General features: G+C 46.0%; 4 protein-coding genes and 1 non-coding gene across 5 annotated transcripts; all 5 read right to left on the bottom strand.

Annotated features, from left to right (window-relative positions):
- Positions 1–2,763: 2,763 nt before the first annotated feature.
- Positions 2,764–7,665, bottom strand: LOC121449108 (glutathione S-transferase Mu 6). The gene is made up of 8 exons (XM_041653362.1): positions 7,518–7,665; positions 7,198–7,273; positions 6,704–6,768; positions 6,350–6,431; positions 6,155–6,255; positions 5,104–5,199; positions 4,852–4,962; positions 2,764–3,213 (listed from the first exon to the last, which is right to left on the bottom strand). Exons 1-8 carry the CDS (start codon positions 7,551–7,553, stop codon positions 3,124–3,126), a joined length of 657 nt encoding a protein of 218 aa, XP_041509296.1. The 5' UTR covers positions 7,554–7,665; the 3' UTR covers positions 2,764–3,123.
- Positions 7,666–23,895: 16,230 nt separating this feature from the next.
- On the bottom strand, positions 23,896–27,850 carry LOC121449253 (glutathione S-transferase Mu 3). The gene is made up of 7 exons (XM_041653585.1): positions 27,826–27,850; positions 27,176–27,240; positions 26,803–26,884; positions 26,606–26,706; positions 25,398–25,493; positions 25,205–25,315; positions 23,896–23,985 (listed from the first exon to the last, which is right to left on the bottom strand). The coding sequence occupies exons 1-7, from the start codon at positions 27,833–27,835 to the stop codon at positions 23,896–23,898; spliced, it is 555 nt and encodes a 184-aa protein (XP_041509519.1). The 5' UTR covers positions 27,836–27,850.
- A 13,681-nt stretch (positions 27,851–41,531) lies between these two features.
- LOC121449179 (glutathione S-transferase Mu 2-like) lies at positions 41,532–45,634 on the bottom strand. Its single transcript, XM_041653488.1, has 8 exons — positions 45,484–45,634; positions 45,149–45,224; positions 44,678–44,742; positions 44,322–44,403; positions 44,125–44,225; positions 43,168–43,263; positions 42,974–43,084; positions 41,532–41,958 (listed from the first exon to the last, which is right to left on the bottom strand). The coding sequence occupies exons 1-8, from the start codon at positions 45,517–45,519 to the stop codon at positions 41,872–41,874; spliced, it is 654 nt and encodes a 217-aa protein (XP_041509422.1). The 5' UTR covers positions 45,520–45,634; the 3' UTR covers positions 41,532–41,871.
- Positions 45,635–49,656: 4,022 nt separating this feature from the next.
- Positions 49,657–49,817, bottom strand: LOC121454019. The gene has a single exon (XR_005975151.1). It is a non-coding gene; the product is annotated as a U1 spliceosomal RNA (small nuclear RNA).
- Positions 49,818–55,024: 5,207 nt separating this feature from the next.
- Positions 55,025–60,512, bottom strand: LOC121448897 (glutathione S-transferase Mu 1-like). The gene is made up of 8 exons (XM_041653204.1): positions 60,369–60,512; positions 60,002–60,077; positions 59,576–59,640; positions 59,212–59,293; positions 59,013–59,113; positions 57,719–57,814; positions 57,524–57,634; positions 55,025–55,469 (listed from the first exon to the last, which is right to left on the bottom strand). Exons 1-8 carry the CDS (start codon positions 60,402–60,404, stop codon positions 55,380–55,382), a joined length of 657 nt encoding a protein of 218 aa, XP_041509138.1. The 5' UTR covers positions 60,405–60,512; the 3' UTR covers positions 55,025–55,379.
- Between the last annotated feature and the right edge of the window lie 9,474 nt (positions 60,513–69,986).

Here is a 69,986-nt window from a genome sequence, read left to right as displayed (position 1 = left end):
CACACTCTGCCTCCTATCCACCCAGAAGTGAAGATAGTCTCTACCATATGCTCTGACAATCATAATATTCTGCCTAAGCACATGGGGCCACGCATACATATACACATACACACATAACATATATGCATATGTGTGTATTCATGAACTTCAAATTACTTTGCATATGCATCCAGAAAAGGAATTAGTGAATCATATTGTAATTTTTTTTAAAGGAAATAATTACCAACAGTTTAATTTCCACAGTAGCTGCAACATTTTCTATTCTTAGGGGCAAGACAAAATTCTTCCAATTACCCCACATAATCACCCAGTTTGCCATCTTGACCATGACGGCTTGACAGTGGCTAATTTGATGTGTGTGAGGCATATCTTCAATGTAGTTTTGTTTGTTCAGTGATAAGTGATTTTGAGCAACTTTTATGTGTTTACTGTCAATTGTACATCTCCTCTAGAAAATTGTTTGTTCAAGTCTTTGGCCCAGGTGTGAGTTATTCGGATCTTTTTGCTGCAGTAACCCTGTGTCTACAGTTTTGTTCATCAGAACACAGCCAGATCGATTCATTACGTGGAGTTTGATACCCAGCAGAGATATTAAAAATGACCCAGGAAAGGAGCGGGAAGTGACTCCCTTTACAAAGTACTTGTATGTCGTGCAAGTACAAGGACCTGAGTTGTCAAGCCAAGTGCTGCTGTGATAAGAACTTAGACTCCCCAAGCTGGGGAGATGGGGACTCTCCGGACTTACTCTGTACACGGCTTACCCGAACCAGTGAGTGCCAGGTTCAGAGAGAGATCTTAAGAGAGCCTGAGGAGGATACCTGATGTCATCCGCTGACCTGCACGTCCAGGCACGCGTGCACACGAGGCCAGGGCTATTCATGGAAAGTGTTTTCTAGCTTCTGCTATAGAACGATAACAATATTAGTCTGGTTTAATATTTCTGTCTTCTTCACTTTTATATATGCCCATTAACTTCTCTTTTTCCTGTTGCTGTTGTGTCTGGGCTTCAGTTAGTGTTTAGTGAAGGTTGGCTGAGAAGGGTGCTGATCTCTTCGATGAGCACAGGAAATAATCTCTTCTCCGATCTCACAGGCTCTACCTTCATTTAATCACTTTTTCCACCGTGATCCTCACATCCTGTCTATGATTATTTCTCAACTGCTGTGGTAGCAGCTGGAAGTGGGCATAGGGACAGTGCCCAGGAGGCTGTCCTCCAACCTGCTGCTAGTTATAGATAGGAAGTGCTTGACAAAGGCCAGGATCCGGGAGCCGGCTGCCCTCAAGGATACTGCTCACTGGATGCTTCTTCAGTGAACCCAGTGCCTTTGTGGGTGACCTGACGGCGCCTGTGGGTGACCTGACGGCACCTCTAGTGACCCAGGTTGCTCCAGGGCCTGGGAAAACAGACCTGCCCATCTCCAGCTGCTCAAGGAAACTGATGCCTCTTTTTATCCCCCTGTTTATTTATTTTTCCAAGACAGGGTTTCTCTGTAGCTTTGGAGCCTGTCCTGCACCTATCTCTTGTAGACCAGGCTGGTCTCGAACTCACAGAGATCCACCAGCCTCTGCCTCCCGAGTGCTGGGATTAAAGGCGTGTGCTGCTACCACCTGGCTTAATTGAAGCCTTTTAAGTGCTTCACTTGGGTCTCTGGGTCAGACCACAGCACCTCCACATGGAAAATTCTTCTGTACCTCATTCTATGCCTTCTCCAGAACCATTGGTATTTCCAGAGCTCTTCCTCCAAACACTGGTACAAACATCTCTAAAAAGCAAACCTTCACAATATCCTGAACATTAACAATGTGCCAGGCACCGCCATACATTTCAACAAGGCCAGGATCCGCCCTCGATGAGCAAAGATTGGATTTGTTGAAGATCCCACAACACAATCACCAACAATAGGGAATATTTATAGCAAAACATCTTGGAGAGAGAGATGACTTCCAGGCGAGGCCAGATGTTGAACCTGGAGCCTGCTCACCCTCTGCCCACCAGCCCGGCACCTCTCTGACACAGGCTTAGAGGTGCACGTGGCCAACAGAGGTACTGCACACTGCAGGATGATGGACGAGGGACTCCTATAAGAAACCCAGGTGAACACTGTCAGGGGACATTGTGATCTCTCTCTTTTAAAGATTTATTTATGCGTGTGTGTCTGCATGCCTAAATTCACGTGCACCAGGTGAACACTGTCAGGGGACATTGTGATCTCTCTCTTTTAAAGATTTATTTATGCGTGTGTGTCTGCATGCCTAAATTCACGTGCACCAGGTGAACACTGTCAGGGGACATTGTGATCTCTCTCTTTTAAAGATTTATTTATGCGTGTGTGTCTGCGTGCCTAAATTCACGTGCACCAGGTGAACACTGTCAGGGGACATTGTGATCTCTCTCTTTTAAAGATTTATTTATGCGTGTGTGTCTGCATGCCTAAATTCACGTGCACCAAGTGTATTTGAAAGTCCAAGGAGGCAACAGACAGCATCAAATTCCCTGGAACTGAGCTTACAGGTCATTGCATGCCGCCACGCGGGTGGTAGGAACCAAACCCAGATCTTACACAAGAACAGGAAGTGCCCTTAACAGATTAGCCATATTTCCCACCCCTGTGCATGATCTTACCTCCTCCTGCCTGAAAGCCCACCTCCCTCCATGTTTCCATCACCCACCTGTTCTCATGAACAACAGAACAAGGGTGCACATCAATGCAGTCCCTCCGGCGAATTGCAGAAAATAAGACAGGACACGAAGCAAGCGTGGCTCATACTTTACTAGAGATCAAACAAGGTCGGCCATCCCACTCTGAGGAGCGAACCTGTACACCAGGCAGTATGGATCTTTGGGCAATAACCCAGCTTCCACAAGCAATAGAATGGCTGTCTATCTAGTAAGAAACACGACAAAAACAAGTAAGAAAAAGAAGGGTCTTTGCGAAGGATGGGAGCTGAAATTTCAAGGCTTGCGTGAAAAGAGGCGGTGCGAAATGGGAGGCAAGGATTTGTGTAGAGGGGGATAACAAAAGACAGAGAAAGGAATGGAGGACTGGGGCACAGAACCCCGTTGGTGTCCGGGGTGCCAGGGGCACTGACAGATCTTCCCTGCCAGCACCAGCAATGTGGGTCCTACTTGTTACCCCACATGGCCTGTTTTAAGTACAAAGGACTCGGGAGGAAGCGGTTGCTCTTCATATAGGCAGAGATCTTCTTCAGGCCCTACAGGCAGGAATGAGAAAGCAGGCTCTCAGGTGGGCAAACTCACTCTAGGAACATCCAAGAGAGTTTAAAATCCAGATGCAGAAAATCCATCCAACCACCCTGCAAAATCAGTCCCACCATCACCATTTAGCAGGGATGCTGAGGTACCCAGAGGTGAAGAAACTTCCTCACTCTCCCATGCTCTGTGCCTGCCACTCTGCTCTCTGCACTCCCCCCTGCATCCCATAGAGGGCACTGTGACTCCTGGCTGGATTGCCATGTCTATAATGAAAAGAAGCAAGGATCCAGAAAACCAAAAGGGCCGAGTACTTGCACATATGGCATAGAAGAGAGTCTAGGTTCTACCCAGGGATTCAGCAAACCCTGAATGTGAACGGAGAGGGGTAAGGGGTCTGCAAGGAGTGGCCAGCTCCAACTCTCGCCTGAAGCTTCTTTTGAGCCCTGGGCACACTCTCCCTGAGCCCCAGCTAACCTCATCTCTAGCTCTGATTCAGGAGAGTGTGTTACAGGGCACCTCAGCAAAGAATGCACAGATCATTTTTAAAGACCAACAGAGAGCTGGAGCTACCAGCCCCCAAGGAGCCACAGCCATCTATCTGTGCTCAGAACAAGGGCTTCTCCGCAAACACCCCACTCCTCTGCCAGGTCAGTTCTTACACACTCCCAAGACCACTCTACATGGACCAGAACTGAAAAATGAACGCATCCCTTCATGGAGAGTGGAGAAGGAGAAACACTTCCAGGCCAAGAGCTGTTGCTATGCTAATGGCTCTAATTTTCAAATCTGGTCTTGTTCATGTGAAACCAGAAAATTCAGCATGGCTCTGAGTCACTGTGAGATGGGTGCCAGGCAATTACTAATATCACATGCATCTCTGCCATGCTTACTGCTTTCAGCTGCACCCAGTCCCACAATGGAGGGACATTTTTGCATGTCCTGTTGGGCCACACACAGGGGAGAATCAAAGAAACTGAATAAAAATAAAAGTATGGCCTCGTTTCATAGAGGAACATAAGATATGAAAGAAGAAGGGGAGGCAAGAGTACACCCACCGACAGAACTCAAGATAAGTTCATCCCCGGGAGCGGGCCGGGATCACCCTGCTTCCCTAGTCATAAACAAGGCCGACTGCATCATTCTGCAGGCCAGGTGTGACCACTGAGTATGTTTTGGTTCTGCACATCAGTCTGCCTTGGTCTCTGCCCAATGGTTGCAGGAACAAACACATTCTTCACATGTTCTGCATGCCACAGGTCCTGAGCAGGAAACCCATGCTGTACAAAGGCCTGACTTTCCCTTTTGCACAAATCAGAGACGCACTGAATGCTGCCTTTAGAAGCCAAAGGCAGTCAGGAGCCCAGAACAGTCTCTGCTGGAACTAGGACCTTGAGCAAACAGCTTGTTCTCCACAGTCTCAGATCCCTTATTAGTCCAGTGGGACATCTAATTCTATCCAGTTTACTATTGCAATGACAAATTGACTCCACAAACCTAAGAGGCTGAACATGGGTCCTGGCAGAAAGCCAGGGCTCAATAGATCCTTCTTATTCTTCTTTTAACCCTCAGAACTAGAGAAGTATCCTAGAAAGGGGGAAGGAAAGGGCATCCAAGAAGAAAGAGGATCAGGACATCACCTCAAAGCGGGCCACAAAGTCCTTCAGGTTGGGGAAGGCATCCAGGCACGTGGGCTCAAATATACGGTGCTGGTCCAGGACATCATAGACGAGGAAATCCGCAAAGGTGATCTGCAGGAAGCGGGGTCAGTGGGATGGGACCTGGTAGCCTGGGAACAATGGCGGCTCCTCCTCCACCTCCTCTTCCTCCTCCTCCTCCTCCTCCTCTTCCTCCTCCTCCTCCTCCTCCTCCTCACCATTTACCCTCCTTACCTTGTCCCCTGCAAACCATGGCCGCTGACTCAGGAACTCAGAGTAGAGCTTCAACTGACCTGGGAGGCTCTTCAAAAACTCTGGCTTCCGTTTCTCCTGAAGCAGAAAACAGCTGTCACACCCTCATTCAGGCCCCAATGGAGGAAGAGTGGCCTCACAGGGCTGTGCAAAGGAGCAGGCTCCTTAATAAGACTGGGCTATCACCGTCTGATGTCTCACTGTTTGCATGGTTAGACTCCTGTCTGCTAACGGGCCTCATCTCTCAGGGATGATCAGAAGTTAGATGGGAATGACACACTGTCCCTGCATCTGTCACGACTGATATCTAACCTAGGACTTCGTGGGTATCTCATGCTTCTTGATCGAGAGGGCCAGTAGAAGCAGAAAAGCAAAGTACTTAACCATTTCAAGAGAAGAGAAGAAGTGAGTTCTAAGAGATGGTACGAGGACAAATCCTCAAACATCGAGTAGGGCAAATACAGTTGAACAGGGTCGGATGTTGCAAGGGACAGTGGTCCTCCGGCCGACCATAAGCTGCCTTTTAGCAAGAGGCCCTCACTTTTGCTCCTACTGGGGACTCAGCTGCAGGAAAGCTGTTGGGTATGTTCCTGAACGCCCATGACTTCTTTCGCTCTGGCTTTCATCTGTCAACTCCAGGAGTGGTAGTTGGTGTGTGAACTGGACAAGGAGGTACAAGCTCAAAGTTGGAGAGAACTGAACCCAGGAATTCACTCTGTAGGAAATGAGTTTCCAACCGTGGGTGTCATGACAACACCTCGCAACTTCTTGCAATTGATACATAGTGTTCATTGACAAAATGGGGGTGAGTTGGCAGCTCAACATGTTGTTAGGATAGGAAAGCCTGGGAAATCAGTATGGGTGGGTTCAAATTCCAGAGGAACAGTGTGGATGTGAACACAAGCCCTTCACTCCTCCTGCACACCCAGCCTGCGTCACAGCGTGGGAACTCACAAAGTCACAGCTGTGGATGTGAACGTAAGCTCTTCACTCCTCCTGCAAACCCAGCCTACGTCACAGAGTGGGAACTCACGAAGTCAGGGCTGTAGCAGAGCGTGCCCATCTGAATGCGGGTGTCCATGACCTGTTTCTCCACAATGTCCACACGAACCCTCTCCTCCTCCGTCTCTCCACCTGCAGCACACACAGCACACAGCCTCAGCACCCCACCCCAGACAAGCCCAGGGGGATGACCTCCATGCCCCACCCTGCAGCCAGCCCCACTCACACAGGTTGTGCTTGCGGCCAAGGTAGCGCAGGATGGCGTTGCTCTGAGTGATCTTGTGGGGCCCATCAATTAAGTAGGGCAGCTAGAAAGACAAGCAGGGAGAGTTAGATGTGATGAGGGGTCCATCCATCCCTTCCCTGGGTGGGGACAGACATGGGGTCTGACATTCAGTGTGCCTTCTATGAATACACTGCACACCGAACGAAAGAGAGCTGGGGCACAGCCCATCACACTGCCCAGCCACCAGGAATGGGAGCAGGGGAGCAGAAGCTTTGACCCCAAACCCCCTCATCCAGGCAAAGAGATGAGGTGAGGACGCCATGCCTTCCCCAAACCTCCCTTCCCTGCACCTACATTGGGAAAATCCAGGCCCAGCTTGAATTTGTCATTCAGCCACTGGCTTCGATCATAATCAGGAGCTGTAGACAAGAGGATGTGAAAAAAAAGATCATCTGCCTCTAAGCCTCCTTCCCCAGAACCCTTCCAAGGAGGGCAGGACCCCTAGTGCAGGGAATATGCAGTCTGACCCAGTAACCCTTCCATCCCAGAGCTGTGCGCTTGAATAGGGCCTTAAGGGCTGTAGGCCTTACATAGCCAAGGCTTACAAAAGCACTAGGCCAGTGCTGGGTGAACCTCACCCGATTAGAGCCAGAAAAGGGCCAACATCCCACAACCAAGATTCTGTGTTGTAAAGCAAAGCTGCACCCTCAAAGAAGTCTCTAGAAGGGATACGCTCTGGGTTCGTCTGGAGGAGAGCTACGGAGCTGAGAAACAGGGAGCTAGGCAGAAACCGCTGGGCACCAATGGGCTGAGCTGGGGGAAGAACCTGGCCAGAAGAGCGTCATTACCGTCCCCCATGGCATATCTCTTCTCTTCGTAGCTTGTCTCTGTGTATTCCAGGAGCAGGCGGATGGCGTGACCCAGCTGAGAGAGACGGCCGGTAACAAAAGTCACAGTTAGTGAGATTCTAAATGTGTGCCTTCGCCTCCTCTAGGAAAGCCTCCCCACCTTTTACTACAAAGAGAGGTGGGGGAGAGGGAGGGAGGCAAGGGGAGGGGACCGACTGCGCAGGGTGGTTCTGACAGAGGCAGGTAAAAGGCTCAAGAGAATCTTCCTTTGTGTTCTGACCCTGGGCTCTTCCCACCTAGCGACCCAACCTTTCACTCACACCACGGATATCCCAATAGCCCAGAGTCACGGGCATGATTTCTAGTCCAGCCTTGGAGACTGTGCAGTCAGGCCACGGTCAGAAAAGACTCCTCTTTCAGATAGCGGTGCCCAGCATCAAGTGTCTGAAAAACGCTTCCAGAGCAGCTCTGCCCCGCCCCTAAACGAGACAACCACCCAACCATAAGGCCCAGCCCACCATGACAGAGGAAATGAAAGCCAATCCAAGCTCAGGAGCTATAATCCGGAGGCGGGTCTAAATTTTCAGATACCAAAGACGATGATTGGCAGACCTGCTCCCTCTGCCCCCTGCTGGATCCTCAGGAAGTTGGCAGTATCCCTGGAGACGAGCTAGCTAGGACCGGTTCTGCCCTTTTCTTTTCCTTGTGGATGGGTTTTCACATCTAGACTGTGGGAATCAGTCATTCAGTGAGGCTCAGATCTCAACGTAGGGATAAAAAGGCACTCTCTCAACCCGAGAGTCTATTGTCCCCATCACTGGAAGAAAGGACCCTGCCAGTGTGACAAACTCCAGGCTTTATTGTCCTCACAGCCTGGAGGCACGGGAGCAGTGGAGTGGGAACGACCCGGGATAGGACCAGACAGTCCCTGTGTTTCTTTGGGGGCACGTGGGGGGCTGTCGTAGCTACCTTCCTATTGCTGTGACAAGCACCATGACCAAGGCAACTGGGGTGGTTTGAACGAAAGTGGCCCCCAAAGGGAGTGGCACTATTAGGAGGTGTGGCCTTGTTGGAGAAAGTGTGTCATTGTGGGGGCAGGCTCTGAGGTCTCTTTTCTCAAGTTTCGCTCAGTGTGGCAGTCAGTCCACTTCCTGTTGCCTCTGAGTCAAGATGTGGCACTCTCAGCTCCGATATCATGTCTGCCTGCGTGCCATTATGCTCCCCGCCATGAACCTCTGAAACTGTAAATGAGCCTCCCCCCACCCCGCCCCATTATATGTTTCCTTTATAAGAGTTGCTGTGGTCATGGTGTCTCTTCACAACAACTTTGCAGCAACTTACAGAAGAGAGCATTGAATGAAGGATTGCAGTTTCAGAGGGGAAGACTGTGATCATCATGGTGAGGGACGTGGCAGCAGATAAGCAGGCAGGCAGGCATGGTGCTGGGTCAGTAGCTGAGGGCTGACATCTGATCTACAAGCAGGAGGCAGAAGGAGAGTTAGCTAGGAATGGCATGAGCTTTTGAAATCTCTAAGCAGACCCCCAGTGACACACCTTCTCCAGCAAGGTCACACCTCCTAATCCTTCCCAAACAGCTCCACTAACTGGGGACCAAGCACCTAAACATATGAGCCTATGGGGCCATTCTCATTCAAATGACCACTGGGACCCAGCCCTTTGGTCAACAAGTTAGTGACTATATGAATTAATGAGTACTTTGGCCTTATTTGTGAATTAGTTCTAAGAATCCAAGAATCAGATACAGAGGGCTTGCGATACTGAAAGGGTTCTACCATCATGGACAGACCCCTGAACTCAACAACGCAGTAGCCAGGAGGGACAAGACACCTCTCCTAATTCTCAGGGACAACAGGATTCTGTCCAGAGAGGCCCTTGACGGACTCTGCAGAGGACCCAAGGACCTAAGAGTCAAACGCTCAACTGCCCAGTTCACTGGTTTCAGCCCTGGCCCAGCTCATGCCTCATGTGTGTTTTGGTACAAGAGGGTGGCTCAAATGTCTTCCAAGTCATCGTGGCACCTGTGGTAGAACCTCAAAGACAAAACCCTACCAATGTTACCTGAGAACCAAGGCTCCCTTTTCCAGGTTCTTAGCATCAGTGATAAATGAATGTTTAAAACAGACGCAAGATGGCAGGAGGGATGGTTCACTTAATAAGTATCTTCTAGAGCAACATTAGGATTTCAATGCTAACTCTTATGAGAAGGTTTTTATAAGAGCCAGCGCTGGGGAGGCAGTGACATGAGGATCTCGCAGACTCCTGCTGCCAGTCCAGCTGACTCAGCGGACTCTGGGATCTGGGAGAGAGCCGTCTTAAACCCCACATACAAAGGGATGATGAAGACACCAGATGTCAGCTTCTAACCCCCACATACATGTGTGCACATGTGCACACACAGGAACACATATATACAGCTCAGGGGGCTCAGGGTCATAAAGTCAAAAATTAACTCAGTGGGGAGACAGAGGCACAGTAAATACTTGACCGTTTCTGTGAAGTTGGGGAGTAAATGAGGCTGAGAGGAGAGAGAGAGAGAGAGAGAGAGAGAGAGAGAGAGAGAGAGAAGCAGAGGTCGTCTGACTGCCTTTGGGCTGACTATTAGAAAACTCACTGGTAGATCTGAACAGGCAGCCCCAGGTAACAGGTGAGCAGAGGAAGTCAAGGGCTCCATGTCCGGCCTTCATCCTAAACTACTCCTCTTGATTGAATCTATTAATTCCTTGGGTACAGAGAATATTTGAACCAGCTGGAACAAGGCTGTGGCACAGGCCATAGGCAGAAGAAGTTCTAGAGAGCTCTCTGGGAGATGAAGATCCACACTGCGGAGAATCCACTCAGCCTGACCCTGACGAATAACAGTGCTGTGAACAGCTTGTGGAATGACCTGGGCTGTAAGTGACTTCAACAAGGTCAGAGGAGACATAGGGCCTGCGTGCAGGATCCAAACCCTGCCTGGCCCTGTCCAGCAGGGGGCGTGAGATGCTGCGGAAAGTCTGGGGTAAACAGGTTCCTGCCATCTACTGGAGATACCCTCAGTGTGGTTCTTCAAAATGTCTGTCTGTCCACGTGTAGCCAACACAACGACTGACGCCCAGTATTTCCCCTCTGGTATGTTCAAGCGATGGCCTCTGACCTCCCCCGTCCCCTATCCCTGCAATTTGCAGCCAGCCCCTCTCATACAAGCTGACATCATCCTAGGTGACCCTGTGCCTGGTCATGGCATATTGCCATAAGCCTCCCCAATAAGCTGCCCCTCGTCCCCTCTATATGTTGAGAACTTCTGCCTTGGCCTGTGTGTTCTCTCTCTCTCTCTCTCTCTCTCTCTCTCTCTCTCTCTCTCTCACTGAGATACAGCTTCTTCTAAAAACAGGAGTGTCAGGGCACATGGGCAGGGAGCAAGTCTTTCCCTCCCTGTTAATGTGCCCCTCTGGGTAGCAAGGCCCTAAACAGAGGACAGCACACAAGACAGGACCACTGTCCTATTGTGTACTAACTAGGTCCCTTTGTTATTTGAGAAGCCCTTGTCCAGAAACGTCCTTGGGACTTCCAAGCACTTGTTTATGCCAGAAATGCAAGAAAATAATCGTGTATCTTAGTCTAGTTACTGACCGACCTTGGACCGTGTATCTTAGTCTAGTTACTGACCGACCTTGGACCGGGTTCCTTGAGACACAGCCCTTCCTCTTTACTTGCCTCTCCAGGGACCTGAAAGGAACAGGCTCTGCCTGCCTAGAGGGAGGAGCCTGAAACTTCTTCAGACCCCTGCCAATGGTTAGCAAAACTCTTGCTTAAAGGTCAGCTCCACACAGTGCCCCCTTCTCCTCTTGAACCTGAAAACCTAACAAGGAGAAAGTACCCTAAAGAAGGAAGCTGAGATCCTGAAAGACTCCACAGAGTAGAGAGGCTCAGTCTCCTGGCCTCTCCCCGGGAGATGAACTGTTATCTAGATAGCTTTCTCTTTGGGCTGAATTCTCCTCCACAGATACCATGCAATAGGGGAAAATAGGCAAAGAAGTGTAGCAGACAGTGAGACCAGACTGACCAGGCCAGCTCTGAGCCGGTTCCTCCCCAACTTTGGGTGGTTTGTTTTTAAGAAAGCCGTCCCCTTCCCCATCCTAGAGAGACAGAGGCATACCAATGGAGGGAGCCCAGGGAGTCCAGCAACAGTAAATCATGTTTTGTTGCCTCAATCTGTAGCATTCTTCTAGCAGAGACCTTCAAGTGGATATTTTTATCTCTCCTAAGTGTGAACACAGTGTTCAGAGAGCTTTTTCATTTGCAGCTGCCTTATTTATTTCATCCTTGAGAATGAGAACAAAGTTACTCTTGATTCTTTTAATAATCACACTTAAATTTCAAATCTAAAGTAGCCTCTGGCTTATAGTGGCTTGCCTTTTTCATGGGAACATCTGAATTTGGGGGTGGGTACCGCTGGGAACCCATGTTTCTTTGCTTTCTCTCACTGTGGTCAATTCTATAACATCACGTTTGCCATTGTGCCGGTTCAGGATGGCCCTGCATTCATGTCGGCAGCTGTCCTCACTCTGTGGCTCTAGTGTAAGCTGGAGGTGCTGTCAGCGCTCTCCGGTCCCCAGAAGCCACCATCCGGATGACTATTCTGTCTTCCTCATATGTTAGAGCTCGAATACGGATCATATCGCGAACACTTGAGTAGGAGGTGGCACTATCTTTTGAGGTGGTGGAAAATTTAGACTATGACCCGAAGCTACAAGAGGAGATGCCCGGGAACAGTCCCTTGCAGATGTCCAGTCTGTGAACCCTTCTGTCACACCCTCTGCTTTATCCACAAAGAAGAGAAAAACAGCCCCTTCCGTTTGTTCCTGCCGCGCACCGCGCCCCCGTGTCTGCGCTCTGTGTGCTGGCATCCAGTTACCGAGCTTCGGGCAAGGGGGCTGGAGGTTAAAATACACAGACACACACAGACAGAGAGACAGCGACACGGGTCATCCTTGAATTCCCCAAGAATGCCCCCTTTATTGTGTTCAGGGGCAGATTATATAGAGATAGCCACGCCCCAGCCAAATCCACCAGAAACCACTCTCCTGCCATCAGGAACTCCTGAGGGTCTCGTGCTCAGAGCAGCTGTAGGCACTCAGATCAGGGGAAAACAAGTTGTTTACAAGAAATTCAGGATCTGGGGTCTCACTGCTCCCAACGTGTTCTGGCCACCATAATATTCTCCCTTAGCACATGGAACCAAGGGACTGTGGGCTGAACTTTCTGAAATGTCAACCTAAGAAACTCTCTTTGCGCTCAAGTTGTTCACTGCCCAGTATTTTGTCAGAATGATAAGGGAAGTAAGCGCCACAATCAGAATTGTAAAATGTTTGTGGTGGTGTTTTTTGTTTGTTTTTGTTTTTTAAACCAGTTTTCATGTCTCAAGTTTCATCTAGGTTTTATCACGTGTCAAAATACCCCTCCTCTTTAACACTGCAAACCATTCTTCAGTAATTCTATACTGCATTTTCTTTCTACGTTCAATTGAAAAAGGGTTCGTGGGTTGCATTCATATTTTATTCATTGGAATAATGCTTCTTTGAACATGAACATACAAATACTAATTTGAACTGGCCATGCGGCCACATACCTGTAATCCTAAGGACTCAGGAAGCTTAGGCAAGAAGATTACAAGTCTTGGCCAGCCTGGGCTACACAAATAATTCTAGGCCGGTTTGAGAGCTATTAAATAGAGAAATTTTGTCTAAAAAAGTCAAAATGATCATTTAAACCCACCATATATGGTGCATATTTATCATATATTATATGTGCATATACATTACACACGCTATATATATATATGTATATATACCTTGAATTTTTGAGCATATATCTAGAAAAGGAATTGGTACATAATAAGAAATTCTATCATTTATTTTATGAGGAACATAGTAGCTGTAGCATTTTACATTCCCAGAGATAAAGCAAAAATGTTCTAATTTCTTTACATAATTACCATCTATAGTGACAGTGAAAAATCAGGTGTGTATCAGGCAGATATCGAATGTAGCTTTGTTCTATATTTCTCCAAGTGATTTTTGGACAATTTTTCGTGTGTTTATAGACACTTGCATATCTTTGCAAGAAAAAGACAAGGCCATTTAAGTCCTTTGCCCAAGTTGGAGTTGTCTGGTTTTCTTTTTGTGGCAGTCACTGTGTGTGGACTACGTTCATGGGACGTGGCCAGAACCACCCACTGGATGTCGTGTGTGACTTCTACAGACTGGCATCCAGCAGAGGAATCCGAAAAAACAGGAGGGGCTGAGGAATGGCCCAGTCTGCGAAGTACCTGCAGCCTACATGCTCAACCACCTGAGTCCAATTCCCAGCACCCGTGGGAAAGCCAGGCTAGGAAGTGCGAGCCTCTTGATTTCAGCGTCTGCAGGAGGCAGGATGCTAGCCAGACAGTTTAGTCAAATCAGTGAGCTTCAGGCTCAGTGTAAGACAACGTCAAAATAAATAAATAAATAGTAAGGTAGAGAATGGTTGAAAAAGAATCTGATATTGACAACCTCTGATTACACATGCACAAGCACACACACACACCACACACTCACACACTCACACACTCACACACTCACACACTCTTACTCTTGTTGGATATTTGTGTCTACCTACTTAACTTTTATCCTATTTCCTTTAGCTTCCCTTTTTCCTGTTATTCCATCTGTGTTTGAGTTAACTTTTTTTGTTTGTGTGTTCGCTTGTTTGTTTTAACTTTTATTGATTCTTTATGGATTTAATGCCATGTGTTCTGATCCCATTTATCTCCCCATGCCCTGGAATTAGCCCTCTGCCCTTGCAACCTCCCCCCAAAATCAAAAACAAATTTAAAAGAAAAACCAAAAAACAAACAAAAAAAAAAAAGAAGACTCTTGTAGTGTGGCTGAGACACACAGTTTACCCTTTTGTCTGCTTTTATGAGTCAGTGTTTAATAAAGACTGACTTAAAGGATTTTGATCTTACCAGATTGATCAATCCTTGTCTTCAATGAATGAAGAAAATAATCTCTTATCTTACAAGTTTTACCTTTTAATTAATCACTTATTTCACAGTGACCCTTACATCCTATCTATGAGTGCTTATTTATTTTATTTTATTTTATTTTTTTTTTATTTTTCGAGACAGGGTTTCTCCGTAGTTTTTGGTTCCTGTCCTGGAACTAGCTCTTGTAGACCAGGCTGGCCTCGAATTCATAGAGATCCGCCTGCCTCTGCTTCCTGAGTGCTGGGATTAAAAGCGTGCGCCACCACCGCCCGGCGAGTGCTTATTTCTTAACTGCTGTAGGCAGCAGCTGGAACTGGGCACAAGGACAATGCCCAGCAGGCTGACCTCCAACCTGTTCCAAACAAGTTACAGATAGGAAGTGCTTGACAAAGGCCAGAACCCAGGATCTGGCCACCATCAAAGGATGCTTCCCCAGTGAGCACAACTCTTTGTGGGTGAGCTAACACAAAATGCTCACAGCTTTTGCTTCCACAGAGGATGAGAACCTGTGGGTTCCTTCCAGATTAATGTGGTTTCATGGACCAAGAGCCCCTGAAAGTTCACCATAAACACTCCCAAAAATACTTCACCCAACAAAAAGCAGGAAGCAGTTTGGAGAGAACTATGCCCAAATTCCCTAAATGATTGTTTATAAATGTTTGTTTACATTTAAACAGGGATACAATATAGAGACGAATACTTTGCATTGGTATGGATCTTGGTCTATTGATACAAATTTAAGGTCAATTTTGTTGTATGTATATTTCTGCTCTTGATTAAGGTATTGTGTTTGTGCAGCTCATTTAAAAATGTAATGTATAAGCTGGGCGTTGGTGGCGCACACCTTTAATCCCAGCACTCGGGAGGCAGAGGCAGGCGGATCTCTGTGAGTTCGAGGCCAGCCTGGTCTACAAGAGCTAGTTCCAGGACAGGAACCAAAAGATACGGAGAAACCCTGTCTCGAAAAATCAAAAAAAAAAATGTAATGTATAATTAAGAAATATAGGTTAATAGAGAGTCATCTATAATAGTCTATGTAGTCATGTTAGTTAGGTTTTCTAGATATATAAAGATATATTTCAGTTAGATAGATATTCTTCAAATCTTTCAGGGACCTTCAGAATATGGTATTTATAATGTTTTAAGAACTTAGGACTTTTCATGACAGTGAGATATATCTGCTCCTGGCAGCACCAATTACTGCAAGAGGAAGATGGGTATCGAAGAGGCTCCTTATGGAGTTTGTTAGCTATTGGGCAAGAAACTGCTCCTGCTTGGACTGCTTGATGTTATGCTGTATGAACTGTACATGCAGGGCCCACAGAGAAAGGACTGAAAAATGAGACAGTCCTTCAGGGCTCCTGCTTTATAAAAGAGTCTACAGACATTCTGCAGGACACAGAAAATGTGACAGACAAACTGGCAGTATAGGTTTAACTGTCTTTGAGATTTCCTGCTTCATGGAAAAGTCTGCTGGATACTATGGGCCAGTAGGCTAAAGATGGATGCCCACAATAAAAAAGAACTGTGGGTAACTGTCCGGGCAGCGAGATGTCTCTGTCAACTCTAGAGTTTTGGAAGTTGCTTACAATGCACTTCCTGTTAACTTAGATAATATTATATCATTCTGGAGTCTTTGATAGAGTTGAAGAATAGATCGTTAGAAATATTTCCTAATGTGAGCTCCCTGCCAATGCAAAATTCCCAATCAAGCCAAATCAAAACAAGCCAAATTAAGAAATACCAGGTTTAATGGGAGTTCTGGGCTCTCAGATGGCCCCAAAGGGGAGTCGCACAAACACAATGACCAGGAGGAAGAAAAGGAGACCACATGTCCCTCTTTTGGGAGCTCATTTAAAGTGGGGCATCTAATTCTATCCAGGTTGTTGTTGCAATGGTAAATTGACTCCACAGACCTAAGAGGCTGGTCATGGGTCCTGGCAGAAAGCCAGGGCTCAATAGATCCTTCTTGTTCTTCTTTTTACCCTCAGAACTAGAGAAGTATCCTGGAAAGGGGGAAGGAAAGGGCATCCAAGAAGAAGGAGGATCAGGACATCACCTCAAAGCGGGCCACAAAGTCCTTCAGGTTGGGGAAGGCATCCAGGCACGTGGGCTCAAATATACGGTGCTGGTCCAGGCCATCATAGACGAGGAAATCTGCAAAGGTGATCTTCAGGAAGCAGGGTCAGTGGGATGGGATCTGGTAGCCTGGGAACAATGGTAGCTCCTCCTCCTCTTCTCCTCCTCCTCCTCCTCCTCCTCCTCCTCCTCCTCCTCCTCCTCCTCTTCACCATTTACCCTCTTTACCTTGTCCCCTGCAAACCATGGCCGCTTGCCCAGAAACTCAGAGTAGAGTTTCAACTGACCTGGGAGGCACTTCAATGACCCTGGCTTCCATTTCTCCTGAAGCAGAAAACAGCTGTCACACCCTCAGACACCAGAGCTCTGAAGAAAGGCTGACCTCTCAGGGCTGGGCAGAAGTGTAGATTGGGCCTGGGCAGTGTGCAGGTTTCTATGTAATGCATTGCTGTTTTGTTAATCAGATGCCTTCTTGGTAGAGGATTTCACTCAGAGGTTAACATGAAAATGACACATTCATGTCTAAGTTAGATGGAAATGCCACACTGTCCCTGAATCTGTCCTGACTTACATGCACCAGGCATGGTGTATTACACCCAGGATATTAGGGTAGCTGTTAGGTTCTGCACCTGGAAGTACAGTGAAACCAGAGAAGCAAAGTAGTTAACAACCTCAAGAAAAGAGACCAAATTATTTCTAAGGGATAACACAAAAGTAGGGTCAATATTTGTGTAGCATGAGCAAAGCTGAGCCATGTCTGATGCTGAAAGGGACAATGGTCCTCAGGCTGACCATGAGCTGCCTTTTTGGGAGAGAGGCCCTAGTACTGCTTCTATCAGGGACTCAGCTCTGGAATAACTGTTAGGTACATTTCTGAGTATATTAGACTCGTTTTATCCTGGTTTGAATTTATGCACTCAAGAAGACAGATGGTGTGTGACCAGTTAGGCAAGATGGCACACAGCCATGATCACATTCAAAGTTGAAGAATTCAATTCTGAATATGTAAATTTATTATATAGGAACCAAGTGCCCAGCCATGGCTGTCACAATAATACTAAGTGTTTCTAGGCATTGTTACACAGTGTTTGTTCATAAGATCTGGGGGTTAAGGAGTGAATGTGTTGGCTGAATAGGAAACTTGGAGGATTAGAATGGGTGAGAAGCTGGAGAAGAATCTGACCGTTGCCATCAATACTCTCCCCCAAGGTGTAGGGCTTCTCTCCGCAGCTTGTCTCTGTGTGTTCCAGAAGCAGGCAGAGGGCATGGCCCAGCTGAGAGAGACGGCCGGTAACAAAAGTCACAGTTAGTGAGATTCTAAATGTGTGCCTTCGCCTCCTCTAGGAAAGCCTCCATCTCTATTCCTAACAATAGAACAGGAGCACACATAGGACTCCTGACAGGGAACAGGTAGAAGATTCTAAAAAGCGTTGAAGAGGTTCTACCTCCTGGAACCAAGCCTAACTCTTCTCTGTGCCCCAATCCAGGGCTCTCGTCACTCAGCAGCCCAAACTTTTAAATCACCCCATGGATATCCCAATAATCCAGAGTCACGGGCATGTTTTCTGTTCTAGCCTTAGAGTCTGAGCAGACTGGCTTCAGTCAGGATGGATTTTCCTTTCTGATACCAGAGCACAGGGGGGCAGTGTCTGCTAGCATGCATTTCCTGCTCCACTCCTAAATGGACCAACCCTCAAGGCCTGAAGCCCAACTTAACAAGACTGTAGTGAAATCCAGTCCAAACCCAATAATCTTCAGGGGCAGGTCTGAGTATTCAGATACTGAAGGCGGTGATTGGCAGGCCTGCTCTAGTGGCGCCCTGCCCACAACCCCTCCCCCTGCTGGGTCCTCAGGCAGTTGGCAGTGCCCTGGAGCCTGGCCAGATAGGCAGAGAACAAGGCAGCTCTCCCTCCTCTATTTACAGGGCTCCATTTTCACACCTAGACTGTGGGAATCTGTCATCCCTCAAGAAAACATGTCCCCAACCTGAGAGTTTAATCCAACACCTATCGCTGTTTCCAGGACTCCTCTCCTCTGAAAGCTATCAAAACATGCTGTCCCACAGTCTAGAGTTACAGGAATAAGACGTGACATGGGAATGACCCCAGGGCAGTGACAAACAGCACCGCTAGAGTCTCTGTGTTTCCTTTAGGGGATTTAGTTGGGGTTGCAGGTCTTTGATCATCAAGCTACTGAGCATATAAATTAATCAGTACATTGGCCATATTGGTGGGGACTCAGGGTTTCCCACCGCCTCTGGCAGCAGTCTGCTGGCAGAGCCTTGCACTCACCAGCACCGTGGGAGGAAGCACAGAACTCACAGCTGGAGTTTGCTAGGGAGGTTGAGCACGTGTCCCAAGGAACCAGACACCTCCCCCACTTCCAAGGGGTTACAGACTCCTGTTGAGAGGAGGCCCTGCAGTAGCTCCCTAGGATCTCGGGGCTCAAGGTCAGGCTCTCAGCTCTCCAGCTCCCCTGCATCAGCTCAGGCTCCTGATTCCTGTGTGTCTGCGAAAGAGAGGGTGTAACACCCGATTTTGTGTTACACCCTCGGTACAGTTCGCGCGCCACTGTACCGAACGTGAGTCGAGCAAGGGCCTGGAGATTGAAAGAACACACATAGAGACCAGGGTCATTCGAAAGGAGATCAGCCGGAGGCCATTTATTCAGACCTGGGGAAATCCTTTTGTACCTAACTGCTGCACAAGGATCTCCTCCCAGGCAGGTGGGAAATTACCATATTAACAATGGAGTAAATGCCCTGCAGCTAACCACCAGGCGGGGCTAGGGAGAGCACAGAAACACACAGGAAGCTTAGTTAGCTGATCATAAACTGTCCCCGCGAATGCACCCCAGGAATAAGGGAGACCAGGGCCCTACAAGAGGGTGGCTTAATTGCTCTTCATGCCACTGTGGGACCTGAGACTTGAGGTTAAAATTCAAATACAATATCCTGCCAGTGTTCCTCAAGAGCCAAAGTCCCCTTGCTCGGGCTTTTAGTATTTGTCTTTGTCATTGTCCTATTGCTGTGCAGAGACACCATGACCATGGCAACTATATATACATACAGATATGTATATATATATATATATGGCTTGCTTACAGTTTCAAAGGTTTAGTCTGTTCTCCTCATAGCAGGGAGCATGGCGGCACACAGGCAGACACAGTAGCTGAGAGTTCTAATTTATAAGCAACTGCTTTAAGGGAGGCACTTTGGGATATATAAATATGCTATCTCATTCATGGAATAATTATTCCTCCCATCTCTTGACATGCCTTCAGGTATATCAGCTTTCTTGAGGATGTGATCTCCTGGCCAGATCATTGACAAGTCTATTTGGATAACTTTTAAGGGAGGAGACAATAGTATATATTTGTAATCTTCTATTTTGAACATTTTAGAATGTCATGCCTGTACCCAGGGCCAGATGTAGAACTCAGATTCTACAACTGACCAGGAAGAAATACCTTCCCTTAATGTGTCTTGGCAAAGCCCTGATACCTTTGTCTTCCATCTCCTCATTTGGTATTTGAAATCTGCAGTCTTGATGTTATCCTTTCTTACAGAGAAACAGAAAGGCAGGGAGCTGATCATATATGACAATTCAGTTTGTCTTCAGATGGCTTCAAAGTCTCCTAGTATTAGTCTAACTGCCTGACACCAAAGAACACTGTCCCTTGTGCTGGTGTTCTGACTTAAATGCAAAGAACTGATTTGAAGGTTCACAACCAAGTGATGGAGGGCAGGTAACTTGGTCTGTAGTTGTCTTTGCCGTATCTAAAGGAACTTGACTGACATAATGGATAATGAATACACATCTTTTGTACTTAATGCTGCAATTAGATGGTTAATACTTAAGGTTATTTGAATCTCTGTGGACTTTCTCTTCTCCTTTTTCTTGTTTACTGGGAACGTTCAGTGCTCAAGGTCACTGATAACTTTGCAGACCTTTCATGGAATATAAAACTTGCTCTTACTTTCAGAATCTGTGAGACCATAGGGGGAAAAGATATTAAAATCCAAATGATGAGTGAAAGACCCCTGAGGTGGGCTGCCTTTCAGTCTGGGGGACCCTCCCAAGGAACAGCGAGACCACTCATGTGGATGCAATCAGCAAGAGGTTTATTCAGATACACAGGTACCTGGGGTGTCTTAGTCGCTCGGAGGACTAGCGCGCCTGCAGACTGGGGGAAGGTCTTTTTATAGGAAAGAGGGCAGCAGAAGCAGATTACAGAAGCAAATGCGTGGTTAGTGGTCAGTTGGAATGGGGCAAGGGGCATAGGTGGTTTTTTTCTTTCCCAGCACAGATGTATGGGAACAGATATCCTGTTCCTCTTTTGGTTTTTCCTTTCCCAGCACAGATGTATGGCAACAGATTTCCTGTTAATTGATGTCCTGTCCTATTCTATAGATGTAGATATCCTGCTTTGCAGCCAGGGACCCTGACCTCACTCTGCACTTACATTTGTTCATCAAAAGCTTTGTGAAATGACGTTACAGCAGCTAAGCTGGGATCTTTCATAGGGGGAATTGTTTCTTTTGTGAATTGCTGATATTCTAAGTTGGGCACATGTGCTGACTATAGGCATCCTGTTTCCCTAAGCAAACAGGATGTTCTCATGAGAGCCGGCTAGCTGCAGGTCCTGAGAGGGTCCTGAGGGTCTCAAGCGAACAGGATGTTCTCATGGGAGCAGGCCAGCTGCGGGTTCTGGTGGGGGGAATGTCCAGAGGGTCTTTCACTATGAACAAAGAACATCTCCCTATTTTCACAGGTTTGGAGGGACCTGCAGTAGGTTCCACACCATGTGATTTAGTCTGGCTTAACCTACACTCCAAGGAATGAGGTGCTTGGGAGTCCCACAAATCTATAAGTTACTCTTGGAGCTGGGGGGGGGCGGGGTGGCGGCTGGGCTTGTTATTGCTGCTGCTAACTTAATGTTGCTAGATAGGGGTCTTTCAATGAGAAGTTCCCAAGACTTGCAGGAGGAACAAAGCTTAGAAATTTTACTATACATGTACAGATAATCTTAATTTACTACACTGTGCCTCATATGTAATTTGAATTAAACTCTTATTACAAAATAGAGAGAAGTTGAAAAGGATATAAATATAAAAATAAATATATTTTTGGTAAGAGGGTAAAAATCTGTAACAAGGGTGGATTTTGTATACTAAAACAAGATTTTTGTACTAAAAGTAAAAGAGAAAAGTTGAAGACTATTTTTTTTAAACTTTAAGTAAAGTTGTACACAGCCTGAATATATTATTCAGGACCTGTGGATGATGTGTGTTTGTGCCTAAAAGTTATTAACTACTATGGTCAAAGTTCAATACACTATTATCAAAATTATCTTTAAGTCAACAGAGTTCTCCTAGGATATTGGTCTCTTGGTCCTACTACACATTGTTTCATTAATATAACCAGAGAAACAGAATCTTAACAAAAATCAAGATTTTGGTTTGTTTTTTTTTTTTTTTTTCTAAACCTGATCAAACTGTTACTTATAAGTTAAAACTACAAGATTGGCAAGGCTGCCCTTCTGGGTGTTCACCAAAAAAACTTGGAATTCTCCACAAATAAGGGTGAGAGGATCTATAAGGAGTGCCAATACTTCGGCCCTTGCCCTCCAAGCTCAGCCAGGACCCATGAGATGGGATCAATAGAAGGTGCAGGCATGCTATTGTGGGTTCTGTGAATCTGCGTATATTAGTTCTAATGGAAAGGGGCTCCTGTAGTTTGCCTCCCAGTTTCCACTGACTGCAGGAGACCCCACAAAGCCCATGGTGGAATTGGTCTTGACTGGACAAGAAGCACTAGGAAAGTACCAGACAGAGCCTGAGAAAAGAATGCACATGACCAGGTCAGGGATGCCTGGGTGTGACAGAATGAACTCACACATCACCCAGCTTTGATTCCACTAAGCCCTGTGCCCTTGAGTGGTACCTAACCCCAGAAATGAGAGTGATCCTCCTTATTCAGTCTACTGAGGCAAAAGTGCATCACTCCTAGAAATAGCACCAAGGCCACACCAGCATACATTTTACACACTTCCTGGGAGCTCTCAGAGCAGTTTATTTGACTATTTGACACAAAATATCAACTTCAAAGAGCAGATGAAGTCTGAGTGAATGTATATTGCTCATATGGACATATCTATATCAAGAACCACAATGCCTCAGACCCATGAGGACGACAAGGCCTTCGCCAGGTCAGGCTCAGAAGACAAGGCTTTCTGGTGGCCCAACAATAGATACTGCCAGTATGTGCAGAAGTTCCAACTACAGCTTCTTCCTCCAGGGTGACTGTGTTGGATGGAGACTGCTCCTCTCCAGACATTAGAGAGGTTAGCTGGCAAGCGTCCTAGATCATCTGTAAATTATAAACCCACCTTCTTGTTCAGCTGTACACGCTGAATTTCTGGGTGGTTATTGCATCTCCATCGGAGCACATGGCCTACCCATCCCGGTTCCTTCTGGACTTGTTTCAGTCTTTCTTCATTTCCAGTTGCCCCAGTCAGGTCTATCCTAGAGCCATGCAGGCCTTAGGAATCAACCATTCCATTGTAGTAAAACCCTGAATGCAACAGTGGCCAATCGCATTAGGTCTGCAGAAAACAAGGGTTTGATGGTCACAGACTCATCACAGTTCTCCAAGAACTGTCTGAATAACACAAAGTTAAATAGAGACACAGGAAACCTCACTGACCAGGAGATTTACTGACAATAAATTATGGAGAATAAGGGTCAATTCAATCCCCTTTCCAGAAATAGGAAGGGTAACCAAGAATGAAAGTCCCCATGCCAATGGAGCTGCAAGACAGAAGAGGACATCAAAGACCCAGTAAAAGCAATATCCTAGAAACCCAATATTGACACAGCCATGGATGTGAAGGTAGAGAGACCATCCAAAATCCCTCCTGGCCACTCCCACCTGCCACATCATTATTCATTAAGACCCATTCACTCATTTTCACAGGTCAGAGTCCCAGTACACGTCGCAGTGAACTAGAGTCCAGACAAACATACTCTGTCCTCTAGAGAGCTTTGTCCCCGCTGTGAGGGTCTTGAAGTAGAAGCAAGATGTTTCAAATTTCCTCCAGTCTCATTAGACTCCTCAGAACCGGGCACTACAGGCTCAGAGCTCAGACTCTTGGAAGCAGCTGTGACACTTGGCAAGTCCAAAAAGAAAAAAACACAACACAGAGCAGTGTGTTTCAGGCTTTATTGGAGATGAGACAGGCCTGGGGGAGCCCTGCCACTGGGGAACTTGAAACAGTATTGACCTGTAGGGTATTTCTAGGGAACTGTGTTAAGGGCAGACATCAAATCACAGAAGAGGACTGTGTGGTCAGTTGGGAAACAAATAAAGAAGGGGCCTTGGTGGAAAGAAGCAGGAAGAATGTCAACCACAGGGACTTGACTAGGACAGGCCTGATTAGGAAGCAGGGGGCTGACAAAGTCTTGTGGAAAGGAGAAAGAAATGGGAACAGTGAGGCAGCGGTACAGAAGGCCAGCTGTCCCAGGGCCTGGAGGATTCCAGTGTGGACAGATCCTCCCTGTGGGTGCCAGCATGGTAGGGGCTGGCAGGGACCTAATCGGTACCCCACTGGGCCATCTTAGTAAACACAGGTCTTGGGAGGAAGCGGCTACTCTTCATGTAGGCAGAGATCTTCTTCAGGCCCTGCAAATTGGGAAGAAAGCACAGCAGGAGCTCAGGTCTGCAGCCTCACTAGGTTCAAAAGCTCATTTCTCAAAAGCTCAAGCCCTGGAGCAGAGCACAGCCAGTTTAGCTCCCAGCCCTGGCAAGAGAACTCTTCAATTCCTATAATACAAGAAAGACTAGACCCCCAGGAAGGTGCTTTATACCCACTAAAGGCTACAACACAGGCTCAGAAAACACCATGACCAGCAATCAGAGGTCCAGTGAGGTTAACCAACTTCCCCTTCTCGCAAGGTAGTGACCAAGACAGGGCTGGAGTCAGCCTGACTCTGCGGCTGCCAGTCTCCCGCGCGACCTCCCCACGCCCCCAACAGACATTCCAGATTGTATTGACACACGCTGACACACGCAGGAGGGATGCAACAGGAAGAAAATACCAGGAAGATAAGTGGAACCCAGGCACTTGGCAAATCCTGAATGAAAGGGGACATCAAGAGAACAGCCAGCAAAGAAAGGCTGAGTTTCATTCTAAATGATTTCCCGAGAGCAGCGTTGACAATTCTTCAGCTGGTTCCTAAGGACAATCTCGCTGCATCCTGGCTGCCCTCATCTGTACTCACAGCACAGGAACCACTTCATGTGACTGTATGTTGTGCTATAAGGCATTAACACCAAGCTGGAGAATACACAGACAATTGTAAAGGGTGTGAAAGATCCATGGCCAACTAGACACAACCTGGGCTAAGGGGCACTGTGTTTCTCCACATCCACCCTAGAGCCATGCCAGCGATTGGACATTCCCCTAGGGCACTCAGCCTGGGCCAGAACAAAGCAGATTAGAATCGGGTGGGAAAGCGCAACCTTTCTTGGTGGAAAATGAACCAGGTCAACAGATTGCAGGGAGGAAAAACCCTTGGATCAAGACCTCAGACTCCCCATTGTAGACAACTCGAGACTGAAGTCCGGTACATTCCAGACCAGGCTCAGCAGCTATGGGGAGTATCACATTCATCTCACAGTCTGGGTTCTACAGCTCTCTACTGTCCCAGGATTGTGGCATTTTCATGTCCCCCCACCAACACCTTTGGGGATTTTGAAATGGTAAATTTTGCCCCATAAGGGTCTGTAAAGAAAGCCCCCCCCCCAAAAAAAAACCTCCTACTTGCTTTCCTTTAGTCTCAGATGAGAAAAGCATTGAGGAAAAGAGGAAGGAGGAAAGGAAGCAGGAAAAGGGCATCACCTCAAAGCGGGCCAAGAAGTCCTTGAGGTTTGGGAAGGCATCCAGGCACGTGGGCTCAAATAAGCAGTACTGGTCACGAATATCATAGGCGAGGAAATCCACATAGGTGATCTGCAGGAAGCTGAGGGTGAGTGGCCGGCATCTGACAATCTGGGAAGAATGGCAGCTCCTCTTTCCACCTCCCTCTCTTTACCTTGTCCCCTGCAAACCATGGCCGCTTGCCCAGGAACTCAGAGTAAATTTTCATCTTGTCGGGGATGGCCTTCAAAAACTCTGGCTTCTGCTTCTCCTGAGACAGAAAATGGCTGTCACCACCCTTAGGCTCAGGCTCCCAGCAGGGAGGCTGCTGGCCTTGAAGACCTAGGCTTTGAGTATCATTCCCATTTTATTAGTAGCAGAGGTCATCTGTTAGCGGTGATGGGAAGACAGACAGGAATGCTCCGCTGTCCCTCACTCTGTCCCCACTGGTACCCAGGGGCAGGAGTCACATCCGGGACTTCCTAAGTATCGTGGATGCTGTGGTCCAAGAGATCCAGTGGAGTCACGGGAACAAAGGATTTATAGATCCCGGGAGAGGACGGTTATACCTGGACTTGTGGGGGCGCATGAGAGCAGATCATACATTTGCAGAGCACGCACCAGATTTGATCAGTCACTAATATTGGCAAGAAGAACAGCAAAGGTCCTCTGACTGGCCCTGAGCTGCCTCCTGGGAGGATGTTCTGACCATGACTGATGCCAAAGACAGAACTCCTGGAAAGTACTAGGTATATGTGGGAAACCATTGCACATGTTTGTAGGAGGTGTGTGTGTGTGTGTGTGTGTGTGTGTGTGTGTATCCTGGAACCAGTTCTTGTAGACCAGGCTGGCCTCGAACTCACAGAGATCCGCCTGCCTTTGCCTCCTGAGTGCTGGGACTAAAGGTGTGTGCACCACCACCCGGCCAGGGTCTACTTGTTTTTAATGTGGGTACTGGAGATTCATTATCAAGTCCTCAGACTTACACATTGAAGACTTTGACCCTCCGAGCCACCTCCCTAGCCCTTATTTTTATCCTCTGAGTCTGTGTTTTGAGAGGAATTGTTAGTGGGAACACTAGGTTAGATGATACGTGGAAGAAGTCAAACAACATCAAACGAGAGAAATATCAGGGATTTTCACGACACAGTAAATGTCTAGGCTCAGAAAGTTTACTCTAGAATCTCAACCATATCTTACAAGTTACTCTGATAGTGATAGTTTCACAGTGTCATTGTGCTATCTCGCTGGGTTATGAGGGTCACTCTGCTGGTAAGAGAGGAGAGCTTAGAGACTCACTAACTGAAGGAGGAGGCTGCAGATCTGAATGCAAGCCTTTCAGTCCTGCTGCCAACCCTGCCCGCTCCACCAGGGGCAACTCACAAAGTCAGGGTTGCAGCAGACTATCATGAGATGGATGCGGGTGTCCATGACCTGGTTCTCCAAAGTGTCCACACGAATCCTCTCCTGCTCTGTCTCCCCACCTGCAGCACACACAGGACATTCACCATCAGCATCCCTCACCAGACAAGACAAGGAGGTTGTCCCCCATGCCCCACCCTGCAGCCAGCCCCACTCACACAGGTTGTGCTTGCGGGCAAGGTAGCGCAGGATGGCGTTGCTCTGGGTGATCTTGTGGGGGCCATCAATTAAGTAGGGCAGCTGGAAGAGCAATAAGGGACAGTCAGATGGGATATGAGGACCCTAAATCCCCTTCCTGGGTGAGGAAAGACATGGTGCCTGATACTCAGTGTGTCTGGCATGGGAAACCCTCCGTGAGAGCTCGACGCACACTGAATGGAAGAGCCAGGACACAGAACATCACAAAAACTCTGTGGAACCCTGGAATGGGAGCAGGAGAGCTGACACATGGATCTCAAATGTCCTCAGGCAATCAAGGAGCTGAGGCAGGGACACCACAGCTCCCCCAAATCTCCCCTTCCCTGTACCTACATTGGGAATGTCCAGTCCCAGATTGAACTTCTCACTCAGCCACTGGCTTCTGTCAAAGTTGGGAGCTGTAAACAAGAGGATGTGGAAAGAAGTCAGCCCAGGGTCTAACGCTTCCTCCAGCACCCACCCACCCAAGGTGTCAGGAGCAAGAGAGCAAGAAACTCTGAGGGATCTGTAACCTCTCAGACTAAGTCACCATCAAAGCAGGAAAAGAGGGGTGTAAACAACTGGTGATAAGGGGAGCCTGGACCCAATAGGACCCCAGTAGTGAACCCAGTGGATCAGGACCTTCATCTTCAGTGTTTTTGTTTTCCTTCTTGTTGTTTGAGACAAGGTCTATCAACTACATAACTCTGGCTGTCCTGGAACTCGGTCACTCTGTAGACCTGACTTACCTTGACGACACAGAGATCCACATGCTTCTGCCTCCCTAGTGCTGAAATTAAAGGCGAGCTCCATCACTCCAGGTCATTCCCAATGTTCATAAAACCAAATTCCACCCTCAAGAGGTTTCTGGAAGAAGCAGGCTGTAGCTGCAACTGTGTGTAGGAGGGCTGCAGGCCTGTGGACTAAGGGGCTAGGCATGGACTGCTGAGCATCACTGGGCAAGAGGGAAGGAAGCAGGAGACTGACCAGAAAGGTGTTATTACCGTCCCCCATGACGTATCTCTTCTCCTCATAGCTTGAGTCCGTGTATTCTAGGAGCAGGCGGATGGGATGTGTCAGCTGGAAGAGAAGACCACAAAGGCTGGAGATGGTCAGACCCTTACTGTATGACTTCATCTTCTCAAATGAGTCCTCCCACACTCCACAAACACAGGCACCCCACGGTGTGTGTACACACACACACACACACACACACACACTCACACTTGCACAGCCTCGCCTGTACAGCTTTGCTAGTCTGAGCTCCAGAGAGCTAAGTGGAGTGTCCCTCTGCTAGGAAAACCGCCCTGGCGGCTCTGAACTTCCCGCCCAAGTCCTAGTCCCACCCATCAGGAGGACAGTCCACGACAATCAGAAAACAGCTAGTTTCAGTATTTTTCTTTAAGAAAAATGAGGACTCTGTCATATGCTCAGAAAATTAGTGACCATAAAAATTAGTATTTTTGGTCCTATTTGCCAGTAAATCCAGGAACCAGACACCAAGGGCACAGGAACTCTGAGCTAGCCCCATCATGCTGCAAGGCAGCAGGCTGACAATTTCCGAGCGATTTTCACAGTGCAAGGGAACAAAGGGCTCATAGATGGGGGGTGATGGAGTGGGAGAGCATGTGTTCCAAGAAGCTTGCTGTCAAGGGACAACAGGATGCTGTCCACACACGAGCCTGGAACACTCTCACAGGACACTAGAAGTCCAAAGCTAGACCCTCATCTGTGCGGATCCCTGATTCTGGACCTTGCCCAGGCTCCTGACACATGAGTGTCTGGATATGACAGGGTAGCTCAAATGGCCTGGGGTAAGTAAGCATCCTGGGGTAACCTTCATAAGGACAATGTCCTACCAACAGCAGGGTCCCACCTATCTGCTTTTTCACTTGAAGGAGAGAGACTCTTTCAAAATCAAGAGACTTGCAATTTTAGTGGACCAGAGGGTGACATCACCTTGATTACAGAACTTATTGGAAACAGTGAAAAACAAATGACGGAAGTGGCAACTTAAATGTGTTTGCAAGTCAAAGGACTAGGCCTTTGCTGTGCACGAGGTGCATTTTGGGATTAAGTCACCCTTTACTAGATCCAGGATCTGAAGCCAACATTTCCACAAAGGTTTGCCCTCGGAGGGTGGATGTGCAGTGGGGGTGCAGGGACAGGCAGAGGCTGGCTTCAGTCTGTGAAATGAGGGAAGCCACACGCTTCGCAGGTCTCAGTGAGGGTGCAGGCTCAGAGACCACATCCCTGGAGCTGGCAATGCCTGTGGCAAATGCTGCTTTAACGTTAGAACACGTCCACCTGCCCGCTTCAGGTACCTGGAATGCCCAAGCTCAGAAAATAACCTGAGGCCTTAAGGACAATGTCCAGTGTCAAGACTGTCTAGAAAGACAGTACTATTCACACATGTATGTAACTGCCTGTTTCTATGAGCTCCTGTGTATTAGATCTTTAATGATTTGCTATTCTTAACATTATTCTGCACATTGAGCTTAGAAAATTGAACTTTCTGGACTTATCTGGAAAAATGAGTTTTAAGTGCTAGAGTCGACTAGAATGATTACTTTAAAAGCCATTAAAAACATTTAACGAGCATTAAAACAATTTTACATGGAACAGAAATTGTGCCCTTGTGCTTATCCAGCTTGCTTCCTCCTTTATTAAGCAAACTGAGTCTCTAGCACAGAGGCCCCATGGGTAAGAATGGGGATGTAAGTTAACTACTAAAGACCGCAAGTTCAGTGGGAATTGCAGGGAAGTATTTCCCAAGTGTGAGGCACATCAGCATATTTCCATACACTAAGGGGGTGGATGATAGGAGAAGAAACCCTTGCTGGCCAGGACAGGAGCTCAGAGGAACTGGAAGGGAGGCCAGAGCCCTGGAGCCCTTCAGAGGACAGAACAGCTCTGCAGAAGAACCACAGGGCTGGGACAGCAAGCCCTGAATGCAGGGTCCTGAGTTAATCATCACGGGACCTTTTGGATGAGAGAGGGCTCTGAGAGGCAACAGGGAACAGTGGGGACAAGGGATGTGGAAAGATGTCTGAAGCCAGTACTTGCTGCAGAGTTTAATCTCAGTGTTGACCACTAACCCTCTGGCTGGCTCTGAGCTCAAGTCACAAGTTCACAGCGCAGCCACTTCAGGTGTCTTAAAGGACACGGTGCATGAAAAAGCTAAATATATTGGAGGGAATTTGCCTTAAAACCTGTAGATATAACCTCTGCAATGGAACCCATAATTCCTTCCAGCCTAATAGGTGACATGCTAACATTGTCAGTGCAAATTCACAGAATTCTACTTACACTGGCTTCACAATTTTTAAAGACTACAGGGGAAATGAGGACCAAGAAACAAATTAAGTGGTCTCTGCCTTGTGGAAACTTTCTGACAGTCTCTGACATGATAAACTCAGGAAATTCCAGAGGCCCTAGTAATGTGGCTTACTTGGGAGAGTGTGGCCTAGCACACACAGATCCCTGGATCCATTCCAACACCCCCTACACCAAGCATATGGGAACTCACCTATTCTCAGCTCTCAGAAGGGGAGGCTGCAAGACCAATAGTCCACGGTGAGCTATGTAATGAGTTTAAGGCCCTGAGCCATGAGGCCCTGCTTCAAATGGGAGGAGATGGAAATTTTAAGCTCATAAGAGTTAAGAGAAAGAACAGAGACTTGCAAATCTATAAAAATGCTTTTAAAACTAGAGATCCATTTCTTCCACATACACACATCATGCTACAATGAACCGGGTCTTGTGCAAATACCACAAAAAGTGGATTGAAATATTAAGACCCAAATGAATTGGTAATCTGCACAATAATTAGTGGAACAGAAAATATTTGGCTTTCAGGAACTAGCTGGATGGAATTTCAAAACCTCCCAAAGCTAGAAAGTTTCACCAGTTGTCATGAACTGCTCTCAGGTCTGGCATTAGTTTACACCTGGAAGGCAACACGGTGATGATGGTTGTAAATTATTCTTCCTTTGGAGTCTGAATTCCCACCTAAGCGCCACAGAGAAAGAATGTGGTGCCTTGGTTGTAATGGCTTCCATGCTCATATGCGGCGTATATGGCACAGACAAAGATGGGGGAGGAGGGAGGAGAGGAGCATGTGGACCAAACAGCAGAGCTGCAGAGGGGAGATTGGACCCTGTGCACGGTGCTTCGTACACTCCAAGTATCACAACACAGACTTGGACACTCACTCAGCAATCCTGACCAATTTGTCCAGCCACGACACTTGTCCAGAGGGAACCTGAGGTTGAGAATGCTTAAGCAACTTCCTCTTCACATAGCTAGTCACTAGGACAGGCCTAGGTCAGACTGGTTTTGTGGTTGGCTTCTGTGAGGTTCCTGAGCCCATGCCTCTTGCCCTCCTGCAGGGAACTCCATCCCTCTCTATGTGCATGTCGTGGTCCTGGTTCAGAGCTAAGCTCTTAGCCTAGGTTTGCACACAAACTGAATTCCCAGCAGGACAAAGGAGTCTGATAGCTCAGTGCGGAATGGAAGAGGTCTTATTCAAAGACCCACTAAAATCAGGATGAAATAAAAGACTGGGAAAAGGGCCTCATCGAGGTTGTAACCAAGCCCCTGAGAGCAGAAAAAGTCCAAATTCCTCCACTTGGTGCCTTACGTCACTCTCACAGTGCCAAAACTGACCTCATCTCTAGGCCTGATAAGGGGCCAGGTTGGATAACAGCCACACATGCCATTGACCTTCTAATAGGACAGAAAGGGTCATACACTTTCAAGAGTTCAAAGCTATCCATAACTTTAGACCAGTAGGCGGAGGCTGCTTGTTCATTTCCTGGCCACCCATACCTAAAATAATCACACAGAAACTATATTAATTGCAATACTGTTTGGTCAATAGCTTCTTATGAACTAACTCTTACATCTTAAATTAACCCACTTCTATTATTCTGTGAATTACCACAAGGCTCATGGTTCACTTGTAATTTTCTGGCATCTGTCTCCTTCGGCAGCTGCATGGAGTCTTCTTGACTCTGCCTGCTCTCTCTCTATATTTTTTCCAGGCTGGCTATATTTTGCCCTGCTATAGGCCAAAGCAGCTTCTTTAAAACCAATGGTAATAAAACACATTCATAGCATGCAGAGGGGAATCCTACATCATTTTCCTTTTCTGTCTAAATACAAAGGAAATTTTAACTTGAACATAGTAAAATTACATATAACAAGACAGGTATCAAGCAAGAATTACAATTATAACATTTATATCTACTTTATCTTTTATCATAACTAAGGAAAACTATAACTATCTACTCTTCAACTCCAGCAAAGACTCCAGAAGGATAAAACATTACCTAAGTTAACAGGAAGTGCATTGTAAGCAACTTTCAAAACTCTAGAATTGATAAAGATATCTTGTCACCTGGACAGTCACCCAAAGTTCTTCTGTAACATTGGGGCATCCATCTTCAGCCTACAGGGCAATAGTATCATGAAATAGGAAATTTCAAAGACAGTTCTACCTATATTGGCAGTTTGTCAGTTACTTTCTGTGTCCTGCAGAATGTCTGGCAGACTCTTTCATGAAGCAGGAACCCTGAAGGACCAATTCACCTTTAAGCAAGTTCAGCAGTCACTTTTCTGTGGGTCCTGAATGTTCAGTTCATACAGCATAACATCAAGCAGTTCAGGCAAGAACAGTTTCTTGCCCAAATGGCTAACCAATTCCATCAGGAGTCTCTTTGAAGCCCATCATCCTCTTGAAGTAGATCGGTGCTGCCAGGAGTGGATGTGTCTCATTGTCATGAAAAGTCCTAAGTTCTTAAAATATTTTAAATACCATATTCTGTAAGTCTTTGAAGGTTCTAAAGTATTCCTATCCATCTGAAATATATCTTTGTACATCTTGAAAACCTAACTAACATGACTACAAATTTGACAATTATGGATTGCTATCTATTAACCTATATTTTTAATTATACATTACATTTTTAATGAGCTGCACAAACACAATACCATAATCAAGAGCCATAATATACATATAACAAAACTGACCTTGAATTTTTATCAATAAACCAAGATCCATACCAATGCAAAGTATTCATCCCTATAGCATATCCCCCTTTAACTGTAAACAAGCATTTATAAACAATCATTTAGGGAATTTGAGCATAGTTTTCTCCAAAATGCCTCCTGATTTTTGTTGGCCAAAGTATTTTTGGGTGTTCACAGTAACCTTTCAGGTAGTCTTGGTCCACCAAACCACATTAGTCTGGAAGGAATCTGCAGGTTCTCATCCTCTGTGGAAACAAAAGCAAAACCTCTTTTCCAAAGCAACATATCCTTAGACCCAAATTTTGAAGTCAAAATTTAAAGATACCTTTAAAATACATGCGGTGGTTTAGCTTAGCAGCCTGTACAGTAAAATGTCTCTCTGTACTTAGCTCATTTACAATCAAAAAGGCTAAAGAAAACACAATAGTATACATAATACAGACTCTCTGTATATATTCCATCTTTACATGGCTTATTTTTCTTTAATCCTTCAATCTGTGATTGTCTGTACTCTGTCTCTTTAAAGTCTTTGTTTTATTTTTTAAAACCATTTACTTTTTTTATGACTGTTTATATTCTTTTTCTCTCTCTCCCAAACCTACATATAATTTTTGAATGCACTGTGTCTTCTTTAGGGGTCTTTTATGTCTGAATCTGTCCTGTTGCTTATCTGCAATCCTTTTCTGTCCAGGAGCACTTCTTAAAATGTTAAGCAGCATGACCAGGACTAACTCTGTGGCCCTGCCTGTTGGCTACACCCAGTCCAACTTGGTGGAGGCATTTTTCTGCCTCTGAGAACCAAGCCCATTGCCCCAGCTCCAGGGTTGCAGTGGGTCTGTGTCACCATTAAGCAATTTGTAACACATTGCTCACAGACCCCATTTAATTGCTTGGCCTCCTGAAGACGCCAGAGTTGTTCTTGCACCTAGCACAAACCAGCAGCTTTTGCTGCTACTGCTGAGTCAGGAAGCCTTTTCTTTAAATAATCATGCTTCTGCTTGCTTTTTTTTTTTTTTTTTTTTTTTTTAGCAAGCAGAACCTACCCAAGAAAATACTCCTACCAAAAAGCCAAGCTTAATTCTGTTCTTTTATGTCTAGAATTACTTCCCAAGCTCTCTCAGGTTTTATGTGGATGTAGTTGTCCATGTTAGTGCGCCAATTGGTAGGTAGAGGTTGTTTATTCATTTCCTGACTGCCCAAGACCCAAAATAATCACACAGAAACTATATTAACTGAAATACTGTTTGGCCAATAGCTTAAGCTTCTTATGAACTAACTCTTACATCTTAAATTAACCCACCTCTATTATTCTGTGTATTAGCACAAGACTCATTGTTTACCAGTAAGGTTCTGGCATCTGTCTCCTTCGGTAGCTACATGGCATCTCATTGACTTTGCCTACTCTCTCTCTATCTTTTCCATCCTGGCTATATTCTGCCCTGCCATAGGCCAAAGAAATTCTTTATTAACCAATGGTAATAAAACACATTCACAGCATACAGAGGGAAATCCCACACCACCTGTCCTCAAAAATCCAGATGCAACCCTCAACTGCCAGTCCCGCCTCTGTCCTCTTTCTCTCACCACAGCCATGCCAGCTCTTGCACGATCCTCAAGGCCTGGATCAGAACCAGCACTATGAGAACAAACTGAGAAAGTATGGAACTTGAAGTGTGTAAGTCAGAAAAACAGACTCCAGGCTGAAATACTTGTTTCCCTAACACCTCCAAAATCGCTACTAAAGTAGATTGTGTGGGTATCTCAAAGTATATTCTTAATGACCCATGGTTGTCTGTGAGTGAGAACCAGGCTCGGCTTCCAGCACCCAGTAGGTACTATATGTAATCAGAGTCTGTGATCTCCCTCTTTCTTTGTCTCTCTGTCTGTGTCACTCTCTCTCTTTCTCTACTTCCCTCAGTCCCATGATGAAGACGTCAAGGTTTCTCTGTGTAACAGCCCTAGCTGTCCTACAACTAGTTTTGTAAACCAGACTGGCCTCTAACTCATAGAAATCTGGTTACCTTTGCTTCCAGACTGTAGAGATTAAAGGTGTGCCCCACCACCGCCTGACTAGATGAGAGCATCTCAACAGAGATTGTCCAGAGAATCACTATACAAGAGAGTGTCCCTGTTAGCATGTGTTTATTATACATCTAACAAAGACAAAGTAGCAGAGAAAATCAGCCTTAGTGAATTAATATTTATTCTACTTTGCGGTCTCAGAGGTTTCAGTCCATAATCTTTTGGCTTCCTGATGGGGAAGAACATTCATGGCAAAGAGTGGGTGCCGGAGAAAAGCTGCTCACCAGATTGTGCCAGAAAGCAAGGAGAGGGGAAGGTTGTAATATACCTCTCAGGCCTACCCAACCTTCATACCTACTCCCTTCTATTAGGGCCCCCCTTGGGTTCTCCTCTCAATAGTCTTTTAGTAATTCCACAACTATACGGCTTCATTGATAAGTCCCAGATTCATATTACAATCAATTCCCAAAGGCCCCACCTCTGAACACTATTACATCGAGGGCCATGCCTTTATTGAGTATATGAGCCTTTGGATGACAATTCAAATCCACACTCTAACAGGATGAGAGGGATAAAAAAAAAAAAAAAAGACTACTACTCCACAGAATGTTCAAGATGGATTCCATGAGAAAGGACACTGGGTAGTGCTCAGACCCAGCACCAACCACAGTGTGGGAGGCCAGTGACTCCCAGTGGGGTCTCTGTGAACCATCTGTGTCCAAGAACATGTCTTAGTCAATTCTCTAATCATCGTGACAAAAACACCTGACACAGACAATGCATGAGAGGAGAGGGTTTTGAAAACATGTTGCATGACTTTGTCTGTTTGTTTGTAGGAAGAGGACATGCATGGCGTGACACACATGACAGTCAGAAAAGACTTGCAGAGGTCCTGGGGATTGGCCACAGGTCATCAGGCTGGCAGCAAGTGCCTTTTCCCACTGAATCACATCGTGGAAGACATGAAGATTACTTTGGTTCATGGACTCAGAGGGACTTCAGTGCATCGTTTCAGGGAAGGCATGGCAGCAGAAGCAGCTCCCTTCCCTTTGCCTTGTGCCTGGGACACCAGGGCCACTCCCCAGAATCTGTATCATCTTCAATTTACTGGGATGTCCTTTCGGGGCTGTGGCATCCCCAGGTGGGCTGGATGAACAGCCATCATCCTGGAATTGGGCTTGGGTTACAAGAGAGGCTGCAAGATAACACATTAGCATCAATTGGACTCCTAGGGAAGCTGATGTCTACAGAAGTGATGGGAAATTGGTCAGGAATACAGCTCTGTCAGCCTGCCCTGGTGGTACATCTGTAACGCCAACACTCATTTGCTGTGTTCCAGAACTTGTCATGAATCTGCCAGACCCCCTGCCTTTTAAAGTTTCAGCTGAAGAGTCTGCTGCGATTCTGATGTGACTTGGGGCTTTTCTCTGGCCCCTTTCAATCAGATCATGTGGAATACACTCTGATACGTAGTCTCAACAAGAACATGGCTGAAAAGAGGGCTCAGCGGTTAAAACACCCACTGCTCTTGCAGAGGACCAGAGTTTACTTTCCATTACTCACATAGGATGGCTTTCAAGCATCTGTAACTCCAGCTCCAGGAGAACTGGCCACTGAGGATGAGGGCACCCCACATGCACGTGTGTATGCACGCATGCAGAGAAACACAGAAGCATACGTTAAAAAGTCATTTGGTTTAATTTTAAAATCTGAAGACAGGAAAAGAGCAGGAATAATATCAATGGCCCATTGCCCCTGAGTGTGTTCCCACTGATACAAACTCTCTCCTGCGGGTTGAACTCACAAGGTGTGAACACCTGACTGCATCCAGCCAGGGACTGACTGAAAAAGCAAGGAACTAAAATTGCTCCTCAAAGGTCGAGAGCCTTACAGGAGACCACTTCCTAAATAGATGCCCAGTAGCACAGACACTGAGAGAAACAATTAATAAATGGGACCTCCTGAAACTGAAAAACTTCTGTAGAGCAAAGGACAAGACAAGACAAAATGACAGCCTACAGAATGGGAAAAGATCTTCACCAACCCCACATCAGACAGAGGGCTGATTTCCAAAATATACAAAGAACTTAAGAAATTGGTCATCAAAAGAACAAATAATCCAATAAAAAAAAATGGGGTACAGACCTAAACAGAGAACTTTCAACAGAGGAATCTAAAATGGCTGAAAGACACTCAACATCCTTAGTCCAGAGAAATGCAAATCAAAACAACTCTGAGATTCCATCTTACACCTGTAAGAATGGCCAAACTGAAAAACACTGATGACAACTTATGTTGGAAAGTTTGTGGGGTAAAGGGAACACTCCTGCATTGCTGGTGGGAGTGCAAGCTGGTACAACCCCTTTGGATGTTAGTGTGGTGATTTCTCAGAAAATGAGGACACAACCTTCCTCAAGACCCAGTAATACCATTTTTGGGTATATATCTAAAGGATGTTCAACAGTGCCATAAGGACATGTGCTTAACTATGTTCATAGCAGCTTTGTTTGTCATAACCAGAACCTGGAAACAACTTAAATGTCCCTCGACTGAAGAATGGATAAGGAAAATGTGGTACATTTACACAATGGAGTACTACACAGCAGAAAAAAATAATGACATCTTGAAATTTTCAGGCAAATGGATGGAGATAGAAAACATCCTTTTGTGTGAGGTAACCCAGACCCAAAAAGACAATTATCGTATGTACTCACTCATAAGTGGTTTTAAAACATAAAGGAAAGAAAACCAGCCTACAAATCACAATCCCAGAGAACCTAGAGATATACATGGATCTAATCTACATGGGAAGTAGAAAAAGACAAGATCTCCTGAATAAATTGAGAGCATGGGAACCTTGGGAGAGGGTTAAAGGGGAGGGGAGAGGCAGGGAAGAAAGCAGATAAAAATGTAGAGCTAGATAAAAATCAATTTAAAAAAAAGGTCAAGAGCCTTACCGAGTAAGATTTCAGAAAGGTGAAAATAAGCGTTTAGGGAGATTTCTATAAAACTGAGGAGGAACTGAGGCTCAAAAGATGGAAGGAGATCAACAGTGGTCCTCTCCACCCTGAGATGGGCATTGCATCCACATACTAGACTGCAAGGCAGAACTGCTTCTTAGGATAATTTGCTGACTCTACTAAACCAGGAAACACTCACACAGGGTTCAAAAATGCTTACATAATCTTTATAATCCAGGGTTCCGTGACTGTCCATCCTGGAATTCTTGTTTTCATTGACTGAGCCAGTCCAATCCAGAAATTCAGATAGTGTGAACCCACTCAACAAGAGAGTCCTTGGCACAGACCAAGGTCAGAGGTAGGAGGGTTCAGGACAGACTTTGCTCTCTGGGAACTGAAGATCCACTCGGGAAGAACAGATAGATGCTCTCTTGAGGTGGGTGGGCCCTCATAACAGTGTTCACTTGATACATTTGGGGTTTGGAAGGACAGTGGCAAGATGGGAAGTGAGCTGGATTGTAAGTACCTATAAGAGTTCCAAAGGGAAACAGGTCTGGGTTCATAGGAACCGAAGAGTCCTGGCCCTGATCCAACCTGGTTCACCCCAGATCGGGACCCTGGTGATTCAGAAAGGCTGGGTAGCAGGTTCTGGCCACCCGAGTGCAGGTGGCTGTGTTTGGTTTTCCAATGCCCAAGTGTATCTGTTATTTTGCCCATGAACAAGCCACACAGTGGCACACCCTCAGTATTCACCCCAGCTGTTTATGTGGGTGGCCGCCATCCTGTGAGGTAGCAGGGCTATAGTCAGGAAGAGTTTAATAACGGAGTGATGTCATAGAGCTGGGCCACTCGGCCTTCTGGGTGTTTCCCACGGAACTGACATACAGAAAATGAACTGGGTTTGCAGACTGGGGTCTGCTTCAGCTGAGTCCTTCTCCACGAACACAATAGGAGCAAAGAACAGGAGCCATGGCGGGAACAGCATGTGGTTGCAGCCCGACTCAGGGGGCTCCAAGGAGTGTCAGCCCTTCCTGGATGAGCCGCAGGCACTAAACAGATACAGAGCCCAGTCCCAATGCTACGAATATTCCAAAGCCTTAGGACTTCTGGTGGACTCTGGTCATGTCAAGTCATCGGCTTGTTTGTTTGTTTGTTACAGAGTTTCTCTGTGTAACCACTCTGGCTGTCCTGGAACTCACTTTATAGACCAGGCTGGCCTCAAACTCATTAGGATCCACCTGCCTCCACCTCCCGAGCACTGGAATTATGATGTGGGATTTCATTGGTCAATAAAGAAACTGCCTTGGCCCATCTGATAGGGCAGAATTTAGATAGGTAGAGTAAACAAAACAGAATGCTGGGAGGAAGAGGAAGTGAGCTCAGATGCCATGCCGCTCATCTCCAGGGCAGACACAATGAAGCAAGCCACCAGGTCAGATATGCTGAATCTTTCCCGGTAAGACTGGTGCTACACAGATTACTAAAGATGGGCTAGGCAAGATGTGAGAATTAGCCATTAAGAGGCCAGAACTAACGGGCCAAGCAGTGTTTAAAAGAATACAGTTTGTGTGTCGTTATTTTGGGGCATAAGCTAGCCAGGCGGCTGGGAGCTGGGTGGCAGGAAAGCAGCCCGCAGCTCCTTCAACAGAATTAAAGGCCTGTGCCTCCACTGCCCAGAAAGTCATCACCTTTTTTTCGTGAGTTTCAAGGCCATGCCTAACAGTACTTATACCTGAGGCTTTAATTTCCTAATTTTGATCATAATATTCAAAAAATTGCTTTCATTTGCAATTCTCTTTGTTTACCATGTCTTCATCATGATTTGGACTTCTCTTGGTTTGCATAGACTCCATAACTCAGAGTTCCATGTGTTACCATGGAGAGAATATGGTCTGCAGGGCCTGAATACTGCCCCCGCCCCCATGGGGAGCGTTTACCCACCTCCATTCCAGGTCTGTGAACCTAGTAATTTTGTTCTCTCTACTTGACATTATCAGAGCCACCCCTGACCTCATTCCATCCTTTCTGGTTTATCTTCTTTGTCTTTTAGTTACAATTTAACAAATGCTGACTGAAATAATATTGGCCAGTAGCCTCACAAACATTGCGCTTCTGACGATTTTTATTTTACGACCTTTATCTTTTGATTCCTCTTTTTTTTTTTTTTTTTTTTTTTTGGTTTTTCGAGGCAGGGTTTCTATGTGGTTTTGGAGCCTGTCCTGGAACTAGCTCTTGTAGACCAGGCTGGTCTCGAACTCACAGAGATCTGCCTGCCTCTGCCTCCCAAGTGCTGGGATTAAAGGCGTGCGCCACCACCACCCGGTCGATTCCTCATTTCTTCCTGCAATCCTGTGCTTGCTGGGTTCTTAACTACAGCAGGAGGCAGCAGGCAGTGAGTATGAAGACATCACCCATCAGGGCCCTCATCCAGAGATGCTACCTGGTACAGGGAGGTCATGGGCACTGCCTGACAAAGGCCAGGATCTATGATGCAGCCACTGGCACAAGAACCTGCTCGATATGTGCTCCTGCAGTGTGCCCAAGTCCTTCATGGGTGACTTGATACAAAATGCCCACAGCTTTGTGACCATCTGCTGTGGCGCTGGGGCCTAGCACCCTAGTCTGGCCCCTCCCCAGCCAAGCTCCTCCTCAGGCAGCTGCAGCCTCTTAGTGAGCTGCTGAGCTGAGAGCTCTGACTCGGACTCCAGCACCACTGCAGGGACGTGCTGCTGTGAGCCTCTGGATAAGGTGTTTCTATTCAGAGCTCTAAGCCCTGCTGCTGTTTGCATGGACTGGCCAGACTTCTCTGGAGATGATCCATTCATATTCCAAACATCAACCATGTGCCAAGCCTGGCCATGCATATCAAAGATGAACAATCCAGAGTTGGCACTGTGGTACACACCTGTGGTCCCAGTATTCAGGAAGCATAAAAAGGAGAATTATGAGATTAAGGGCCATCTCAGCCACACAGTGAGTGAGAACTCAGTCAGTGTGGGGGACATGAGATCCTGGACCAAAACCCCGGACAGCCAGAGGCTAGAGATGTGGGTCAGAGGTTAAGAGTCCCCTGCTCATTGAGCGGATCTGCCCCAGCGCCCACGTGCGCATCTGTACGTCCAGCTGCAGGACTCTGATGGCCTCTTCTGGCATCTGCAGGCACCAGGTACCCGTGTAGTGCTCACATACATAAAATAAAAATAAAGACAGCTTGAAAAAAGCCATAAAAAAGAGACGGAGAGTGAGAAAGAGCAATTCTTCAGTTCACTTTGGCTTGAGTGGAGGGAAAGACTCCTACATCAGTTGCAGGCAGTAGGGGATGTTTATGCACAGGAAGGCTGAGAACACAAACGAGGGTTGTGTGATCAGCTTAGGAAAGCTGATGAGCTCATCAGAAGCTGATAAGCCAGCTCAGCCCTTCCCATCAGCAGAGAGTCTCTCTGAAGCAGGACACAAGCTATGCATGGACGAATGAGGCACTGCACTCGGAAGAGTAAGCGGGAAATGAAGGTTTCTTCCACGGGAGTACCAGATTGAGGAACACGGGGACATGGAACGTCAAGGACTTTAAATATCCCAGAGTCTCTATATTTCTTTCTCCAGCCCATCCTAAAGGCAACGAAGCAGAAACCACCCAAAATGCCAACACAGTTGATTCTGAGAGTCACAGCCCGCAAAACAAGACACAGAACAAATGTCATTCAGACTTTACTGGGGATGAGACAGGGCTCAGTTGCTCACTCTGAGGACCAGGGCCAGCACACAGGCAGGTCTGAACTCTCAGGCCTTACTGGGGATCCTGGGGTCTGGTACATTCCTCCAAGCAGCAAGGAGGAAGGGCTGGATGCAGGGCAGGGCAAAGGAATAGGAGCAGGAGACTGATGCAGAAATGGGGAGTCCAAGGATCCAGAGGCTTGGCTGAAGGAAGGGCTTGTAAGAAGAAATGGAGGAATCGGAAGAAGAAAGAAGAAAACAATACTTGGTAGGGACACAGAGCTGGAGCCAGCAGGTCCCCCAGTTCTGGGCTTTGTTGTCCTATGAGTTCCAAACGGCCATCTTTGCAAAGATTGGTTTGGAGAGAAAGCGGCTGCTTTTCATGTAGTCAGATATCTTCTTCAGGCCCTGTAGGGGAGGAGAAGGCAGAAACTCAGGATCTGTAGCCCCACTGGGTGCACAGGTTTTCCTCTAAGAACCCAAGCACAGCACGAGCTGCCCAGGTGCCCAGCGCTGGTAAGGGAAGCTTCGACTTCCAGCAGGGAAGGAGAAACCGAACACCGCTGTCAGCTGTGTATCTGTCTGAAGTTGTGGGACAGGTATAGAGAAGGCACCCCACAAAATCCCACGGAACACCAACTGCTCTGCCTTCAACAGGAGGGAGGCCGACACACAGAGAAGCTAAATGCTTCCCTGCAGCTCACACAGCTGGAAAGACAGCAGTCTATAACCCTGTCTGAACGGGAGGATCTCTGCATCTTCCCTGCATCTTCCACTCCGGCTCTCTCGGCTCACTCCCCAAGCAGGAAATCCCTTGTCACTCTCTGATTGCACAAACACTCTTGCTTTATTATACACTGGAAGTATGTGATTTGCTTTCTGGTTTTGATTTTACTGGGGGTTGCAGCTAAGAGATTGTTTGAATCTCAGAAGAGATTTTCAACTTTAGACTTTTAAATAAGTTTGAGACTGTGATAGACTATGGGGCTTTTCAAGTTGGACTGACTGCATTTTTGCATTATGATATGGCTTCTAGCTTTGGGGGGCCAGGGAGTGGCGTGTAGTGGTTTGAGGAAAAAAAAGGTCCCAAAAGGAAGTGGCACTATTAGGAGGTGTGGCATTTTGAAGTAGGGGTGCTGTTGTGGGAGGCAGTGTGTCAGATCAAGATGTAGAATTCTCAGCGACTTCTCCAACACTATGTCTGCCTGAATGCCTCCATACTCCCAGCCACTATGCTCCCCGCCATGATGAGAATGGACTAAATCTCTAAAAGTATAAGCCACCACCAAATGAAATGATTTCCTTATTAGAGTTGCCATGGTAACAGAGTCTCTTCACAGCAATGGAAACCCTAAGACAAAAGGCATCCTGGAAAGGGGAAGGGAAATAGGACATTCAATGGGATGGAGGATCAGAGCATCACCTCAAAGCGGGCCATGAAGTCCTTCAGGTTGGAGAAGGCATCCAGGCACTTGGGCTCAAATAATCGGTGCTGGTCCAGGATATCATAAACAAGGAAATCCACATAGGTAATCTGCAGGAAGCCAAGGGTAAGTGCGCTGGAATTTGATGCCTGGGAAGAACAGCAACTCCTCCTTCCCACCTTCTTCCCTTTACCTTATCCCCTGCAAACCAAAGTCGCTTGCCCAGGAACTCAGAGTAGAGCTTCATCTTCTCAGGGAGACCCGCCAAGTACTCTGGCTTCTTTTTCTCCTGAAACAGAAAACAACTGTCACCACCCCAGACACAAGCTCCCTGGCATTGACTGGCCTCACAGGGCTGTGCAGTCCCCAGCAGGCAGAGGAGCGGTGACACACATGAGATTCAGTCTGGGTTGACATCCAGGCATTTACTTACAGCATCCCGATGATTAGATTGCTGCTGCTAGGCAACAGCCAAACAGGACACAACTCTGCTCCCACTCCACCCCCCCACCCTCATCTCTACCACCCTCGTCAGAACCACTGTGCATCAGACGCCTGTGGGCACCTGGTTCCGAACTCACAGGAGGCAGAAGCAAACAAGTCACACCTGCTGGGTGTGGGGTGAGGGGATGCTTTGGTACAGTTTCCAAAGAGATGAGAAGTATTTGAGAGGACAAAAGGAAACAGGAAGAGGATCAAAGGCCTTTGGCCTACTGAGTTGTCTATTGGGAAGACCTGTTTATCTCTGCGGTATCAAGAACACAGCTCAAGGAGACCATTCGGGAAGAGTGTCCCTCCCAGTCCTCATTTTCTAGTCTCATAGTGTGAGGGTCTGTGCTGCAGAAGCGGCAACACTTTAAGGCAACTGCAGACCAAGGCTTGTGACAGAACCAGCAGCTGGCACCGGAGCAGTCTGAGCTCTGTCCGTACTGTCAGGGGCTGGAGCCCCACTGTGGAGAGTCTGGACTGGATCTTAACACTTAGGAGCCATGACTGGGCATTTTCACTTGGCGATGGTGGGGTTCCTCTGTAGGCAGTGTCAAACACGGAACAGTGATTCACACTGAGAGGCTCTGGGGGTGACTGGACCAGAGGGGATTCCGGGGCAAAAGTACAGGGCCAGTTCCGACTCAGAGGCGGTGGGACTCACAAAATCAGGGCTGTAGCAAACCATGGCCAACTGTATGCGGGTATCCATAGCCTGGTTCTCCAAAATGTCCATCCGAATCCTCTCCTCTTCTGTTTCGCCACCTGCAGCACACGCAGCACAGGGTCATCCTCAGCATCCCACCCCAGGCAAGCCAAGAGGATGGCTTCTGCCCCCTCCCTTCAACCAGCCCCACTCACACAGGTTGTGCTTGCGGGCAATGTAGCGCAGGATGGCGTTGCTCTGGGTGATCTTGTGAGATCCATCAATTAAGTAGGGCAGCTTGAAAGACAAGAAGGGACAGTCAGATGGGATACGGGGTCTCATCATCACTTCCCTGAGAAAGGGGCCTGGCATTTAGGGTACCTGGCATGGGAAGCCACCAATGAACACAGTGCACACGGAATGGAAGAGCTGGGACACAACCCATCACCCTGTGCAGCCACCAGGAATAGGAGCAGGAGAGCAGAAGCTCTGACCCCAAAATCCCTCAACCAGGCAAGGAGATGAGGTGAGGACACCATGCCTTCCCCAAATCTCCCTTCCCTGCACCTACATTGGGAAAGTCCAGGCCCAGCTTGAACTTCTCATTCAGCCACTGGCTTCGGTCAAAGTCGGGAGCTGTGTGACAAGATATGAAAAGAAAGCACCCCAGTGACTCAGAGTCCTTCTCTCGGGACCCTTCCAAGGAGTCAGGCATGAGACACCCCCCACACACACAGCCGGCACAAGAAGGAGATCTGCAGCCTGACCCAGTTTTGCACACCCCAAGGGTATAGGATGCTTGTAAGGACTGTGGGCACTACATCACTGTGATTTACAAGACATTAAAACAAGCCCAGAGGAGAACATCATCCAATTAATGTAGAAGGCAACCCAGCCCTCCACTGAAAGACCAAATTCAAGGAGGTTTTAAGAAATCCAACTTGAGAAACCCTGTAGAGCTGTGAGCCACAGGGAGTTAGACAAGTGCTGCTGGACACCAGTGAGCAGGAGAGCCCCAATCTGAGCACCAGTTTGTAATCACCGTCCCCCATGGTGTATCTCTTCTCCTCATAGCTTGTGTCTGTGTACTCCAAGAGCAGGCGGATGGCGTGAGCCAGCTGGAAAGATGACATATGCCAGGTCACAGACGGGGGAACTCCGACATTCTTCCTTAGCCACCTCGGTGAGCCTCCCCCATACACCTGCAGTCTCCCCACAAGCTCACTCACAGGCCTCATAAGCACAAGCTCTCCTGTGTTTCCCCTGACATGCAAAGTTTTCTAGCAAGTTCGGAGCCCCATCTATCAGTGAGAAGTCAGCCCTAGCTGCTTCCCACCCCATGTCTCTGTCCCACCCAGCAATTGCTCTTGTACTCACCCCACGGATGTCCCAGTAACCCAGTGTGGCAGGCATGATGCTGGGTGGTATCCAGAGCAGGCCAACCTGGATCTTGCTAGTTTAAGTTTTCGGAACTATCCTAGGCTAGGCCGGAGGAGGTGGGACTCGGTTTTGCTTTCCTATTGGACTATGGGCTTACAGAGTCTCAAGTTGCAGACATTCCAGGGCAGGGAGTGCTGGAGGGAGGAGTCAGGGATCCAGGGGCAGGGCAAAATAAATCTAGTCTCATCACAGACTGACTCAGGAAATAAGTCTCAGCAAACGGGAGGCTTAGGCTAGCACCTGGGTCTGCAGCTCCCTGCTCTCCCCGTGGTGTGCTGTGTCCCTTTATCTTCCTGGCATTGCTAATGCTTCACCATCAGCCCCTCCCTGCTTTGACTCTGTCTGAATCCTGGTGGCTGAGCTGGAACATAACAGGATGCCTCCAGCCCCAGGCATTGTCTGTGCTCCCAGATGGCCTGCAGGACTCTGCTGAGCTGGGCAACTCCCAGTCACTTATGTGTGCGACCTGTAGATGCATGAGAAACACTCAGGATCACTGAGCACACGGAAGATGCAAAGCAAAACCACACCGAGATACACGTTCCCCAGTAAAGAATTGCTTTTTATCAAGCAAAACAAAGGTTTCAGAGGTATATCCCTTGTATCCCTGCTCTCTCCAAGACCTTTATCATGAAGAGGTGTTGGATTTTGTCAAAGGCTTTTCAGCAACTCATAGGATGATCATGTGGGGTTTTTTTCCAGTTTGCTTATATGGTGGATTACATGGACAGCTTTTCATATGTTAAACCATCCCTGCAATCTCTGGGATGAAGCCAACTTGGTCTTGTGGATGATTTTTCTGGTGTGTTCTTGGATTCAGTTTCCTGTATTTTATTGAGTATTTTTTGCATCAGTGTCCATGAGGGAGATTGGTCTGCAATTCTCTGTTTTAGTAATGGCTTTGTGTGGTTTGGGTATCATGGTAATTGTAGCTTCATAACAAAAAAAAAAAAAGTTTGTCAATGTTCCTCCTGTTTCTATTGTGTGGAGCCATTTGAGTAGTATTGGTATCAGTTCTTCTTTGAAAATCTTATAGAATTCTGTGCTAAAACCATCTGGTCCTGGGTTTTTTATGGTTGGTAGACTTCTGATGACTGTTTCTTTAGCTGTTTTCTTTCATTTATAGGTGTGATTAATTTACTTATCTGACCTTGATTTAATTTTAGTACATGGTATTTATCCAGGAAAATATTCATTTGCTTTAAATTTTCCAATTTTGTGGGGTACAGGTTTTCAAAGTATAACCTAATGATTCTCTGGATTTCCTCCATGTATGTTGTTATGTTCCCCTTTATTTCTTATTTTGTTAATTTGGATATTCTCTCTGCCTTTTCGTTTAGTTTAGATAAAGATTTGTCTAGCTTGTTGATTTTCTTGAAGAATCAACTCTTTGTCTAGTTGATTCTTTGTATTATTTCTTTGTTTCTCTTTTGTTGATTTCAGCTCTCAATTTGATTATTTCCTGCTGTCTAGTCTTCCTGGGTGAGTTTGCTTCTTTTTGTTCTAGAGTTTTCAGGTGTTCTGTTAACTCATCAGTGTGGGATTTTTTTCCCAGCTTGTTTATATAGGCATTAAGTGTTATGAGCTTTCCTCTTAACAGTGCTTTTATTGTGTTCCATAAATTTGGGTATGTCATGTAGTCATTTTCATTGAAGTTTAGGAAGTCTTTAATTTGTTTATTTATTTCTTCTTTGACCCATTGGTGATTCGGGGGAGCATTGTTTAATTTCCATGTGTTTATGGGCTTTCTGACATTAGTGTTGCTGTTGAATTCTAATTTTAAGCCATCGTGATCCAATAAGATACAGGGGGTTATTTCAAATTTTTGTGTCTGTGTGTGGCTACTGAGGTTTGCTTTGTTTCTTAGTATGTGGTCCTGCTGCCGTGGAGGTAGGGCCTGCTCCTGTGAATGTCCCTGGCTTAGGCCTGCTCTGCGGAGTTTGCTGGATTAGGCCTGCTCCCATGGAGGTTGCTGGCTTGGTCCTGGTTGCAGAAGTCGCTGGCTCGGGCCTGGTCCCATCTGTCCTTACTAAGTGGCCCTTATTTTCTATGGCCTTCCGTTGCAGTTTCCTTCCCAAAATGTGTATCCCCACACACACTTCTACCTCAGTCCAAAATGGAGATAATGACTCCAGAAATCCCCAGAAGGAGACCAGAATACTGTGAACTATATTTTTTAAAAAGGAAAGAATAAAACTAGATATCTACATGTAAAAACTAGCGAAATGAGATTTCTGCATCTCATACTGAAAAAAGAAAATAACAAACTGAAAATGAATCAAAGGCCTTAATTAAGACTTGAAATTTAGCTGGGCAGTGGTGGCTCACACCTTCAATCCCAGCTCACAGGAGGCAGAGGCAGGCGGATCTCTGAATTCAAGGCCAGCCTGGTTTACAAGAGCTAGTTCCAGGACAGGGTCCAAAGCTGTACAAAGCTACAGAAAATCCTGTCAAAAAAAAAAAAAAAAAAAGATTTGAAATTTAGAAATTTCTAGAAGGAAACACATGGAATAAGCTCTAAGGTGTGTATTAGGGTTCAATAGTTCAGAAAATAAATAAAAAATTTGACAAGCAAGAATGCATTAAAGGAAAAAGCTTCTACACAGCAAAGGGAGCGCTCCTGAGGAATGGGAGAAAATCTCTGCCAGCTGTTCCTCTAACAGAGGGTTACTACACAAATACGGAAAGAACACAAACTCCTGGCCAAATGTAATGACACTGCCCATAGTCCCAGCACTGGGTTGGGAAAATCATTAGGACTTTGAGGGCAGCCTGGGCTACATAGCGAGATTCTGTCTCAAAGACAGAGGAAGATGAGAAGGAGGGCCGAGGAGGTGATGGGACTCAGTGGAAATGGTGAGTGTTCGAAGCTGAGAAGTGCCAGAGAGAAGAGACTGGAGAGAGGGAGCTCATGGGTCCTGAGTTGCAGTTAGGAGGAGGCTCCGATATGACACTGCACCTCAGGTGACTGCACCCTGACGATGTGGTCCATCTTCCCAAATAACAGAAAGAAAGGACATTCAGTGTTTCCACCATGAAGAAGTGACGCGTATATAAAAAGAAGTCACATGGTATGCCCCCAAAATGTATGACTTTTGTGTTTTGTGTACTTCGAAAAATAAATTTATAAATCATTTTTAAGGGGTGGCTGGAAAAATTACTCCTTCTTGAGAGGATTTCCTACTCTTACATGGGGTCAGAGTTCATATCCCAGCACCCAAATCAGGCAGCTCATCACCTGTAACTCCCACTCCAAAGGACCTAATACCCGCTTCTGGCTTCTGCATATACCCTTACATACATGCACATACCTACACACACACACACACACACACACACACACACACACGCTTAGAAAATTAAAATGATTCTTTTAAAATTTTTGTTTAATTATTGAGAAGTTCACCAGATCCTTAGAAACTACAAATAAGAAAAAAGAATTTTCTACAAAAATTAAAGGAATACAAGATCTGGCACACGTTAAAAGCAGTTTCAAGAGGGAAGTTTATACCTCTAGGTCCTACATTAAAAAATCAGAAAGAACATAAATAAATTACTTGATGATGAAACTCAGGGATTTGGATAAAACAAAACAAACCATTCCTAAATCCAGTAGATAGAAATAAATAATAAAAAGCAGAACAGAAATTAATAAAATAAAAACAAAGAATCAACCAATCTAAGAGCTGGTTCTCTGAAAACATAAACAAAACTGATAATTCTTAGCCCAGTACATCCAAATAAAGAGGGATGTAAAAAAAAAAATCAGAGATATACCAGGAGACATTACAACAGACACCAAAGAATTTCAGAACAGAATAGGAAGATATTTACAGACTTATACTCCATAAAGTTAAAACCCTAAAGGAAATGCACAAATTTCTAGATTCCCCAAACACCAAAGTTAAACCAAGAAGAGATCAACAACTTAAACAGACTTACAACAGTTAAGTGTTGGGGCTCAAAGGAGCAAGTCTCACTCAGTACCTGTGACTCCTCCCAGAACTTCTCACCCCATCCCTCCCCTAAACCTCTCCAGCCCAGGGACTGGGCTTCCCTTCCCCCAAGTTCTGTTTCATTCTTTCTTTCTTTTTTTTTTTTTAATTTCTACAGGGGTGAGCGCTAACACAGTCCCCCACTACCACAAATTATGCAGTGGAGTTTCCCGCATTTGGGGAAATCACAGGGGTCAGCACATTGGACAGCAATGGATAAGCCTCCTCCTGGGAAAACTGCCTTCCTGATCATGGTATCTCCCCTCCCCCAACTTCTGTTTCTATATGACTCAGCATTTCGGCTGAGAATTTTCTTGGTCTACCTCTCTTGGCTCCTGATTTTTGTCTTGGCATCTTGGTCCATGGCTCCATCTTGCCCTCTCTCCTTCTCTCTCTCCTCTTAATCTCTTACCCAACTCACCCACTTCTGACTCCTCACACTCCTATCATGGGTAGTTCAGTCTGGACTTTTCTAGACACCCCTAACTGTACTTTTTCTTTATATCTACAATGAAACCCTTCCCTTAACTATAGCTAGGAGCAGTCATGACTTCATTTTCATTCAATAAGGAGATAGAAACAGTAACAAACAGGCTTCTGACTTAAAAACAAAAACAAAAACAAAAAAAACCAGGCCCTGATGGACTCATAAAAAAATCTTCCAGACCTCCAAAGGAGAATTGTAACCAATACTCCTTAAATTATATAAACAACATAGAATCAGAAGGAACACTTCTAAACTCCTTCTACAAAGTCTGTAGTACTTTAATATCAAACCAGAGAAAAATACAACAACAACAAATAAAACTACTGGCCAATATTCCTGATAAACACATACAAAAATTCTTAGTAAAATGCTTACAAACTGAATATAGGCATCAAAAAGATCATCTACCACAATCGACTTGGCTTTTTCCTGGAGCAGCAGAGATAGTTCAAAACATATAAGTCAATTAATGTAATAAATAATAAAAATAAATTTAAACTAAAAATCACATGGTCAATCAGCCTACGGTCCACAACCCCAGAGAACCCAGTCAACAAAGAAGACACTAAGGGAGACATACATAGATCTATATAGGAAGGAGAAAAAGACAAGATCTCATGAGTAAATTGAGAGTGTGGGAGCCATAGGAGAGGGTGGAAGGAGAGAGGGGAAGAAGGGAGGGGAAAAGAGAAAAATGTATAGTTCAATAAAAGCAATAAAAAATAAAATAAAACAGCTGATGAAAACATCACATGATTATCTCAATACATGCAACATTCCTTCATGATACATTTCCTAGAGTGAATAGCACTGGAGGCAACACACCTCAACATAAAAGTATATGACAAAACCACAGCCAGCATCATGCTAAGTGTTAAAAAGCTCAGAGCAATTCCGTTAAAGTCAGGAATGAATGGAGATATCCACTAGTCCCCTCTTTTTCAATGTAATCGGTGGACTTTGGCTACAGCAATCAGACAAGAGAAGGAAATTAAAGGCATCCAAGCAGGAAAAGAAGTAAAATAATTCATTTTTTTCAGATAAAATGTTATAGATAAGAGATCCAAAAAAGTTCAACCAGCAAACTTATAGAAGCGATCAAGACCTTCAGCCAAGTGGCAAGATTTAAAAAAAAAAAAAAAATGAGCTTATAAAACGTAGTAGCCTTTCTATATATCAAAAGTAAGGAAATTGAGCCGGGTGATGGTGGCGCACGCCTTTAATCCCAGCACTCGGGAGGCAGAGGCAGGCGGATCTCGATGAGTTCGAGACCAGCCTGGTCTACAGAGCTAGTTCCAGGACAGACTCCAAAGCCACAGAGAAACCCTGTCTCGAAAAACCAAAAACAAAACAAAACAAAAGTAAGGAAATTGAAAACATCGTGGAAACAATACCGTTCACAATAACAGAGTAGTGTGTGTGTGTGTGTGTGTGTGTGTGTGTGTGTGTGTTGTGAATGAAATTTAACAAGGACATGAAAGACCTCTACAATGGAAACTTTAAATCACTGAAAATTACAGATGGAGGAAGACACTAGAAGATGGAAAGACTTTCCATGCTCATGGGTTGAAAGAATTAATATTGTGAAAAGGGCTGTTTTATCAAAAGCAGTTCACAGATGACATTCTTCCCAGAAACAAAATAAGAAATCCTGAAATTCATACGGAAGCACAAAAGCCACCAGTAGCCAAAGGAATCCTCAGCAAAAAGCACAACGCTGGAAGGGCTCCAACTGCAGACCTCAAGTTCTATTTCGGAACTGTGAGAGCACAGACAGGGCGACAATGTCACAAAAGTGAACACATGACCAATGACCAAAACAGAAGACCCAGGCGTGAGTGCATCTGATATCTGTCAACACTGCCACAGATGAATCCTGGAGGAAAGGCAGCGTCTACAGCAAAGAGTGCTAGGAAAACTAGATGTCCTCATGTAGGAGAATGGATTAGACCCGTATCTAGCACCCTGAACAAAATTCAACTCCAAATGAATCAAAGATCTCAATGAGGGAAAAATAGATCGTGTAAACTGCTAGAGGAGAACATAGGCAGCACCCTACAAAAGACAGGGGCAGAAAAGAACTCCGGTCACTCGGAAATTAAGGCCAACAAGTAATAAAATGGGACTATCTTGTACCTGTCAGAATGCCCAAATTAATAACCCAAGTGACAGTTCATGCTGGTGAGGATGTGGGGTAAAAGAAACACTTCTCCATTGCTGGTGGAAGTGTAAACTTGTGCAACCAATATGGAAATTGATATGATGGTTCCTCAGAAAGTTAGGAACCAATCTGCCTCAAGATCCAGCTTTAGCACTATTAGGCATAGACCCAAGGACATTTCATCCTGCCACAAAGACACTTGCTCAGTTATGGTCACTGTGGGCTTGTTCAGGATATCCAGGAACTAGAATCTGGATGTCCTCAACCAAAAAACAGGTAAAGGAAATGTGATGGAGTCATTCTCAGCTGTTGTTGGAGGCTGGAGTCATTCTCAGCTGTTGTTGGAGGCTGCTTGTTCATCTCCTGACCGCACAGACTCCCAAAAATAATCACTCAGAAACTATATTATTGGCAATACTGTTTTGCCAATAGCTTGAGCATATTGCTAGCTAGATCTTACATCTAGAATTAACCATTATTTTATATTATACCATGAGGTTTGTGGCCTACGGGCAAGGTTCCAACTGGCAGCTTGCATCTTTCCCCTCTGGCGGCTACATGCTACATGGCATCTTCCTGTCTGCTGAGGCACATCATCAGAAAGGCTTCCTCCTACAGCACACAGGAATAGATGCAGAGTCGACACGGAGAGTCCTTGGAACACGCAGCTCTATATGGGTTGTCTCCATCAATTTTCTTCCCTCAGAGCTAAGGGAACCACACAGAAGAGGGGGCAGAAAGAGTGTCAGAGCCAGAAAGGAGGGAGGACACAAAAAGAAAAAGACCCTCTGAATAAACAGTCCAAGGCTCATATGAACCCACAGAGACTGAAGCAAGTGCAGGGTCTACACGGGTCTTCACTAGGCCCTCGGCAAACATATTACAGCTTTTTAGTTTAGTATTTTTATGAGGCTCTCGAGTACGTGAACAAGTGGGTCTCTGGGTGAGGCAGCACTCAGGAACAAGTAGCTAGATCCACCCCCAAGCAGTAATTTTTCCAGAACTGCAGGGGAGACCATGAAGGATCCACTGAGCTTCCTATACAAATGCACTGTGAGGAAAACAATGTTCAGCCACTCCCCACACGTCACTGCCAGTGGCTTCACTAGGACCCTGCCTAGTGACAGAGGTAGCCATGGCAACAGTTCCTTACAAATGCTTATACAGTCTCTCAGACTTCCCGAGCTCCTCCTGATGATCAGCTGGATGGAATGTACAAGCAGACAGGTCATTCTCTCCTTTGAGACCCAGAACACATTGAGAGATCCACAAAGACAGGGGAAGCTAATGTACTTCCTTTCCTGCACACCTCCAAGACTTACTCACTGATGGACATGATCATTTTTTGCTATGTGCAGTGAGTGGTAAGAGTATTCATATAGATGCTATATTGTAGAGAGACTAATTATTTGGGGGACTTGTAGTAGCATTTCATTTGTATTTTAATAAATAAAGCTTACTTGAAGATCAGTGGCTGGCTGTTGTGCTTTTCTGGCCTTCAGGTTGAACCCAGTTTCTCTCTCTGAGTTTTTATTAATCATGTTTAAGGGGTTATGGGAGTGTGCATGTGCTATATGTCATGAGAAGATGTTCCTGTGACTGTCACCCCATGATCTTCCCATTACAAGAGGAAAAAGTCAGAAAGCCCATGATGTACCCAGTTCAGACCTGACTGGACAGGAGGCACTGGGAAAGTCCCAGGTCATGACAGAGCAAAAGGAAAGCAGAGGACCAGGCCAGGAGATGATGGGCACCTGGAAATGACAGAAGGAATCCACTTGTCATATGGCTTACTTTTTATTTTATTTTGCATTATGGATGTTTTTAATTTTGTTTTATGTGTATAGACATTTTGCCTGCATATATGCACCATATGCATGCAATACACAGAGAGGCAGATCCCCAAACTTGAGACACAGTCCATGGTTAGCTACCATGTGGCTTCTAGGAACCAAACCAGGGTCCTCGAACCTGAGTTCTGAACCTCTGAGCCATCTCTGCAGCCCCCAAACTAGAATCTGATTAAAGCAGACTTAGCTCTTAATCCGTTCTCCATGAAGTGAATGAAGTATCCAATGTTAAACAGCTCCACTGACAGGGAGAGTCATCGACATTAGAGGAAGTATAAATAATAATTATGAGAGTTATGGTATATTCAATTCGGTTTCCATAGATAGATAAAAAAGGATTAACAAAGGATAAGTGTCCCCATCTCAGCAGAGCTTCAAGCCAGCTTCAAGAGGACTCAGTAAAGACAATTAATAGACACCTAATATTGACACGGTCAATTGTGAGGTAGAGAGAACATTCTGGGTCCCTGCTAGGCACTCCCACAAGCCTCATCATCACTCACTGAGACCCATATCTGTGTTCACAGTTCAAAGTCCCAGTGTGCTGCAGTAGAGGAGATACTAGGAAACACACTTTATCCTCTAACGCAGTGGTTCCCAACCTCCCTAACGCTGTGACCCTTTAATGCAGTTCCACATGTTGTGGGGCCCACTAACCATAAAAATATTTCATTGCTACCTCATAATTATAATTTTGCTACTGTTACGAATCATAATGTAAATGATATTCAGGATATCTGATAGGTGACCCCTGTGAAGGGGTTGCTCGAGTACCCAAAGGAGTCACAACACACAGGTCGAGAACAGCTGTCTAGAGAGCTTTGTGCCCACTGTGAGGGTCTTAGATTAGAAGCAAGATATTTCAAAGACCCTCCAGTTTCATAGACTCTTCAGAAACGGGCACTACAGGCTCAGAGCTCAGACTCTTGGAAGCAGCTGTGACACCTGGCAATTCCAAAAAGAAAAAGGCACAAAACAGAGGAAATGTGTTTCAGGCTTTATTGGAGATGAGATGGGCCTTGGGGAGCCCGGCAACTGGGGAACTTGAGACAGTATTGACCTGGAGGGTAATTCTCAGGAACAGAGTGCAGGGCAGACATCAAATCACAGAAGAGGACTGTGTGGTCGGTTGGGGCACAAATGAAGAAGGGGCGTTTAGCAAAGGAAGCAGGGATTTGAAGACTGCATGGGTTTGACTAGGTTAAGAACTGAGGAGACAAAGCCGGAGAAGGGTGTGGGAATAACAGGGAGGCAGCAGTGTAGAAGGCCAGCTGTCCCCAGGGCCTGGAGGACCCTTAGCATAGACAGCTTCCCCATATAACAGCCAGCACAGCAGGGGTCTACTTGTTACACCAGTGCGCCATTTTTGAGAAGATAGGTGTTGGAAGGAAGCGACCCGTCTTCATGTAGGCAGAGATCTTCTTCAGGGCCTGCAGAATGGGAAGGACATAGCGGGAGCTCAGTCTGCAGCCCACTGAGATGAGCAGCCCCAAGCCAGGAGAGCCTTTGTCCTGGCATCAGGCTACAACACCATGCAGACTGCTTAGCTCCCAACCCTGGCAAAAGGGCTCTATCATAGCCCTATTGAAGGGGAGACTGGATCCTGTGTAAGTGGTTTTATAGCCACTAAAAATTACAGTATAGGTTCAGAAAACCCACCCATCAATGCTGCAAGATCAGTTATCAGGGAGGAACCTGAGGTCCAGGGAGGGCGTGCAGCTTCCTAGGCTCACACAGCTGCTGAAACAGGGCTGCTTCACAGACACTCTCTCCTGTGTGCTCTCTCTTGCTCTCTTGCTTGCTTTCTCCCTTGCTCTGTCTCTCTCTCTCTCTCTCCCTCTCTCTCTATCTTTCTCCTCCTCCTCCACCTGCCTCTCCTCCCTCCCTCTCTTCTTCCCTCCCTCCCTCTCTTTCTCCTCTTTCTCTCCCTCCTTCATCCCTCTCATCTCTCTACTCAGCTTCCCTCCAGGGGAGACCCTGTCCCAATCTCTGCATGAACATGATACTATTCCTGCGGTCACTCTTTTGAACCTGTACTTACACACGGGGGAGGGATCTACAGGATAAAGGAACTGAAAAACTTGACTGTATGTATTTAGGAAGACAGCCAAGCATACAGTGACTCTGCAAATCATGCAAGAAAAGGAACATCAAGATGACAGCCCACAGAGAAAGCTGAACAAGATTCTAATCAGCGTCCTGAGAGCAGAATTAACTATCTGGAGCTCAGTACAATGTTACTGCTCCCTGAATGTCCTCATCTCCCCTGCTAATACAGGGACCGCCCTGTGTGACTGTATAATGTGCTCTAAACCACACTCCAAGTTGGAGAATACACAGACAATTCTAGGGGGTGTAAAGACATCCACGACCAACTAGACACAAGCTGGGCAAAGGGGCCTGTGTTTCTCCACAAACCTATAGAGCCATTCCAGTTATTGCTAAGTACCCAAGAGTACCCAGCCTGGCCAGAACCAAAGCTTATGAGAGCTGGCTGAGAGAGACAAGGCCCTGGGTTCAGCCCTCAGCTCAGGGGAAAGAGAAAGAGTTAACTGAGAAAGCACATCCCTTGATAAGGAATGGGCAAGGGTCAACAGACTGCAAGGATTAAACAAAATCCTTGGATCAATGTCTCCAATTCCCAGATGTCTGAATGACCCAAGTCTGATGTAGGTGCTGTCCAGGCTGGGCTCAGCAGCCCTGGGGAGTATCAAGAACATCTCACAGCCTGGCTTCCTATAGCTCTCTGCCTACTGGGTCCCCAGAGGGAGGTAGTTTGCATGTCCCCTGGGGCCCAACAAGAGCCTCATATAGAGGAGGCTGCCAGAGAATAATAGTGGAGAGATAGAATTTGACCCCATTTCAGACAGGACCTGTGATGTGAAAGAGGAGATTGGAAGGGAGGAAACCAGAATGGGGCAGCGGTACCTCACACTCACGATAAGTGTCCCCAACAGGGTGGGCACACACATGTCCACTCAGTGAGGCACCAACTGTGACCCTGGGCTCTCAATGGTCGGCAGATGAGGTCTGGCCTCTCGTGTCACCTCGGCCCTGCCTGTCTCACGCTCCTAATGCCAAGGCACACATACCATCGACATGCTCTGCCCCGCCAAGGATCCTAAACAGGAAACTGATGCTGCATAGGTGGGGGTGAGTGGGGCTGAAGCTTTTTCCTTTGACACAGAGCAGGGACGGTGACCGAATGCTGACCCAGAGACAGATATGGAGCCCACTGCAGCTGCTGCTGGTACGGAGACCATAAATAAGTGAATCCCCTCTACAGAGTCAGACCCCGCATCTGTGCGATGGGACTCAGAATCGCATCATCATTTGGGGATTTTGAAGTGATAAATGTTGCCCCATATGAGTCTGTAAAAAAAGCTCAAAAAGCCCTAGTTATTGTCCTTTTGCCTCAGAAATAGAAGAGCATTGTGGAAGAGAGGAAGAAGACCGCTCAAAGGAAGCAGGATCCGGGCATCACCTCAAAGCGGGCCATGTAGTCCTTCAGGTTGGGGAAGGCATCCAGACATTTGGGCTCAAATAAACGGTACTGGTCAAGAATATCGTAAGCGAGGAAATCCACATAGGTGATCTGTAGGAATTGAAGGCCGGTGAGACAGGATCTGAAGCCTGAGAACAATGGCAGCTCCCCCCCGCCTCACCTCCCTCTCTTTACCTTGTCCCCTGCAAACCATTGCCGCTTGCCCAGAAACTCCGAATAGAGCTTCATCTTCTCAGGGATGGTCTTCAAGAACTCTGGCTTTTGCTTCTCCTGAGACAGAAAACGGCTGTCATCACCCTTAGGCTCCAGGTCCCAGCAGAGAGCTTGGGCTCCCAGAACCGTGCAAGAGAAGAGCCACCTTCCCAACAATGGGCCAGGTCTGTGCCTGGGCTTCCAGTTAACACGTTACTATTTTATTGGTGGCAGAATTCACGTCAGAGGTGATGGTAAGTCAGACAGGAATTACACTGTCCCTGAAATCTGAAGTCCACACCAGGTGCTGTGAGTGACACCCAGGACATCCTGAGTATCTTGCATGTCCTAGCTCAGAGATCCTGTGTGAACCACAAACACACAGGACATAAAGAGAAAATAGTTACACTACGTTGGGGTTGGGGGTCATGAGAACACATCACACGAGTGAGGAGCTTGCATCAGTGTTGAACAGTGACTAATACTGAAAGGAAGAAGGTTAAGCGGTCCTCTGGCTGACCCTGAGGTGACCCTGAGCGGGCATTAGGAAGATGTCCTGACTTCTACTGATACCTAAGACAGAACGATGGGGAATGGACTGGAGAGATGTGTGAGACCAAAGTGCATATATGACCTACTTGAATCATTTGGGGATATACTGCTTGCTGCCTGTTGGTGTAGGGGGGGCCAATATTGATATCAGGGGTCTTTCCCAATCACTGTCCACCTTATTTTTTTGAGTCAGGGCCTCTCGTGGAATCTGCAGCTCACAGACTGGCTGGATTCATTGGCCAGCATGCCCTCAGAAATCCTTCTGTTTCTCCCCCAAACCACTATGATTATAAGAGAATGTTGCCAAACACAGGTTTTTATGTGGTGCTAAGGGTCTATACTAAAGCCCTCACAGCAAGTACTTTAAAGCACCAGGACATCCTCATATCCTCCAAATTTATCCTGAAGACTTTATGAACACTGGGTAAGATGAACATGGAATCGGCAAAGGACAGACATGGCGCAGATATACAACTACATAATGGACTTTGATCCACTGTTCACCCGCAGAATCTCAACCACATCTCGCAGGGTTACTCTAGTAAAAATATTTTCACAATATTGATGTGCTATCTCGCTGGGTTATGAGGGTTATTCTGCTGGTAAGATAGGAGAGCTTGGAGAATCGGTAACAGTTTATTCATTGAAGGAGGAGGCTGCAGTTCTGAATGCATGCCTTTCAGTCCTGCTGCCAACCCTGCCCACTCCACCACGGGCAACTCACAAAGTCAGGGTTGTAACACAGCATGATGAGCTGCATGCGGTTGTCCATGACCTGGTTCTCCACAATGTCGGCACGAATCCTCTCCTGCTCTGTCTCCCCACCTGCAAAACACACAACACAGACTCACCCTCAGCATCCCGCACCAGACAAGACAAGGAGATTGTCCCCAATGCTCCACCCTGCAGCCAGCCCCACTCACACAGGTTGTGCTTGCGGGCAATGTAGCGCAGGATGGCGTTGCTCTGGGTGATCTTGTGGGACCCATCAATTAAGTAGGGCAGCTGGAAAGGCAAGCAGAGACAGTCAGGTGGTATATGAGGACCCGGCATTCCTTCTCTGGGTAAGGACAGCCATGGAACGTGGCACTCAGTGTGTCTGGCAAGGGAGGGCCTCAGAGCATAGTACACACAGAATGGAAAAGCTGGGACACAGCCCATCACCCTGTGCAGCCACCAGGAATGGGAGCAGGAGAGCAGAAGCTCTGACCCCAAACCCTCTCAGCCAGACAAGAAGATGACATGAGGATGCCATGCCTTCCCCGAACCTCCCTTCCCTGCACCTACATTGGGAAAGTCCAGGCCCAGCTTGAACTTCTCATTCAGCCATTGGCTTCTATCATAATCAGGAGCTGTAGACAAGAGGATGTGAAAAGAAGTCAGCCCAGTGCCCACCCTACTCCTGGTATTCGACCAGGAGTAAGAACCCCTGAGGCAGGGGAATCCACAACCTCCCACAGAGTCACTGCCCAAGATGGAGGAGAGGGATACAAACAACGGGTAATAAGAGGAGCCTGAACGCAATAGGACCCCAATACTGCACCCAGCCTAATTATGAATACAGATGGACCAAGAGTTCCATTCTCAGGGTTTTATATTGAAAAACCAAACTGCACCCCCAAAGAGGTTTCTGGAAGCAGCAGTCTCTAGCTTTAGCAGTAGGAGGGCTGCAGCTCAGAGGAAGCAGGTGATAGACCAGGAAGGTGTCATTACCGTCCCCCATGGTGTATCTCTTCTCCTCATAACTTGAGTCTGTGTATTCCAGGAGCAGGCGGATGGGGTGTGTCAGCTGGGAGAGACCAGAGACAGAGGTGAGAAATAGTGGGGACCTTGCCGTATGGCTTCATCTTCTTCAATTGAGACCACACACTGCACAAATGCAGCCACCATGCAACGTGCTTACCTACGCGCGCCTTCACCACCACCCCTCCACACAAACAGCCTCCCTTAAACTCCTGAGCGCCAAGAGCTACAGGCAGAAGATTCTAGGGGGAGGAGAAGAGTGCTGAGGAATACTGCTCTGCTAGAAAGACCTCGCTGTTATGAACATCCTGCTTCACATCCCAATCCCCTCTCTTACACCGCGGACATTCCAGTATCCCAGGAGCATAGGCATGGTGCTGGTGGTAGCTTTCTCAAACTGTCTTCAGTAAGGTAGACTTGGGTCTTTGGACAAGCTGTGACTTTATGCAGACTCCCAGGGAGACTGAGAAAGACAAAGCAGTGGTCCCGCCCCACTCTGCACCAATCCCAGTTCGGCACTCCCCTTTTCCCCTTGTGTAACCAGAGCTACAGATCCTGACCCAGAAGGCAAGAGGGCCACTCCCTCTCCGAGAGAGGAGGGATTAAGATCCTCAGCAGCCTCTGTCCTGTGCACCCTAAAAACAAAATCTGTTCCACTTCAAACCCTCTTAACAACTGCCGCCATCGCCACCTGCTGGATGCTCCGGAAACTGGCACTTTCCCTGGAGACTGGCCAGATAGTAAAGAACAAGGATGTTCTTCCTTTGCTTGGCAGAGCTCAGTTTTCATACTCTGACTGTGGGAATCTATCATTCTGGGAGTCTCGATTCTCAGCTTAAGTACAAAAAGACGCGCCCCCAATTTGAAACCTTAATCTAGCACGTATCCTTGAAGAAAGGGCTCTGCCAGTTGGTTGCACAGCTACCAATTGTTCACACAGACTCCAGTGACAGGAACAGTTGGTGACCTGGAAACAACCTCAGGGCAGGGACAAACAGAAGAGTAAACGGTCTCTGTATTTTCCTTTAGGAGATTTGGGAACCCCACCCTCCTGGTCTTCAATCATTAACCAATGTATTAGCCGTGTTTATGAATCCAAATTCAAGAACCAGATACAGAGTCAGAAAGCTGAGGGGAGTCACAATCATGGGCAGCAGTCAGATATCAGAACCAGCACAGTGCAAAGAAGCAAAGAGCTCACAGGTCAGGGGTGATGGAGTGGGAGAGCATGTGTTCCAAGAAGCTTGCTGTCAAGGGACAACAGGATGCTGTCCACACACGAGCCTGGAACACTCTCACAGGACACTAGAAGTCCAAAGCTAGACCCTCATCTGTGTGGATCCCTGATTCTGGACCTTGCCCAGGCTCCTGACACATGAGTGTCTGGATATGACAGGGTAGCTCAAATGGCCTGGGGTAAGTAAGCATCCTGCGGTAACCTTCATAAGGACAATGTCCTACCAACAGCAGGGTCCCACCTATCTGCTTTTTCACTTGAAGGCGCAGCTTTCAAAATCAAGAGGCTTGATTTTAGTGGACCAAAGGGTGACATCACCTTGTTTACAGAAACTTATCAGAAACAATGAAAAACAAATGACGGAAGTGGAGACTAAAATGGGTTTGCAAGTCAAAGGACAAGGCCTGTGCTCTGCACAAAGAGCATTTCGGGATCAAGTTACCTTTTACTTGGTCCACAGGATATGAAGGCTTGCCCTGGGGAGTGTGCAGAGTGTGGTGCGGGTGCAGGGGACAGGCAGAGGCTGGCTGTCTTCAGTCTGTGAAATTAGGAAAGCCACGTGGGTGACATTCTAACATTGTCAACACAAATTCACAAAATTCTACCTACACTGGCTTCCTGATTTTTAAAGACAAAAGAGAAATGGGTACCAGTAAACCAGTTTAGGGATCTCTGCCACGTGGAAACTTCCTGAAAGTCTCTGACTTGCTGACTGTCCAGAAAACTCAGGAAATGAAGGAAATACTTTCTCTTTTCTGTAGGAAATAAGGAAACAACTATCACCGTGTCCCAGACATGGGCAGCTCAGAGCTGAGACAAAGACTGTCCTCCATCCTTATGATAGTAAGAATGGGTAAAGGGTTGGGGATGTAAAACCAGAATAAGGGAGCCCGTGCTGCTGGCACCACTGAGCAGAGACAGGAATTGAATTTTCATGGTGTACTTTCATCAGAGAGCAGGCAATCTGAGATGATGACAAATTAATCCCCTAAGAAACAGAAACCATCTTGGCATCTTGTCTCCACCCATTGGGTTTTTATAGCGTTAGATGTAGGGGGGAGGTACAACTGTGGCAGGGAGGAGTCCCTGTGTATAATCCCAGATCCATGAAGAAGATAGGAAGGAGGGAGGGAAGGCAGGAAGAGACAGAGGGAGGGAGGGAGGCTGGTGGGATAGAGGAAAAAGAGAGAGGGAAGAGGAGACAGATAGAAATGAAAGAGAAAGAAAGAAAACTTGAGTTTAAAAGTATTAAGGTTTCAAAGTGGCAGAAAAGCAGCCAAGTTTACAGTAAAATAAAACTGTAGGAAACAAAATTGTGCAGAGAAGGAAAATACTGAAACTTTCTTCAATATTCACAAGAACCCAGTAATCATACCATAAAATGTTAGCAAAATTGATAGAGCATAATTCCAACAAGAGAAAAAAAAAAACAGAGACAGAAATTCCAGGTGCTGAAGAAGTGGCCCAAGTGTACAGAACTTGCCTGGCTTGCACAATGGCCTGTGTTCAATCCCAAGAAAATCAGAGAACAGGCATGGTGATGCCCACCTGTAGTCCTCGTGCTCATGGTATGGAGGAGACAGAAAGATGCTCAAGATCACCTTCAGCTCCACAGCAGCTCTGAGTCAGGCCTGGGATGTAAGACCTTGCCTCTACATGAAGGTGGGGAAGATTCCACATTAATATATATCGGGAGACAGAAAAAAAAGATATATAAATCTAAACAAATAATTTCAAAATCAAGGATCCATTTTTTTTCATAGATGCATGTTAATGCTACAATCAACTGCATCTAACAAATACAGCAAAATAGGGATTTCAAAATTTAAGGCTTAAATGAGGCAAAAATGCATATTAAATAGCGATTTTCTCTTGCACGGACTGTTTTTCAGAAACTGGCTCTACGGAATTACAAAGTTTGCCTAAAACTTAATGGCGCATTGGTTGTCCTGAGCTTCTCTGAGGTCTGGTGAAAGGTCACCTGGGAGGCAGCAAGATGAGGATGGCTGTCAATCACTGGTCTGTGCCTAAGTCCCCACCTAGGCACCACAAAGAAAGCGAACTTACTGTGTCTTCATAAAAATTGTACAGACAGAGCATTGGAGCATCAGCAGTGAGAAGGTGGAGATGGAGGGAGGGGAAGGACACAGAGATCAACAGAATGGCTGTGTCCAAAGGGCAGGTAAGACCCTCTGCAAGACACTTTCTACACACTAGAGAGCTAAATACAGACATAGGCCCCACTAGGAATCCTGCAAAATCTGTCTCTTCTCTTATCAGGAGGGAACGTGGGGGTCCAAGAACGCTTAATTAACTTCCTTCTTTGACACAGCTCGGCAGTGGGACAGGGCCCAAGTTAGTGTGGCTCTGTGGGTGCCCCTCTGTGGGGTCCCTGGGCTCAAGGAGGTCCTGCCCTCCTGCAGGTGGCACAATCAATCTCTTTCTACATACCTAGACATGTTCCTGTAAACGACCCAGAACCCAGCAGATCTGTCATCCATAGCCCTAGCACAATCCGTGAGCATCCCGGGTTCTGAGACCAGAGCCAATGAAACAAACACACCCTGGATTTGGGACCCTAGACAGCAAAAGAAACACTTTATTCCTGAACCCAGAGTCAGAGCAAAAACACCCCAAGTCCCTAACCAGAGCCAAAAGAACACATTTTGCCCCTAGAATCAGAGCCTGTTAAAGAAATTCACCCTGACCCTAAAATTGGAACCAAAAAGATAAAAAGAAAGAAATCAGAGCTATCTCTGCCCCTGACATGAAACCAGCCAATCCCTGAGCAGGAAAAACGGACCAATCCCTGAGTAGGGAAGTAGTAAGCTCTAGTCTAGAGGCATGACTCCCCATAGAATAAAGTCTAAGGAAATAGTGACCCCAAGCTTAGAGCCCTACCATGGCCTTTTCCAGCACTTGGGTGAATGATCTAGAGACATAGCCGTGAGTTTGAGGTCAGCCAGGGCTCCATATTGGTTGGAGACCAGCATGGGATATAGTGAGTTTGAACAAACTATATGACCAAAGAGATGGCTCAGCCATTAAGACACCTGCTGCTATTGAAGACGACCAGAGTTTGGCTCCACCCACCTAGGATGGCTCATAGACACCTGTAACAGGAGCTCCAGAGGAGCTGACCACCTCTTCTTGCCTTTGGGGTTCACATAAGCATTAATGCACAACCACACAGACACACACAATACAAATTTTTTAACAAAAATTAGAAACAATATTTTAATCTGAGAAAGGAAAAACAGCATAACAAAATTAAAAGGAATTTTAATTGTTGTCCCTGAGTGTGTTCCCACTGATGCAAACTCTCACCTGCGGGTTGAACTCACGAGGTGTGAACACACATGACTGCATCCTGTCACGGACAGACTGAAAAAGCAAGGAAATAACCTGTTCCTCAAAGACCAAGAGTTTTATCGAGTAAGATTTCAGGAGGATGAAATAAACATTTGGGAAGATTCCTATAAAGTAGAGGGATAATTGAGACTTAAAGAAGGGACGGAGATGGTGGCGCACGCCTTTAATCCCAGCACTCGGGAGGCAGAGGCAGGCGGATCTCTGTGAGTTCGAGACCAGCCTGGTCTACAAGAGCTAGTTCCAGGACAGGCTCCAAACCCCAGAGAAACCCTGTCTCAAAAAACCAAAAAAATAAATAAATAAAAAAATAAAGAAGGGACGGAGAGGAACGTGGGTCCTTTTGACCCTGAGAACAGCATTACACACAGCAGCAGACCAAAAGGCAAATGTCTGAGCCACCTGCAAGAAAATATGCTGATTCATGGGGGTGTAAGAGGGATTGCACTGGAAGAGGCTTGCAGAGTTCATAATCCAGGGTTCCGTGACAGTTCGTCCTGGAATTCTTGTTTTCATTGATTGAGCCTGTCCAATCTGGAAATTCAGATAGTGTGAACCCACTTGACCAGAGTCCTTGGCACAAGTCAAGGCACGAACTACATCAGACAGGACAGAGGGTTCAGGACAGACTTTGATCTCTGGGAACTGAAGGTCCACTTGGGAAAAACAGACACTGTCTTGAGGTAGGTGGGCCCTCAGAACAATGTTCACCTGATACAGTTGGAGTTTGGAAGGACAGTGGCACCAACATGGATAATGACCTGGATTGTAAGTACCTACAGGAGATCAAAAGGGAAACAGGTATGGGTTCATAGGAACTGCAGAGTCCTGGTCCTGATTCAACCTGGTTCACTCCAGTCAGAGCCCTGGAGATTCAGAAATGTTTCAAGGAAAGAAGATGGACAGTCACTGAGGAGGACCCCAACAATGACCACCGTGGTCCTTGTACACACTCACACACACACACACACACACACACACTCACTCACAAACACATACTCACACGGTTAAGTGAGTGATTTAGCTAGTATTTTGTTACTTGAGAAATGGACTCTCGATTCAGATAATTCCTTCAGAAGATTTGCTTCATTATTTTGTTGTTGTTGTTGTTGGTGGTGGTGGTGGTGGTATTTTGGTTGATTAGTCGGTTGGTTTTGTTTTAGACAGGGTCTCTCATGGCAATGGCTGTCTAGCTTCATCTCAGACTGACTCAGGAAACAAGTCTAAACAGGAGGCAGGCCTAGGCTAGCACCTGGGTCTGCAGCTCCCTGCTCTCCCCGTGGTGTGCTGTGTCCCTTTATCTTCCTGGCATTGCTAATGCTTCACCATCAGCCCCTCCCTGCTTTGACTCTGTCTGAATCCTGGAGGCTGAGCTGGAACATAACAGGATGCCTCCAGCCCCAGGCATTGTCTGTGCTCCCAGATGGCCTGCAGGACTCTGCTGAGCTGGGCAACTCCCAGTCACTTATGTATGCGACCTGTAGATGCATGAGAAACACTCAGGATCACTGAGCACACGGAAGATGCAAAGCAAAACCACACCGAGATACACGTTCCCCAGTAAAGAATTGCTTTTTATCAAGCAAAACAAAGGTTTCAGAGGTATATCCCTTGTATCCCAAGACCTTTGTCATGAAGAGGTGTTGGATTTTGTCAAAGGCTTTTCAGCAACTCATAGGATGATCATGTGGGGTTTTTTCCAGTTTGCTTATATGGTGGATTACATGGACAGATTTTTATATGTTAAACCATCCCTGCAATCTCTGGGATGAAGCCAACTTGGTCTTGTGGATGATTTTTCTGGTGTGTTCTTGGACTCAGTTTCCTGTATTTTATTGAGTATTTTTTGCATCAGTGTCCATGAGGGAGATTGGTCTGCAATTCTCTGTTTTAGTAATGGCTTTGTATGGTTTTGGGTATAATGGTAATTGTAGTTTCATAACAAAAAAAAAAGTTTGTCAATGTTCCTCCTGTTTCTATTGTGTGGAACAATTTGAGTAGTATTGGTATCAGTTCTTCTTTGAAAATCTTATAGAATTCTGTGCTAAAACCATCTGGTCCTGGGTTTTTTATGATTGGTAGACTTCTGATGTCTGTTTCTTTAGCTGTTTTCTTTAGTTTATAGGTGTGATTAATTTACTTATCTGACCTTGATTTAATTTTAGTACATGGTATTTATCCAGGAAAATGTCCATTTGCTTTAAATTTTCCAATTTTGTGGGGTACAGGTTTTCAAAGTATGACCTAATGATTCTCTGGATTTCCTCCATGTGTGTTGTTATGTTCCCCTTTTGGTTTCTTCTTTTGTTAATTTGGATATTCTCTCTCTGCCTTTTGGTTTAGTTTAGATAAAGATTTGTCTAGCTTGTTGATTTTCTTGAAGAATCAACTCTTTGACTAGTTGATTCTTTGTATTGTTTTTGTTTCTCTTCTCTTTTGTTGATTTCAGCTCTCAATTTGATTATTTCCTGCTGTCTAGTCTTCCTGGGTGAGTTTGCTTCTTTTTGTTCTAGAGTTTTCAGGTGTTCTGTTAACTCATCAGTGTGGGATTTTTTTCCCAGCTTGTTTATATAGGCATTAAGTGTTATGAGCTTTCCTCTTAACAGTGCTTTTATTGTGTTCCATAAATTTGGGTATGTCATGTGGTCATTTTTATTGAAGTTTAGGAAGTCTTTAATTTGTTTATTTATTTCTTCTTTGACCCATTGGTGATTCAGGGGAGCATTGTTTAATTTCCATGTGTTTATGGGCTTTCTGACATTCGTGTTGCTGTCGAATCCTAATTTTAAGGCATTGTGATCCAATAAGATACATGGGGTTTCTTCAATTTTTTTGTGTCTGTGTGTGTGTTTACTGAGGTTTGCTTTGTTTTCAAGTATGTGGTAGAGGTTGCTGGATTAGGCCTGCTCCCATGGAGGTTTCTAGCTTGGTCCTGGTCCTGCAGAAGTTGCTGCCTCGAGCTGGTCCCGCCTGTCGTTATTAACTGACCCTTATTTTCTGTGGCCTTCCATGCAGTTTCCTTCCCAAAATGTGTATCCCCACACTCACTTCTACCTAAGTCCAAAATGGAGATAATGCCTCCAGAAATCCCTAGAAAGAGACTAGAATACTGTGAACTATATTTTAAAAAAAGGAAAGAATAAAACCAGATATCCACATGTAGAAACTAGCGTAATAAGATTTCTGCATCTCATACTGAAAAAAGGAACAAACAAACTGAAAAATGAATGAAAGGCCTTAATTAAGACTTGAAATTTAGACGGACAGTGGTGGCACATGCCTTTAATCCCAGCTCACGGGAGGCAGAGGCAGGCCGATCTCTGAATTCGAGGCCAGCCTGGTCTACAAAAGCTAGTTCCAGGACAGGGTCCAAAGCTGTCCAAAGCTACAGAAAAATCCTGTCAAAAAAAAAAAAAAAAAGGACTTCAAATTTAGAAATTTCTAGAAGGAAACACATGGAATGAGCTCCAAGACATAGGCATACATTGATATTTTTTTACTGTATTAGGGTTCAATAGTTCAGAAAATAAATAAAATATTTGACAAGCAAGAATGCATTAAAGGAAAAAGCTTCTACACAGCAAAGGGAGCGCTCCTGAGGAATGGGAGAAAATCTCTGCCAGCTGTTCCTCTAACAGAGGGTTACTACACAAATACGGAAAGAACACAAACTCCTGGCCAAATGTAATGACACTGCCCATAGTCCCAGCACTGGGTCAGGAAAATCATTAGGACTTTGAGGGCAGCCTGGGCTACATAGCGAGATTCTGTCTCAAAGACAGAGGAAGATGAGAAGGAGGGGCGAGGAGGTGATGGAGCTCAGTGGAAATGGTGAGTGTTCGAAGCTGAGAAGTGCCAGAGAGAAGAGACTGGAGAGAGGGAGCTCATGGGTCCTGGGTTGCAGTTAGGAGGAGGCTCCGATATGACACTGCACCTCAGGTGACTGCACCCTGACGATGTGGTCCATCTTCCCAAATAACAGAAAGAAAGGACATTCAGTGTTTCCACCATGAAGAAGTGACGCGTATATAAAAAGAAGTCACATGGTATGCCCCCAAAATGTATGACTTTTGTATTTTGTGTTGTTAAAAAATAAATTGATACCTCTCAATTTACTCATGAGATCTTGTCTTTTTCTCCTTTCTATATAGATCCATGTATGTCTCCCTTAGTGTCCTCTTTGTTGACTAGGTTCTCCGTTGTTGTGGACCGTAGGCTGATTGATCATGTAATTTTTATCTTTAAATTTATTTTTTTAATTTATTACAGTCATTAACTTATATATTTTGAACTCTCTCTGCTGCTCCAGGAAAAAGCCAACTCAATTGTGGTGGATGATCTTTTTGATGCCTATGTTCAGTTTGTAAGAATTTTACTAAGAACTTTGCATGTGTTTATCAGGAATATTGGCAAGTAGTTTTCTTTGTTGTTGTTGTATTTTTCTCTGGTTTGATATTAAAGTACTACAGACTTTGTAGAAGGAGTTTAAAAGTGTTCATTCTGATTCTATGTCATTTGTATAATTTAAAGAGTATTGTTTATAATTCTCCTTCGGAGGTCCATCAGAGCCTGAGCTTTTCTTTTTTAAGTCAGAACCCTGTTTGTCACTGTTTCTATCTCCTTATTGATTGAAAATGAGGTCATGACTGCTCCTAGGTATAGTTGAGAGGAAGGGATTCATTGTAGATATGAAGGAATAGGACAGCTAGGGGTGTCTGGGAAAGTCCAGACTGAACAGGGCCATGATAGGAGGTGTGTGTGTGTGTGTGTGTGTGTGTGTGTGTGTGTGAGAGAGAGAGAGAGAGAGAGAGAGAGAGAGAGCAAAAGAAAGGAGTCAGAAGTGGGTGGGATGGGTAAAAGATTAAGAGGAGAGAGGGGAGGAAGGGAGGGGAAAAGAGAAAACTGTATAGTTCAATAAAAACAATAAAAATAAAATAAAATAGCTAATGAAAACATCACATGATTATGTCAATGCATGCAACATTCCTCCATGATACATTTCCTAGAGTGAATATGACTGGAGGCAACACACCTCAACATGAAGGTATATGACAAAACCACAGCCAGCATCATGCTAAGTGTTAAAAAGCTCAGAGCAATTCCGTTAAAGTCAGGAATGAATGGAGATATCCACTAGTCCCCTCTTTTTCAATGTAACCGGTGGACTTTGGCTACAGCAATCAGACAAGAGAAGGAAATTAAAGGCATCCATGCAGGAAAAGAAGTAAAATGATTCATTTTTTTCAGATAATATGTTATAGATAAGAGATCCAAAAAAGTTCAACCAGCAAACGTGTAGAAGCGATCAAGACATTCAGCCAAGTGGCAAGATTTAAAAAAAAAAAAAAA

The sequence above is a fragment of the Microtus oregoni genome, unplaced genomic scaffold (genome assembly GCF_018167655.1).
Source record: "Microtus oregoni isolate MIOR12 unplaced genomic scaffold, Mior012 000000F_ref0000247, whole genome shotgun sequence".
In the NCBI taxonomy this organism is placed as follows: domain Eukaryota; kingdom Metazoa; phylum Chordata; class Mammalia; order Rodentia; family Cricetidae; genus Microtus; species Microtus oregoni.
This window is presented reverse-complemented; position numbering and strand designations above follow the sequence as displayed.

What these genes read in the sequence shown, in the direction of transcription:
- LOC121449108 (XM_041653362.1), bottom strand. Translation starts at nt 7,553, where the DNA reads ATGCCCGTGACTCTGGGCTATTGGGATATCCGTGGT. An exon ending in TGGGCCTGGATTTTCCCAAT is followed by an intron (nt 6,432 to 6,703) that starts GTAGGTGCAGGG and finishes TTGTCTTTCTAG; the next exon opens with CTGCCCTACTTAATTGATGG. An exon ending in TGGCCGCAAGCACAACCTGT is followed by an intron (nt 6,256 to 6,349) that starts GTGAGTGGGGCT and finishes TGTGTGCTGCAG; the next exon opens with GTGGAGAGACGGAGGAGGAG.
- LOC121449253 (XM_041653585.1), bottom strand. An exon ending in TCTGCTGCAACCCTGACTTT is followed by an intron (nt 25,494 to 26,605) that starts GTGAGTTGCCCC and finishes TTTCTGTCTCAG; the next exon opens with GAGAAGCAGAAGCCAGAGTT. An exon ending in CATGGTTTGCAGGGGACAAG is followed by an intron (nt 25,316 to 25,397) that starts GTAAAGAGAGGG and finishes AGCTTCCTGCAG; the next exon opens with ATCACCTATGTGGATTTCCT.
- LOC121449179 (XM_041653488.1), bottom strand. Translation starts at nt 45,519, where the DNA reads ATGCCTGCCACACTGGGTTACTGGGACATCCGTGGG. An exon ending in GAGATACACCATGGGGGACG is followed by an intron (nt 44,743 to 45,148) that starts GTGATTACAAAC and finishes CTTGTCACACAG; the next exon opens with CTCCCGACTTTGACCGAAGC. An exon ending in ACTTCATGGCCCGCTTTGAG is followed by an intron (nt 41,959 to 42,973) that starts GTGATGCTCTGA and finishes CCTCCCCTACAG; the next exon opens with GGCCTGAAGAAGATATCTGA.
- LOC121448897 (XM_041653204.1), bottom strand. Translation starts at nt 60,404, where the DNA reads ATGCCTATGCTCCTGGGATACTGGAATGTCCGCGGT. An exon ending in GAGATACACCATGGGGGACG is followed by an intron (nt 59,641 to 60,001) that starts GTAATGACACCT and finishes TCTTGTCTACAG; the next exon opens with CTCCTGATTATGATAGAAGC. An exon ending in TGGGCCTGGACTTTCCCAAT is followed by an intron (nt 59,294 to 59,575) that starts GTAGGTGCAGGG and finishes TTGCCTTTCCAG; the next exon opens with CTGCCCTACTTAATTGATGG.